The 72,089-nt window shown below is 35.1% G+C and overlaps 1 pseudogene; it reads right to left on the bottom strand.

Annotated features, from left to right (window-relative positions):
* Window positions 1-38,226: 38,226 nt before the first annotated feature.
* On the bottom strand, window positions 38,227-61,994 carry LOC136306648 (synaptonemal complex protein 3-like; annotated as a pseudogene).
* Between the last annotated feature and the right edge of the window lie 10,095 nt (window positions 61,995-72,089).

Here is a 72,089-nt window from a genome sequence, read left to right as displayed (position 1 = left end):
ACAAGATTCTCAACACTCCTAAACCTACCTGCTTAGTTTTCAGAATCTTGCTTTAATAAGTACTGATAACACTGGGGAACAAAATTTTTATTGCATCCATAAAAACACTTGTTCTTACTTAATTCGAGTGTGCTGATTTCAAATCTGACATTAGTTTTTCTCTGTAAGCTACAGTTTTTTTTGCAATTTAAGATTTTAGGTTTTCATCTTATTGTAAAATTTTCAACATTTAGTTTAACATAATGAAGTAGAATGTCTTCTTGGGCATCATCTTTGTGAAAATATAATGATTTATATAATGCAGTAAATACACTAATACACTAAAATATATGATTGCATCAGAATTTGTCTACAATTATGAAATAGAACATATTAACATACTTATTTTAATCATAAAATTTGCGCAAAACTTATTTAAATTCTATTCAGGCAAAAATTTGTGTTTATAACTCTTGTGTTTGTGTACTTGTTGAGGACAATCTCGTTTGATGCTCCAGCAGTAGTCTGCTCATCACTAACAGCTCCAAGATTTTGGGGAACCTTATCAAGGTGACTGTTCAGGAAGTGAATCTTAACACTCATGTTACATCCTCTGTCGTGGAAAGCCAACAGCATCCTTTGAACTAGAATTTCATAGTTTTCTGATTTTTTTGTTGCCAAGGAAGTTCTTTGTAACTGCCACAAAAGATTGCAATGCTGCTTTCTCCTCCTTATTCATCTTATGGGAAAATTCTTTATCACGTATGAGGGTTTGAGTTTGAGGTCCATTGAATACACCTGCTTTTATCTTCTCGAAAGACAAGGCAGGAAAAGCAGAAATAATATATTGAAAGCATTCGCTTTCTCTATTCAAAGCCTGAACAAACTGCATCATTAAGCCAAGTTTGATGTGAAGTGGAGGAAAAATGATCCTGTCTCAATTAACAACAGGTTCATTCATAATATTTTGCATCCCTCCTTCCAAAGCTTCACATTTCAGCCACTCCTTCTGTGTCCAGTGTTTCTCTTGAGCTCGGCTGTCCCACAAACACAGAAAGCAAGGATACTTCATGGAACCTCTCTGTTGTCCTAACAGGTAATTTACCATTTTAAGATCCAAAAAAATGATCCAGTTATGCTCCTCATACTTCAGAAAGTCGAGGACAATTTTTATATCATTCTTACTAAGTCATTCAGTTCGAGCTGGCTAAACTGCTGAGGGGTTAATGACTGCTTGGCATCAGAAGAAGACCCTTCAGATTCTACAATCATTTCTTCATGCATATTATCAAAATACACTTGATCACCATGTTCACTTTCTTCATCCTTAGAAGAAATAAAACCATTGAAAACTGGAACCCGGAATATCTCAGAGTATGGGATAGGTTGTATTGCTGAAGAAACATTAGGATATGCGATCATATGCTTTTTTTTCTTGCCAATACCATTTATTTAGATCAGACAGAAATAACAGTCACTGCTGTGGTCCTTAGGTTCACGCCAAACCATGCAAATACCCAAAGGCTTTCCTTTGTGTTTTCCTTTTGTCCAGTTACGAAGCATTTCCTCACAATTATGACACAATATGAGGAGCCCAATTCTTGTCTTGATCGCCAAGGGAAACTTGAAAATAGGCAATATATGCACGTGTCACAAATGATAAAATATTGAGCCTTTGATGTTGAGGTGTGTAACAGCCACATATATAACAGAAAGTGTCAGGACTATTCTTACATTTACGCCTACTCAAAGAAGCCATGATTCAATCTTAAACAAAATAGAGGGTGTTTTTATCAGATAATAATTTTTTACATTGTAAAACTACAATTAATTAAAAGTGATGTTTGTAAAACATTAATTGCCTTGTGGTTATGTTCAATCCAAGAGTTGTTGCCCTTTAACTCCAATTTAAAAACCAATACATGCCATTAACTGTAACAAAAAGAAATTAAAATTGCATAAATCTTGTGCATGCACTAAAAAATGGATTTCACATTTGGAATCAGTGATGCAGAACTATATAGAAAATGTTCTAAAACCTCATGCAACAGAAAATGAAAAAAAAATTGTTTCCGAGTTTAATCTGTTGCTTTCTTTTAGAAAAAAAAATGTTGATATTATTGATCCAGTTCATCTTTTGCTGTATGTTCCTTGACTCTGTGTATTTAAATATTTTTTCTTAACTATAATTTTGTGGGTTTTTAAGAACTGTTATAAATGAACATTTGTGTTCAATTCTTCAGGTTTATCCAGATAATATATTTACTTGTGTTGTATTTACTAATCCAATTTCATAAGATTAGAATTTTAGCGAGACATTTATTTTCCTAATTGTGCTGTGGTGTTATGAAGTCATCTTCTATTAGAGACTGTGTGACCTATTTATCATCTCTGCTGATTGTGTTTCTAGCAAATTTAGATAAAGAGCAATTTTAGGTCTGGAGCAGAAGAGTTCTGAGATAGTGTATACTGTAAAGCACTGTCTCTTTTTCAGATATTGATATAACAAGGGTTGTTGAATGGTATAATTTTCACTGTACAGTTACTATTAATCTCTTCCAGTAAGTCAATATGTGCTTGGTTTTGAAGTCACTGAGAAAATTGAGGTTGACCAGGGATGTCACAATCAAATCTGTCCTTTGGTCTACTAATAATGCATAATGAACAATATTTAATATTCTATATTCTCTTTATTTAACTGTCAAGACTAGGTAACAGAGTTCTCTGATAAGAATCATAAATCAAAATGAAAAATGTGCGCTGTGTGGTCTTCCATAACGCTGCTACTCATACAACTGTAAAGAGGCTATTTGGAATGAGACTCTGAAGCAAGATACAAGTGTTGCAATTCTGACACTGTCATCTACAGGATGTGGTAATGAGCAAGTGTTCTACATTTGTTCATCTGTAGACTGCATATAGTAATAGTAATAATAGTATTAATAACAATACTTTCTTCCTATTGTTAAAAGGATTAAATGTTTGATTAAACTGTGTGTTTAGAATATTGTAAATCTCCGTATTATTATAATTATTATTAAATTTAAAAATTTTAAAGTTGATAAGTAGTTGTAGAAAACTTCAAGGTTACCCCCCCTCTCTCACTAAAAAAAAAAAAGAAAAAAAGAAAAGAAAAAAGAAAAGAAAAGAAAGAAAAAAAAGAGAAAAACTTTAAGATTGACTGTCATCTGGAGCAATTACTTCTCTAGAAGAGTAACTATATCTACCTCCTTTGCCTTAGTCCAGTGTTTTTCAACCAGTGTGCCGCGACACACTAGTGTGCCGTGAGACATGGTCAGGTGTGCCGTGGTGAAATTAAACATGGGTCCCCAAACTACGGCCCGCATGTGGATACGGCCCACGGAGGCTATTTATCCAGCCCGTCGCCAGCCACCTCCACCGAACATAAACATTCTCCTTACAATCCCTCCAGCTATCAGCGACAGGAAGAGTGGAGGCACAGGGAATGCTCACTGACCAATCACCTTCTAGGATTCATCCCGACCACTAGCAATGAACCAATATAGGGCGCCTTTCATCCACACCCAGGAAGGTCCCTGCTCGGGCTGCCGCACACTTGTGTGGCCATGGTGAGTAGTTGAAGCTGCTACTCCTCCCCATGGTCCCGATTTCTAATCCTGGTCAGGACTGGAGGTAAATGTTGCCACCACTAGATGAAGCCTCAGCCTCAGCTGGTTATGTCTATCCTGATGGTGTATATAGATATTTGACCTTTTTCTTTTTAAAAGAGGCCCCCACAGAGGGTAATATATAATGCATCACAATGTTATCTATATTGTATATGGCCTCTTGAAGGGTCATCTTCTTAAAGAGCTCAAATCTCTATATACACCATCAAACAGACAGAACCAAGGCTCCTGCACCCAGCTGACCATGGGATTTGAACCCACAACCTCAGGGAGAACTCTAGAATTTATCAGAATCCTTACCTAGAGAGCAAACTTCTCAATCTGACAGTAGAGATGCTCTGAGGATTTATGATATTACATAAGTACCCAACATTTTCTAAAATTGATTTTGTCCAGTCTCCTATATAGAGTATTTGCCAGATTGATTTGAACCCACAACCTAGATGAAAGCTCCAGTATCTATTAGTGGGACTGTATATATATGAGGTTACATGGAACTGTATATATGAGGTTACATGGGACTGTATATGAGGGGATGTTATGTAGGACTGTATATATGAGGGATGTTACATGGGACTGTATATATGAGGAGGTTATCCTTTTTTATTTAACTTTTTAAAAATAAATGTAATTTATTTAAACTTTAAATAAATTCTAACAGAGTGTCATTTTGTGTCATTTTGGTAGGTGGTGTGCCCCAGGATTTTGTAAATGTAAAAAATGTGTCGCGGCTCAAAAAAGGTTGAAAATCACTGCCTTAGTCTTATCAAGCTTTTCAAATTTCTAAACATTTATTCCAGTAATATTGAACATTCTTCATATAATATGATGGAGATTGCTTTCAGAGGTATTCCTGAAAGGTAGTAAGTGTTTCTATTGTTTCAAAACAGTGAGTGTAGGGAGAACAGAGGAAAGAGGAGCATTCCTAGTGACTTATAATAGCAACTTCGTTCTTTGACTTATCACAGTCTGTTTATTTTTATTATATTAAATTTGTATCGAATTTATTTGGTGATGTTGGTTAATAAAGTTACATAGGTTTCAGGTGTACAATTCTATACTACATCATCTGTATATTGTACTGTGTGTTCATGACCCCAAATTAAGTCTTTCTCCATCACCATTTATTCCCCCTTTACCATATTCTACCTCTCACCATGCCCCATTCCTTCTGGCAATCACCATACTCTTGTCTCTCTGAGTTCTTTTTACCTTGCTTAATCTGTCCACCTTTTTCACCCAGCTCTCCAATCCCCCTCCCCCTCTGACAGCTATCAGTCCATTCTCTGTATCTATGAGTTGGTTTCTATTTTGTATGTATATCACAATCTGTTTAAATTGCAGATACAAAATTGGACAAGATGACATACAACCTAAAATGTTCTCATCCATTTTTCACTTCATGGAGCATGCAGGGTTATTGCTTATAGTCAAGAGATTGTCTTACCTTTCATGTCACACATATTCTCTTTTTGTGTATGTGTTCTTAAAAACTAGCGCCCAGATTTGCTTTATTCTTAATGGAAGTAATAATTTTGTGCAGAGAAACTTAAAGCCAAGAAAATCTAAAAAGAGCTTAGTGTTTTTAAAATGCTTTATGGCCTGACCTGTGGTGGCGCAGTGGATAAAGCATCGACCTGGAAATGCTGAGGTCGCCGGTTCAAAACCCTGGGCTTGCCTGGCCAAGGCACATATGGGAGTTGATGCTTCCAGCTCCTCCCCACCTTCTCTCTCTGTCTCTCTCTCTCTCCCTCTCTGTCTCTCTCTCTCCTCTCTAAAATGAATAAATAAAATTAAAAAAAAAAAAAAAAGAATAAAATGCTTTATGATTAAGCCAGTGCTCCCATATCTGATCTCAGTTTATCTTCCATGTTTTTGTTTTGTTTTGTAATTTTTGACAGGGTTGGCATTGTACTCTCAATGTCTTTTGATATGCCCATATCATTTTACAGGTCAGAAAAAAATGGTTCAGAAAAGGCAGATGTGGTAAAATAATGCTCTCCCTCGCCCACAAAGATGTAGACAGTTTAATTTGTAGAACATATACAAATGTTATTTTATAAGGAAAGGAGACTTAGGATCTTGAGATAGAGAGACTGTCCTGGATTATCTCAGCATGCCCAATATAAACAAAAGGATCCTTATAAATGAAAGAAAGAAGAGTCATTGATAGGATAATGACGTGTAAGAAAGGCTTGACTGGTCATTTCTAGCTTTGAAGATGTAGGAAGGAGCTATGAGCCCAGAAATTCAGGCAGCCTGTTTAAGGGAAGAGAGCAAATCCGAGCCTCCAGAAGTAATGTAGCCCTGCCAATATCTTGATTGTAGCTTTATAAAACCACTTCTAGGCTTTTGATCTCCAGAAAGCTCACATTATACATTTTTACTGTTTTAATATATTTCATTTGTAAAAATCGGTAGAGCAACAATAGGAAATAAATACAATAAGTGATTTAGCCTATAACTTTACAAAGTAAGGCAGAAACAATACTTCAGATCTATAAATTACCAATCTAGTATTATCCTACCATAATGCAAGGTCTCTAAATATGGTTTAAATTGTATAGTTTATGTATTTATATATGAAAATGTAGATTAAGGTAAAAACATGTTCTCAAAATCTTTTATATAGCAATATATACTTTAACTGGTTTCATGCTGTAGTAGATTACACACAATATATAGAAATACATAGGCCCTGGCCAGTTGGCTCAGAGGTAGAGGGTTGGTCAGTGTTTGGAAGTCCCGGGTTTGATTTCCATTCAGGGCACACAGGAAAAATGACCATCTGCTTCTCCATCCCTCCTCTTCTCCCTTCTCTCTCTCTCTCTCTCTCTCTCTCTCTCTCTCTCCCCCCTACTCTTTCACTTCCTCTCTTGCAGCCATATCTCAATTGATTAGAGTGTGCTGTCTTCGAGTGATGATGATGGCTCCATGGAACTTCCGCCTCAGGTGCTGAAAATAGCTAGCTTGTAAGTGACCCCAGATGGGCAGAGCATTGGCCCCAGATGGGGATTGCTGGGTGAATCCCAGTGGGTCGGACGCATGGGTCTCTATCTCTCTTCCTCTCAATTAAATAAAAAAGATTAAAAAAGAAATATATAGAAACACAACCCTCAATTAATATAAGGCATATTCATGGTTTACATATTACTAGTTGTACAAGTTGATTAATTCATTGGGCCTAGAAACTCCTGTTTCCTCATTTTTACAGCCTTTGATTTTCTTCCTAATCACTCTCTTGTTTGATTTGGAAACCTTCATTTACCTCCTTCTAGCTTTTCAATGAGAATTTGGTTGATGTGTTTTGTGTGGGAAAAAGTTGGTTGTGTGAAAATCAAGTTAATCTTGTATGAACTTCTTAATTCACCTCCATTTCAACCCCTTCCATCTCATACTACCTCTGCCTCTTTTCATGCATTTATTCAGAAATAAGTGACTTTCTTTTTTTGCCAAGTTAAGAGGCTCTATCGTTGCAGTTGATCCAATTCTCCTTAAAGAACTGGTCATTAATCTCCCTGCTCCTCTTTTGGCATCTTAATTTTCTCCCTCTTGTTTATTCTCTCTCTTCTGCTTTCAAACATAATGCATTTTTCTGCAACTCCCACCATTAAAAAATAATTTTGCCACATTTTATGATGTGATCCTATAAATCTCTTTCATATAATTTTGAAAGAGTAATCTACAATGCTTTTTATACTAATGCATATTTATGATTATCACAGATATTATCCAGATTTGTTTTACAAGTAAAGGAGATCCTGACTCAATGCCAAATATGTTCTTAAAATAAGAAAAAAATGAACTAAATATTGAATGGGTTAGGTAAAATATACTGAAAGTAAATTCAGTCTTTCCCTTGCAATCTTCTTTCTTCTTGAAATATTGGCAGCATTGGACAGTTCAGTCAGAAAGCACATAACTATGTTTCTGTAAATGATGAGCTGCATATATGACAGTAGTCCTGGAAGATTATAAGGGAGTTGAAAAAATTCCTATCATCTAGTGATGTTGTAGCGATCATAAAGTCAGTGCGCAATGCAGTACTCCGGTGTTTGTGCTGATGCTGGTGGAAACAAACCTACTGTGCTGCCAGTCATAAAAATGTAGCACAAACAGTTATGGACATTACATAATACTTGACAAAGATAATAAGAAATTGTTACTGGTATATATATATTTAGAATACTATACTTCTATCATTATTTTAGAGTGTGCTCTTTCTCCTTATAAAAGAATTACTGTAAAACAATATGCCAAATTGTAACATGTTTACCGCATCTCTAATTGCATCATTTTCTATTGTGCTTGATTTAATCTCATGTTTTTTTGTTTATTGCAATCCCTAAATGTACAAAATCTATTGCTAATATTGCCAGTAAGAGGACACACTGAGTAACTGACTTGGCAATGAAATTACAAGTGATTAAGGACCATAAAGGTGGAAACATCACTGATGGTTATTGCTTGCCCATCAGATGTATCCCATTCTATCATGGTTACAATATTGGAAAATAATAACAAAGCAATGGAAGCAGTTAAAGTATCTGCTTCACTGAAAGCAGGAAACTAACAAAAGTTCCAGAGAGGCCATATCAGATGTGTAGAAAGTTCTCATGGCCTGGAATAAAGACCAGACACAGAACTATAACCCTCTGATCATCATGATAATATCACCAAAGCAAAAAGTTTGCTTGCGATGTTGAAGAAAAAAAAAAGTCAGGATCAGACTACAATCTTGAATTTACTGCTACCTTTGTGTAGTTGAAATAATTCTAGAATTGTTATGTATTACATAATGTTCAAGTGACTGGTGAGTCTGTGAGTGCTTATGTGAAAGCAGCTAAAAATGTTCTAGAAACTTTAGATAAGTCGATTGTAGAGGAAAAGAACTTGCCAGGCCAAATATACAATGTGGACGAATGCTCCTCCCCCTTTCTGAATATGAATGCCTAAAAGTATTTTTATTTAAAAGAAAGCCTAACCAATGCCAGTTGTCAAGGCTTTTAGGAACAGGGTAACAGTCTTGCTCAGGGCAATGTTGTAAGCTATAATTTTAAACCCTCTGAGGTCTGGCATAATGAGAACCTCAGGGCCTTCAAGCACAGCAATAAGCACATGCTGCCAGTGGACTACAGGAACAGTAAGAAGTCATGGGTGCCCCAGCTCCTCTTCCAAGATGTCCACCTGATTTGCTTTGCCATAAAAATGAAGAAATACTCTTTGAAATATAACATACCTTTCAAGATTTTGCTTATTGTTGATAATGCTGCCAGACATCCTTCTTTTATTGGTGATTTTCATCCAAATACCAAAGTGGTGTTTCACCCTCCAAACAGCATCTCTTTGATCCAACCAATGGATCAAAGAAGAATAGCACCTTTTAAAGCTTACCTACCTCCTAAAGAGGACCTTTGTCTAGGCTATTGCTGCAATTGAGAAAGATACTGAGAAGGCACTGATGCAATTCTAGAAGAATTACACCTGTAACAGCATTATGAACCTTCTTGGGCTTGGAATGATGTCACCAAGGAGTGTATGAATAGCATCTAGAAAAAGATACTCAAGAGTTTGTCCAGCCTGACCAGGCGGTGGTGCAGTGGATAGAGCATCTGACTGGGGTGCGGAGGACCCATGTTCGAGACCCCGAGGTCATCAGCTTGAGCACGGGTTCATCTGGTTTGAGCAAAGCTCATCAGCTTGGACCCAAGGTCCCTGGCTTGAGCAAAGGGTTACTCAGTCTGCTGTAGCCCCCGGTCAAGGCACAAGAAAGTAATCAATGAACAACTAAGATGCCATAACGAAGAATTGATCCTTCTCATCTCTCTCCTTTCCTGCCTGTCTGTCCCTATCATTCCCTCTGACTCTCTCTCTGTCTCTGTAAAAAATAAAATAAATAAAAAAGAGTATGTCTAAGAATTCAAAGGATTTGCCAAAAACATGGAGGCTGCAAAACTCAACAAGACTAGGTTGAGATGGTAAACAGCTTGAACCTGAGTGTAGATGAGGATAATGTTGAGGAGCTATATGAGGTGGTTTCTGAGGAACTGACTAATGAGGTGTTGGGACTGGAACAGGAACGCATAGCTGTAGTAAAGGCAAGAAAAAAATCAGGATAATAAAAAGAACTCCCCAAAAATTCACAGTAAAGGGTTCAAAAAATATTTTTCAGACCTCAACAAACTGCTTAAAAAGTTTGAAAACCAAGAACCCCAACACCAAAGATCAAAGAAGTTTCTGATATATTACCTGCTCTCATGCAAATATATATATATATAAACTACATTAAATAAAACACCATTACCATGTTTCTGAAAAGAATGAAACTTTCTCAAGAAGGGCCTCAGGCAGGTTTTTGAGGATATACTCAAGAAAAAGGCATACCTTACACTCCTTCTTTGTTATAGGAGATGGCAGATACATGTGTTTTATTGTAACCTAAGACCTTTCAATAGAACAAGATGTAAAGATGGATGACCTTGTGTAGTACTAGGCTAATAAGTGTGTTTCTATCTTAGCTTTTAACAACAACAACAAAAAGTAAAAATAGGAACAAGGACATAAAAATAGAATAAGGACATAAAGAAAAAAATATTTTTGTATAGTTGTACAATATGTCTGTGTTTTAAGCCCAATGTTATTGCAAAAGAGTCAAAGACTTAAAAAATTAAAAATTTATATTGTAAGAAAGTTACCCTAAGTTCAGGTTATCTTATTATGGAAGAAAAACATTTAAAAATAAATTTAGTGTAGTCTAAGTATACAGAATTTATAAAGTCTACAGTAGTGTACTATAATGACCTAGGACTTCACATTGACCCACCATGCACTAACACGTGCAGAGCAACTTCCAGTGTCACAGGTTTCATTCATAAGTGCCCTATAGAGGTGTATCATTTAAAAAATCCTCTGTACTAGATTTTTTATTGTACCTTTTCTATGTTTAGATATACAAATACACAACTGCCTACAGTATTCAGTATGACAATATAGTGTACAGGTTTGTAACTTCAGAGCAATGAGATAAGTCATATACCCTAGGTTAGTAATAGACTATACCCTTAAAATTTGTGTAAGTGCTCTCTCATTTTTACACAGTGATGAAATTGCCTAATGATGCATTGCTCAGAACATATCTCTGTCATTAAGCGACACATGACCGTATTGATTATACATCATTACCACTTATAAACCTATTCCTCACTATCCAGACCATTGCTAAGCTAGAAGATTGTTGTGTTCATTAATTTCTTCCTAGTTCCAAAGCCCAATATTCAAGCAATCACCAGTCCTGTTTTATCAGTCACATAGAAGACAGTGTAAATCTTTTATGACATAAAATTTTAAATAGAAATTGTTCAAAAGGTTAAGAAAGAAAAGAAAGGAAGGCAACATCATCTGGATCAATAATGCAGGAGCACAAAGGAAAGTGGCTTCACAGAGCCAGGGACCTAGTGCAGACAGTTGGATGCTGTACTTCTGACACCAGAAGCTGAGCACTGTTGATCAAAACTTAAAAGTCTACAGTACAGATGTCACAGTCTGCTCCAGTACCCAAGAGAAAAATAAGAGTCACCTCTCCCTTATTTTTTACATCTCCAGATCTCTTTCTAGTGCCTCTTATTGGAGGAACAGAGCCCAAAGAGCTGGCAAAGAGCTTGAGAAATGCAGTTTATATGATCACAGCCTCTTCAAGTTACGGAAAAGAAATCAAGTGGTTGGGAGCAGTATGGGAAGCAGAGTCTAGATTGTTTGGAAAAGCTGGGGGAGTGAAAAAATATGGAAGATAAGGTTACTTAGATTGTTACAGAGAAAAATGCTTCTCTCTACTCCCATCCTAGGCAAATAGTTTTATAGAATAATTAAGGTAAGAGAGCAGAGAGCAAAGAGGCCAATTACCCATAGAGCTACCCATGGTTACTCAGCCTTTATTCACATTACTTCTTTAAATCCCATCAGCTTTTTCTTCATATTCAAGATTGTATGCCATAACACTAAGATATCATGTTTTCATTTATGCAACCATTAGTTATATAAGACACTATTCCTCTCTTCAAAATAGATACAAAGTGCATCTTCCACTATCTACATCTCTTACTGATGCTAATCCCTCTTTGAGTTCAGTTAAAATCATATCTGAATATTTTGTAACCCAAATTTGTAAAGATAGCAACAAAAACATTACTTCTATTCAAATTTAAAAACAAAATAGAGGGAGTGGAAGGAATAATTGGTTAATGTATGTATATATTACCCCAGTTCCCATTTCTGAACTCATCATAAAGTCATAAGTACTATTTGTTGCTTCATTCTTTCATTTTCTGTTCATATTGCTTCTGCTGGTGGAGTGACAAAACCTTCACTCCAAATGCTCTGAGTCGTTAGCCAAAGTTGCATAGCTGTACTGGACTATAAAAATGACTAGAAGTTGAACTTTAAAAATGTTTTAATTTAAAATTTTAAATTAAAAATATATTTTTAATTTAAATAAAAATATCAAAGTCACATAATAATTATAAATTTTAAAGTAAATGTGTCAGTTTGAAGTATTTTATGATTTTTAAATTTTGATAGAACATTGAAAACTCTTACTGTTCGTTACAAAATATACAGGCAACTAAAAATATTAAAATTAATATGGATTTAATATATTTTAATTCAAACATTAGAAACATTAAAATTAAAGTGTTTTGTTTCTTTGTAAAACCTCACTAAGAATAGTTTGAACAGTATTTGCCTTCTTCTTCATGTCTTATAACTTACCTCTTTTCCATACCTGGGTGAATTGTCTTTTCTGCCACTCTACAGGCCAACATTTTTGGCCATACTCTGACAACCTTAGATCTGGATTTACATGATTGCATTTCTTGAGAAAGAGTTAATTTCCTAACGAAGCTCCCTGACTCCCTTTTTTTCAACTGTTGTGATTATGACATCCAAGCATTTATAAGAGGAAAATATCACCATATATCTTCTCTGCTTAAAAATTTGTCAATATTTCTTTAAAAATTTTAGGAGAAAGCCAAATTTTCTTAGCATAGAATAGAGGATTATTTATGCTATGTCTTCCATTTAATTTTCAGCCCTTTCTCTTAGTCTCTATGATCCATTCATTTTGAACACTTGTGGGTCCCTAAATAAACTCTGATTTTCTTACCCCTGTTTTTCCACACGTTTCTCTTACTGCTTAAACCTCTCACAGGTTAACAGAATAACCCTAATAACACATTTTGGGGCATGTCTTTCATCACACATCAAGTTTGAATAATTTTTATCTTCTAATATGTGGGCTTTCGCTATTTAAAAATTATGACATTGTGACTGTATTCTTGTTTCTTGTGTGTTTCACTGCTCTTTGATGAGAAAACATTTTTTTTTTACCCTAAGGCTTACTTCAAGAAAGCATATATTATTTTTTGAAAATTGCTGCCTGTCTTTGTGACAATATTCTCTCTTAGTCTCCTGTTTTGTCTTAGTTACTGATATTCATCATTCTAAGTCATTGGATCTTTGAGTGTTCATCAAATTGCATTGGTTTTGTTCAAGTTCCAACCAAAGCTCTCTTATTTTTGTTTATTTATATGTTCTTCCTTAGTTATCCCATTTAATCCTCGTGGTTTTAAATACTGTCTTTGAATAGCAAATGCTGACATTGCTGCTATCTAAATTCATATCTTCACTTCAAACACTTTTAAATATTCTAGGTGTCATTCACTACTATTCTTTGAAATCCAAAGTTTCAAAATATTCATGACAGGCAAAAATAAATAGCTCGTCCCCCACAGCATGTTTCTCTCTTTACTCTTTTAAGTAATAGCATCATCACCCATTCAATTTTAGAGCCATTGATTCCTTCCTTTTTAACTTAATTTTTGTGTGTGTGTGTGACAAGAACAGAGAGAGACAGAGAGAGGGACTGATAGGAACCGACAGACTGGAAGGGAGATAGATGAGAAGCATCAATTCTTTGTTGTGGCACCTTAGTTGATCATTGATTGCTTTCTCATGTGTGCCTTGACCGGGGGCTACAGCAGACAGAGTGACTCCTTGTCAGGCCAATGACCTTGGACTCAAGCTGGTGAGTCTTGCTCAAACCAGAAGAGTCCATGCTCAAGCTGGCAACCTTGGGGTTTCAAACCTGGGTCCCCCCACATCCTAGTCCAATGCTCTATCCACTGCACCACAGCCTGGACAGGCCCTTCTTTATTAATTTAGTTAAATATATTTTTTTCACAACCAAAAAACTAAATATACTATTTTCTAGGCAGTATAATAAACTGTAGTAATAAAGAACAGAATAAGACAAAAATACCTGCTCTTAGTAAGAAGAGAGATGGCAAAAGTATTGTAGTGGAGAAATCTTTCCTTGTGAAAGCAATACTCAATTATTTATTATTGAGGGCCAAAGGGTCATCAATGTCTTTAGAAAAAGAGATACAACTTGAATGTTGAATTTCCCAAGTAATAAAACAGTATATTAAAAAACAAGGAATTGCATAAAAATATTTTACATTGCCTGATTTCTCTAAATCAATAGATGTTTAAATCCTTTTAACTGTGCCTCTAAAACTTCATTAAAACTTACCATCTGTGTCCTATAAGCACCATAAGACCTCTGTGCCAGCTACATCATCTTACTTGTTAACTTTTGGCTTTAATTCCTCTCCTTTATCCTAATATGTATAGCAATAATTATACATATTAGTTATTACTAATAACTATACACATTAGATGAAAAAAATTATGCCATTTGATTGTATAAAAATAACCATTAGCTCCTATTTTCTATAAGACTAATCCAAATCACTTACCTTAAATGAATCTTTATATCCAGCATCATACACTTTTCTTCTCTTATATCTCCACCAAAATATATTCAAAGCAGAAATTCAAGGCCTCAAAGAGAAGTTTATGGGTTTAATGAGTAACCTGTTAACAAAACCACTTAACAAGTAATCAAGGAACTATTCGCTATAGATGCATATCTAGCTCTGTGCAGTCTCTCTCTCTCTCTCTCTCAACTATATCTCTATCATCTATCTATCTATCTATCTATCTATCTATCTATCTATCTATCTATCTATCGTCTATCACCTATCCATCTATTATTATCTATCTGTTTATCTAATATATTCATTCTACATTCTTTTAACTGAAATGTTTTTTTCTGAAATGTTTGTTGTCTTCTTAATGGGACTTCTCATTTATCCTTTAAGATTTAATTGAATTCGCCTGACCAGGTGGTGGCACAGTGGATAGAGCATCAGACTGGAACACAGAGGAACCACGTTCGAAACCCTGAGGTCACTGGCTTGATACGGCCTCATCAGCTTGCGTGCAGGGTTGCTGACTTGAGCATGAGATCACAGACATGATCTCATGGTCTCTGGCTTGAGCTCAATGGTCACTGGCTTGAAGCCCAGGGTCATTGGCTTGAGTAAAGGGTCACTGAATCTGCTGTAACCCTCCGGGTTAATTAACATATGAGAAAGCAATCAATGAACAATGAAGGTGGTGCAACAAAGAATTGATGCTTCTCATCTCTCTCCCTTACTGTCTGTCCTTATCTGTCCCTCTATCTGTCTCTACTTTCCCCCAATTAGATTTAATTGAATTCTTATGTCTTATGTGAGTACATTCACTCAACAAACCATGACTGAATATCTGAATATATATATATATATATATTTTTTTTTTACAGAGACAGAGAGAGAGAGTTAGAGAGAGGGATAGATAGGGACAGACAGACAAGAACAGAGAGAGATGAGAAGCATTAATCATTATTTTTTCCTTGCGACACCTTAGTTGTTCATTGATTGCTTTCTCATATGTGTCTTGACCGTGAACCTTCAGCATACTGAGTAACCCCTTGCTTGAGCCATCGACCTTGGGTCCAAGCTGGTGAGATTTTGCTCAAACCAGATGAGCCTGTGCTCAAACTGGTGACCTAGAGGTCTCGAACCTGTGTCCTCCTCATCCCAGTTTGATGTTCTGTCCACTGCACCACCGCCTGGTCAGGCTGAATATTTCTTATTTCCTTGAGACAGTGAACTATACTTTTCTCTGAATAGTATTTTACTGTGAGGGTAATGACTGTTATAATATTGCATTATGACTGTACTTTTACTTAATATTTTTTATAAATTAATTTTTAGCTATTTTGGGAAGAACATTTATCTAATTTAGAGTAATGCCAGGTTCATTTTTTATGTTATATTAATATTTATGAATAAGGAAATAAAATTTTGATCTAAATTACTTCTAGAAATTAACAATACATTTTCCCATAAAAATTAGGTTTTTGAAACATAAGGCATCTGACTTACTAAAAGTTAAAACACTTTACAATATATGCCAAGAAAGATTATGCCTGAAGAAATTTGGCTAATGATCAAACTAGGGAGTAGTATCTAAAATACTTGACCACTCTTGATACATATTTATTTTTATACTTTTAATTGGCATGATGGAAAATGATATATAAGGCACATTAAAACAAGTAAACAAAATGAAGCTCTAGAGCTACATCTTTTCAAATATCCCTGGGTTACAATGGAGATAGTAAATTGGAAGAAAGGTGGCTCTTTCCACACTCCCATAGGGAACTAGAGAGGTAAGGAGATTCCATAAAGTCTAATCTGTCACTTTGAATTGTTGGTCAAAAGTGAATGCTTGGTTATAGGTAGAGCAAGTCTTTATTCCAGAACTGTCCCTTCATTCCACAGGGGTAGAGCCATCATAATTGTTTTATAAGAACAACTGGGTGAGTTTGTTACACACTCACTACTACAGTTTACTCACTCACTTATTCCTTGGACTTTCTTTTCCACATGATTGTATCGAAGACAAATTCTTTAGATAATCTGAATTTTTATCTGTAACATTCTTCTTGTCAGCCATCTCCACAAGCTGTTTCAACTGACAAGTCAATGTGAGAGCAATCACAGGAACATTTTTCTTGAAGACTTCCATTCTCTAATGTTTCTCTTGACATTTTAGGTCATTTCTTTGAACAACCATAAATCTTTAAAAGTGCAGATTTCCATACCTACAATAATAATTTAACCACAGCAGATTAACTGCCCAGATTAACTGCCTATGGTAAGTAGGTATCATTTTTTAATCTAACTTTAAAATTCTCTATATTATTACTTCAATCAAATTTCTTAGAATAATAAAATTTGACACATTTTATATACAAACAAGAGCACAGAATTAAGTCATTTTCTATTATGCATCAACCAGCTCAGAAATGATTGACTAATTATCTTATCAAATTTGACTGTAAATAGAACATTACATTTATATTGGAAGAGGCATTCATTCTTAAATTTAGTAACTTTTTTAAGGCCTTATATTTGTTCATTTACAGCTACAAAGGTAGGTCTATAGAATGATTATAAAGTAAAATATTCATTTTATCAGAATTGACTCTCATCCGTTTAAGCAGGCAATTGATTTGAATGACATTTTAAGTGACCATTTACTTTTTGTTAAGCTGATTAAATCAATAACAAAATCTATGAACATAGTCTATGAACAGGAATTATAAAAAAGAACACAATCATTAAGAGAAACATATTTCCTTCAATGAGCAGTAATATATACATTTCAATATATTATCTTATTCATTTTTTAGCAATAAACTTTCTTAACAAGTCTGTGAAAAAGATATTAAATTAGTCAATTAAAGAGTAGAGAAAGGCTATAAATGAATAAAAACAGCAAAGTTTTTTGACAGTTGATATAGACAAAAAAATGCATTATCTTCCACAGATAATATATATATTCGTCATTAATTTATATATTTATTTTAGCCAATGCTTAATTCAAAATTATTTTATAAGCATCTAGTGCTTGCAAGTACTGTGTTGTATATTATTGGGTACACAATTACTCATTTAAAATAAAATGCTTTTTTTGAAAGAAACTCAATTTTGGAGGCTATATATTGGTAATATGCTTATATCATATAAGCAAAGAACTTTATGCATTTATTTGGAGATGACCCTTCTCTACCATTATTTTAGATCATTTTTCAAAGCTTCATAGACATAAGAATAAAAATGGGCTTATTATTCTTATGAGTCATAAATGTAAGTTCTCAGTACAAAAGTCTAGTCCTAAATATGTATCAAGATCAAAGAGCACTTGATACAAATTACAACATTAGCACAGAGAGTGACCTTGTGTCTCTGTTATTTTTCTCTTTGCATGTAGAGGAAATGAGCACAGTCCAAATGGACACATGAATGTGAGAATGTTTTTGTTTGTATGTATGTATATGTGTGTATGTGCATGGCCAAGAAACTATATCTTTAACACAGCTATCCTTTTTGTGAATATGGTCTTTTCTCATGCAAGGACTTTGGACTCGTAATGCAGTTAAAACAGTTTTGATAAAACAGATTTCTTCATAAGTAGCCTTCCCTTTTTAATTCTTGTTACTTCTTGTACTCTTTTTGCTATCAATTTTATTAATTGTTTTATTTCTAACACTTCAGTGGCACTCTATATATTTCACTTTACTTTATAAGTAAAAAATGTTATTAGCTATATGCTTGATATAAACATATTTGAGTAATATCCCTAGAATTTAGGCACCTAAGATATCGCCAACCATTTTCTTAGACATCTAACGTACATTTCTAGCACTGAGTTAAATTTGTTGATTATTATTTCCAGGGCCATTCGCCCCAAATTTCTATGTAGTTTTATCTTTTGGTGAATTTGGTTGAGGTTTGATTAATCCATGAAGAATATATTTGTCCCTTAGAAAAAGACCGATGTTAAACTAAACTTGATATTTTTCTTGACTTATTCTCTCTAAGTCTCCTAAAACATTTCCAAGTACTATTCCATTGTAAAACACCACCCTTGTCAAGCAAGAAACATACTTCTTTCAATAAAGACCCCATGCCTAGAACCAGAGTGTAATTCTCAAGCCTTTTAATCTAAGTGAAAATTCTTTCTTTGTGGATAGAGAAAAAGGAGAGGCACATTTACATTCTTCCTTTAGGATAGAATACTTCACTTAAACTTTTCTACATGGAGCCCTGGCTGGTTGCCTCGGTGGTAGAGCGTTGGCCTGGTGTGTAGATGTTCTGGGCTCAATTCCCGGTCAGGGCACACAGTAGAAGAAACCATCTGTTTCTGCACCTCTTTCTCACCCCTTTCCTTCTCTCTGTCTCTCTTCCATTCCCACAGCCATGGATCAATTGATTGGAATGCATCAGTACTGGGCTCTGTGGAGCCTCCACCTCAGGTGCTGTTTAGCTCAGTTGGCAGCATGGCTCCAAATGGGCAGAAAGCATCAGCCCTGGTGGGGTTGCCAGGTGGATCCCAGTTGGGGACCATGCAGGAGTCTGTCTCTCTATCTCCCCTTCACACTTGGAAAAGAAAAACAAACAAACAAAGTTTTCTACATGGAATTTCTGCGATTGCTCTTGAAAATCTGCACTTAGGACAAAAGCATAGCTTTTCCTTAGAAGAAGAGATTACATCCTCAGAAACATTATGCCCACACCTTCCTAATACCATATTTCTAATCTTTGGCACTGTTTTTATGTTTAAACATAGGATAGCTCAACACCTCAAGAATGTATATGATTTTCTTTTAGATATTGCCTTAAAACTACCTGAAATCTATTAGTACTTTAGTAAAATTAAGTATGCTCCAAGGACACATTAAATATTTGGCTAAGAATGAACACTGTGGCCTTATTTTCTTCTCAAATTATGCATGGTTGAAGCCATCTTGCCAGATGTTGCAGTGTGCATCTTAAAATAAATTGGTCTATGTGATATGCAGTTTCAGTAACACAAAATAGCAAAATATTTTCTTCATTATCTTAAATTTTAACAATAGCCAAACAACTTAGTCTTTTAGAAAAAGTTCCTAGGTTGAAAAAAATATATATAGTCCTTTTTTTAATATCTTCTTCTCTTGCTTACTCTGGTTAGATTTATTATTCGACAAATAATTCTGAACTTCACTTTTGAGATAAATATAGTTTTGATCCCCAAAAATTTCAAGTACATTACAAAAATATAGGTCATTAATCTACATAAACATTGATGTTAAACTCCTAAAAAATATGGTACCGCAAATCAAAAATTTAAATTTTCTGAATTTTAGACAATGGATTAAGATAATTTACTGTACTAACAAAATAGTAGAGAACATTTATATGGCTATCTTAATAAATTCAGAAAATAATTAATAGAAGCTTATATTTTTATAATAAAAATATTAACAAAGGCCCTGGCCGGTTGGTTCAGTGGTAGAGCGTTGGCCTGGCGTGCAGGAGTCCTGGGTTCGATTCCCAGCCAGGGCACACAGGAGCAGCGCCCATCTGCTTCTATACCCCTCCTCCTCTCCTTCCTCTCTGTCTCTCTCTTCCCCTCCCGCAGCCAAGGCTCCACTGGAGCAAAGTTTGCCTGGGTGCTGAGGATGGCTCTGTGGCCTCTGCCTCAGGCGCTAGAATGGCTCTGATTGCGGCAGAGTCAAGCCCCAAGGTGGGCGGAGCATCGCCCCCTGGTGGGCATGCCGGGTGGATCCTGGTTGGGCGCATGTGGGAGTCTTGTCTGACTGCCTCCCCGTTTCCAACTTCAGGGGAAAAAAAATTAGCAAAACAGGAATAGAAGAGGACTTCCTTAACCTAGTATTGGATAACTGATTAACAACAAAAGCAAAACAAATACAACAAACATTAAAAGTTGAAGAATTTTCTTCTGAAATCAGTCTTTTCTTTTGACTGAATTTCTGCTGCCATCACATATATTTAACATTTTATCATTATTTCCATTAAGTATAATAATGTAAGGTAAATAAATAAATTGCATATATATTAGAAAAGAAAGAAATAAATGTTCAGAATAGACAGGTTGACATGCTTTTTGTATGAAGAAAACCCGTTAAGAAAAGACAGATTTGGAGATGACGTCAGAGTAATGGCGGAGTAGGAAGCGATACCGATAAATCTCCCCCAAAACTCAACAAGATCTTCAACCAGAAACAGAAAAACCTATACTTGGAGCTTCCAGATTCTTCGCAATACACCCAAAGGTATGATTGAGTGAAAAATTGGCTAAATATATAACCAAACCCCGAAGGAAATAGGGAGTAAGAAATGCTCCGCCTTCCTCACTAACCTAAACAGGGCGGCTTTTTCTGGTAACTGTGAATATAGAAACTGAGGCGGGCAAAGGGGGTGAATAGATCCAGGCCGCCGCAGCAAAAACGGCCGAACCAGGCTGTGGCTCAGAGATCCAAGCCGAGGAAAATCTGATCCTGTGGCAACCCGGGCAATACAAGCTAACACTCGCGCCAAACCCAAACAAAGAAAGACAAGTGGAGCGGCCATTTTACCCGGTCTCCTGGTCGGTGCGCAGTTAGTGGAAGAGAGATTTCTTCCTAAGCCGCGGAAGTGGGTGCCCGTGTTGCCCCACGGAGAGGCAGGGTCAGAGGCCTTTCTGTGGGCTGAGGGCAGAGTCTCTGGGCAGCCCCAGCACCCTGGGAAAGCCACGCACGGGAGGGAGTGAGAACTAATCCCAACGGTGGAGATTTTCCGTGCTGGAGGCTGTTTCACTCAGAGCGAAACGCGGCCGGCCTCATATCCTGGTTTGCGCGCGCAGATAAGGAGTGAGCGATTCCTCCGAGTGCCTCGGCAGTGCGCGCCCGTGTTATCGCACAGAGGGGCAGAGTCAGGGGCCTTTGTGTGGGCCAAAGCGGAATCTCGGGCCGCCCCAGCGCCTTGCAAAAGCCGCACACGGGGACGGAGCGAGACTCAATTCCAACGCTACAACTTTTCCCTGCGGTTGGGGGTTTCACTCAGAGCGTGAGACTGCTGGCCGGATATCCTGGTTGCAGACAGTGAGTGAGAGTTTCCTCCAAGCGCCCCGGAAGTGGGCGCCCGCTTGTGTTACCGGATAGAGTGGCAGAGCCAGAGGTCTTCGAGTGGGCGGAAAGCCCGCCTGATTATGCTAGCAGCTCTGACTGACTGAGCCTTACCCAGAGCCCTGTGCTGAGTGGAAATAGAGTGGGGAGTTGCCAGCAATTTGAGCCTCTTACTATCCAGGCAGAGGCAGCAGCAACCCCATACCTGGACTATCAGGCTACTAATTGAGGAAGGAAAGACTAGGAGAAAGGCTCCAGGAACACGGACTCTCTCACTGTCGGAGCCTATAAATGCTAATGAGCCTCGACTCCCAACGAGAATAAAGCACAATACATGACATTGCCATAGAGACTTATCAACTGCAAACCTCTACCTGAGCGTGCCAAAGGGGCAGAACCCGGGGTACAGAGTCACCGACCAGGAAGAGGGAGAGAAAAGAAAAAGCAAGAAGATAACCTCTCAAAATCAAGAATAATCTGCAGACTTTATAACCTATCCCATTTTATTATATTTGTTCGTTTGTTTCTCTTATCTTCATTCTTGAGACTTTTTTTTTCCTCCTCCAATTTGGCCGCTTAACTCTCTACCAGTCTTACTCTCTCCTCTCCTTGAACTACACTACCCATAAGTGTTACATCTCCCATTATCATTTCTCTTCTCTTCCTTTCTCTCTATGAGGGTTGCACTCCAAAACCCTTAACTCTCTCTCTCTCTCTCCTTTCTTTTTTCTTCTTTTAGTGGTTCCCTCTTTTTTTCTCTCTCTCTCTTTCTTTTCTCCCTCTATATTAGTTTCTTCCTTTCTCCTTTACATCTCCTCTCATTCAAACCTCAATAACAAACAAATTATCTTATCTGGGACTCAAACCTATGTTTGTGGCATTTTGGGGGGTTTTTACTTCACCTTTTTAACTCACTAGCAGTGCTCCCATCCCTGGCTCTCCATATTATCTAGTTCTTGTTCCACTAAATACAATAGTAAGTTTTTAATTTGTCCCCCCATTTTTCCATTTTCCTCTTATTCCTCTCATCATACATCATAACTCTTAGAAAACCAACACCTAAAAGCAAATCATTTTATTCTTGACCCAAATTTTTTCCTTATTTGCTTTTTGTGGGTCCATACGCTCTTTTTTTTTTCTTTTTTCTTTTTTTTTTTTTTTTACTTTTTTTTTTTTTTTTCTTTCTCTCTTTTTTGCCCCTTTATTACTTTTCCCCAATTCAGGCCCTCCATCACAGGCATTGTTTGTTATAACTCACAGTCCACCACAAGATTTTCTCAAGAAAGAGGGGAGAGGAGAGGAGAGGAAAAAAAGAGGGGGGGAATAATTTCCTTTTTTAAAAAATTTTTATTTTATTTTATTTTTCTTTATTTCATTATTAATTTTTTTAAAAAAAACAACTCTTTTCGATTTGTTATTTTTTTATTTTTTTTAACTTTTTATTCTTTATTAAATCTCATTAATACTATCAACAAAACCACCCTCAGATGCCATTAAGGAAGAGAAAATCGAATATCATGGATACAAAAGAAAGAGAGGTAACACAGCTAGATGAGGAAAAATCTATGGAGAAAAAATTTAATATATTGGAAACCTTGGAGCTAAATGACAGAGAATTCAAGATAGAAATCCTAAAAATCCTCCGAGATATACAAGAAAACACAGAAAGGCAATATAGGGAGCTCAGAAAACAACTCCATGAACACAAAGAATATATGTCCAAGGAAATTGAAACTATAAAAACAAATCAAACAGAGATGAAAAACTCAATTCACGAGCTGAAAAACGAAGTAACAAGCTTAGCTAATAGAACAGGTCAGATAGAAGAGAGGATTAGTGAAATAGAAGACAAGCAACTTGAGGCACAACAGAGAGAAGAAGAAAGAGACTCAAAAATTAAAAAAAATGAGATAGCCCTACAAGAATTATCTGACTCCATCAAAAAGAATAACATAAGAATAATAGGTATATCAGAGGGAGAAGAGAGAGAAAATGGAATGGAGAACATACTTAAACAAATAATTGATGAGAACTTCCCAAGCCTGTGGAAAGAACTAAAGCCTCAAGTTCAAGAAGCAAACAGAACTCCAAGTTTTCTTAACCCCAACAAACCTACTCCAAGGCATATCATAATGAAATTGACACAAACCAACAGCAAAGAAAAAATTCTCAAGGCAGCCAGGGAAAAGAAGAATACAACATATAAAGGAAGGCCCATTAGATTATCATCAGATTTCTCAGCAGAAACTCTACAAGCTAGAAGAGAGTGGACCCCAATATTTAAAGTCCTGAAAGAGAGGAACTTTCAGCCACGAATACTATACCCATCAAAGCTATCCTTCAAATACGAAGGAGAAATAAAAACATTCACAGATACAGAAAAGATGAGGGAATTTATCATCAGAAAACCCCCACTCCAGGAATTACTAAAGGGGGTTCTCCAATCAGATACAAAGAACAAAAAAAAAACAGAGCCACAAGTAAAAGCTCCAAGAAGAACACAATAAAACCAAATTTAAACTGTGACAACAACAAAAAGAAAGAGGGGGAGAAGACGGAGATTAACAGTAGCAAAGGACGATGGAGTGCAAAAGTACTCACAAAATAGTTTGCTACAATGAACAGGGTAGGGACCCTTTTCATTACTCAAAGGTAACCACCATTGAAAAAACCACCACAGAAGCACATGAGATAAAAAAGATAGCAACAGAGGAAAGATGTATGGAATACAACCAAATAAAAACAAAAGATAGAAAAACGAAAGAGAAGGATCAAACAAGACACAAAACTAACAGAAAGCAAGATATAAAATGGCAATAGGGAACTCACAAGTATCAATAATTACACTAAATGTAAATGGATTAAACTCACCAATAAAAAGGCACAGAGTAGCAGAATGGATTAAAAAAGAAAATCCAACTGTATGCTGCCTACAGGAAACTCATCTAAGTAACAAGGATAAAAACAAATTCAAAGTGAAAGGCTGGAAAACAATACTCCAAGCAAATAACATCCAAAAAAAAGCAGGTGTAGCAATACTCATATCGGATAATGCTGACTACAAGACAGGAAAAGTACTTAGAGACAAAAATGGCCATTTCATAATGGCTAAGGAGACACTGAATCAAGAAGACATAACAATTCTTAATATATATGCACCAAACCAAGGAGCACCAAAATATATAAAACAGCTACTTATTGATCTTAAAACAAAAACTGACAAAAATACAATCATACTTGGAGACCTCAATACACCGCTGACGGCTCTAGATCGGTCATCCAAACAGAGAATCAACAAAGACATAGTGGCCTTAAACAAAACACTAGAGCACCTGGATATGATAGACATCTACAGGACATTTCATCCCAAAGTGACTGAGTATACATTTTTCTCCAGTGTACATGGATCATTCTCAAGAATTGACCATATGTTGGGCCACAAAAACAATATCAGCAAATTCAGAAAAATTGAAGTTGTACCCAGCATATTTTCTGATCATAAAGCCTTGAAACTAGAATTCAACTGCAAAAAAGAGGAAAAAAATCCCACAAAAATGTGGAAACTAAACAACATACTTTTAAAAAATGAATGGGTCAAAGAAGAAATAAGTGCAGAGATCAAAAGATATATACAGACTAATGAAAATGACAATACGACATATCAGAATCTATGGGATGCAGCAAAAGCAGTGATAAGAGGGAAGTTCATATCGCTTCAGGCATATATGAACAAACAAGAGAGAGCCCAAGTGAACCACTTAACTTCCCACCTTAAGGAACTAGAAAAAGAAGAACAAAGACAACCCAAAACGAGCCGAAGAAAGGAGATAATAAAAATCAGAGCAGAAATAAATGAATTAGAGAACAGAAAAACTATAGAAAAAATTAATAGAACAAGGAGCTGGTTCTTTGAAAAGATCAACAAAATTGACAAACCCTTGGCAAGACTTACCAAGGAAAAAAGAGAAAGAACTCATATAAACAAAATCCAAAATGAAAGAGGAGAAATCACCACGGACACCGTAGCTATACAAAGAATTATTGTAGAATACTATGAAAAACTTTATGCCACTAAATTCAACAACCTAGAAGAAATGGACAAATTCCTAGAACAATACAACCTTCCTAGACTGAGTCAAGAAGAAGCAGAAAGCCTAAACAGACCTATCAGTAGAGAAGAAATAGAAAAAACCATTAAAAACCTCCCCAAAAATAAAAGTCCAGGCCCTGACGGCTATACCAGCGAATTTTATCAAACATTCAAAGAAGACTTGGTTCCTATTCTACTCAAAGTCTTCCAAAAAATTGAAGAAGAAGCAATACTTCCAAACACATTTTATGAGGCCAACATAACCCTCATACCAAAACCAGGCAAGGATGGCACAAAAAAAGAAAACTACAGACCAATATCTCTAATGAATACAGATGCTAAAATACTAAACAAAATACTAGCAAATCGAATACAACAACATATTAAAAAAATAATACATCATGATCAAGTAGGATTCATCCCAGAATCTCAAGGATGGTTCAACATACGTAAAACAGTTAATGTAATACACCATATCAACAAAACAAAGAACAAAAACCACATGATCTTATCAATAGACGCAGAAAAGGCTTTCGATAAAATACAACACAATTTTATGTTTAAGACTCTCAACAAAATGGGTATAGAAGGAAAATATCTCAACATGATAAAGGCCATATATGATAAACCATCAGCTAACATCATATTAAATGGCACTAAACTGAAGGCTTTCCCCCTTAAATCAGGAACAAGACAGGGTTGTCCACTCTCTCCACTCTTATTTAATGTGGTACTAGAGGTTCTAGCCAGAGCAATCAGACAAGACAAAGAAATAAAAGGCATCCACATCGGAAAAGAAGAAGTAAAGGTATCACTTTTTGCAGATGATATGATCCTATACATCGAAAACCCCAAAGAATCCACAAAAAGACTACTAGAAACAATAAGCCAATACAGTAAGGTCGCAGGATACAAAATTAACATACAGAAGTCAATAGCCTTTCTATATGCCAACAATGAAACAACTGAGAAGGAACTCAAAAGAATAATCCCCTTCACGATTGCAACAAAAAAAATAAAATACTTAGGAATAAACATAACAAAGAATGTAAAGGACTTATATAATGAAAACTATAAACCATTGTTAAGGGAAATCGAAAAAGATATAATGAGATGGAAGAATATACCTTGTTCTTGGCTAGGAAGAATAAATATAATCAAGATGGCTATATTACCCAAAGCAATATACAAATTTAATGCAATTCCCATCAAAATTCCAATGACATTTTTTAAAGAAATAGAGCAAAAAATCATCAGATTTATATGGAACTATAAAAAACCCCGAATAGCCAAAGCAATCCTAAAGAAAAAGAATGAAGCTGGGGGCATAACAATACCTGACTTCAAACTCTATTATAGGGCCACGACAATCAAAACAGCATGGTATTGGCAGAAAAATAGACACTCAGACCAATGGAACAGAATAGAAAGTCCAGAAATAAAACCACATATATATAGTCAAATAATTTTTGATAAAGGGGCCAACAACACACAATGGAGAAAAGAAAGCCTCTTCAATAAATGGTGCTGGGAAAACTGGAAAGCCACATGCAAAAGAATGAAACTGGACTACAGTCTCTCCCCCTGTACAAAAATTAACTCAAAATGGATCAAAGATCTAAACATAAGACCTGAAACAATTAAGTACATAGAAGAAGACATAGGTACTCAACTCATGGACCTGGGTTTTAAAGAGCATTTTATGAATTTGACTCCACAGGCAAGAGAAGTGAAGGCAAAAATTAATGAATGGGACTACATCAGACTAAGAAGTTTTTTCTCAGCAAGGGAAACTGATAACAAAATAAACAGAAAGCCAACTAAATGGGAAATGATATTTTCAAACAACAGCTCAGATAAGGGCCTAATATCCAAAATATACAAAGAACTCATAAAACTCAACAACAAACAAACAAACAATCCAATAAAAAAATGGGAAGAGGATATGAATAGACACTTCTCCCAGGAAGAAATACAAATGGCCAACAGATATATGAAAAGATGCTCATCTTCTTTAGCTATTAGAGAAATGCAAATCAAAACTGCAATGAGATACCACCTCACACCTGTTCGATTAGCTGTTATTAGCAAGTCAGGTAATAGCAAATGTTGGAGAGGCTGTGGAGAAAAAGGAACCCTCATACACTGTTGGTGGGAATGTAAAGTAGTACAACCATTATGGAAGAAAGTATGGTGGTTCCTCAAAAAACTGAAAATAGAACTACCTTATGACCCAGCAATCCCTCTACTGGGTATATATCCCCAAAACTCAGAAACATTGATACGTAAAGACACATGCAGCCCCATGTTTATTGCAGCATTGTTCACAGTAGCCAGGACATGGAAACAACCAAAAAGCCCATCAATAGATGACTGGATAAAGAAGATGTGGCACATATACACTATGGAATACTACTCAGCCATAAGAAATGATGACATCGGAACATTTACAGCAAAATGGTGGGATCTTGATAACATGATACGAAGCGAAATAAGTAAATCAGAAAAAAACAGGAACTGTATTATTCCATACGTAGGTGGGACATAATAGTGAAACTAAGAGACATTGATAAGAGTGTGGTGGTTACGGGGGGGAGGGGGGAATGGGAGACGGATAGGGGGTGGGAGGGGCACAAAGGAAACAAGATAGAAGGTGACAGAGGACAATCTGACTTTGGGTGGTGGGTATGCAACATAATTGAACGACAAGATAACCTGGACTTGTTATCTTTGAATATATGTATCCTGATTTATTGATGTCACCCCATTAAAAAAATAAAATTATAAAAAGAAAAAAAAAAAAAAAAAGAAAAGACAGATTAACTGGTGTAATTATTACACAAAATAGAAAGTTTCCTAGAAATAAATCAATTATATTTTTATTTATAAACATAATTAAATATGCAATAAAAATGCACAACTTAAAATATCAGAAACGAACATCTGAACAAAATGAAAATCAACATTTCCTGGATCTGTTAAAGAGCTGAAGTTGCAGGGAAAACCATCAGTTCAAGTCTGAAAAGGCACAACCAAGATCTGCTTACTTGTAGCAGAAGTCACTGAAGACAAAGACAGGTAGGAACACTGAAATGGAAATTTTGACGATTTCTGGAGTTTGAGTGTACTATCAAGAGAGTGAAAAACTCCCAGAGTCCTCAAATTTAGGAATGTTATCAGATGAAGCTTTAAGTGTTTACAAGTCATATTTTATTTCATCATAAAATCAATCCTATGGAGTGGTACAATTGTCTTTATATTATACATGAGATGAATGAATCCAAGAGAATTAAGATAACTTTGCTAAGTGCACACAGCTGAAAAATGACAGATCCAGTCTATGACATTCCTCCCTATTAGAATCTCAAAGGGCTTCATTTATCCTCCAGAATTCATCACCAAGGGAAGCCTTCTCCAGTTCCCTGCTTGTACACAATCTCTTCTATGATTTTGAGAGGTCTGCATAGCAGATTTTATAGGTGACATGCACTTTTGATATGTCTGTGGTTCCCACAGTTTCTTTATCTCATTCTAAACCACACTTAGCTTCTACTAATTTGTAAAGAAAGAAAAAAAATAGATGGATTTTTTTGAACCCTCTTAGAAGATTTCGTTTTCCTATAATGCACTGCCACAGGTCAGCCAGGCTCAGGCCCTACGTCTCTTTGAAGGGTCTTAGATTTTGTGCTACCTGGCTGCCCTGTGATCTAAGCCCTCTTAGCCTTTCTTGTTAGGTTCTGAGTGATGCTGTTTCTAGCAATCTTCATCCTAGGTAAAAAAGGATCTCTCTCAATCAGTATTTTACTTTTCATTAACAAAGTAAAGATCTTAGAGTCTTTTATCTCTAAGTGATTTACTCTCTTCTTACTTTATTGCTGTTTTCCAGTTTATTGTATCTATCTTTTAATGAGTCCACAGGTTAGAAACTTGTATTATCGTTATGTGTGATTGATTTTATTTTTTTTATTTAGGTTCAGTGAAAAGAATGTCATTTTTCTTGCTTACTATTTTTTTATATCAGACCTTTTTGGGTACATTAAAGCACTTTTAAGAAATATACTCCTTTTCATTAATTTGTTGACAGTGAATATGGACTATGTCTATTTGAAATATTTATTTATCCATATTTTTTTAAAATGCAGCTTCCCTAGCACACAATTCAAGGTTAATATTATTCTCTTCCAAGGACTTTAAAATTCTACTGTTTTTTGGCTTCCATTTGCATCAAGAAATTGTAATTCAGTCTAAATAGTTTTATTAGTAGATAATTTATATTTTATTTCTTACTCTCTTTATGTATTTCTTTACTTTTTTCCTGCAATTTTACAACTCTAAGTCTAGGTATGAATTTATTTATATTTCTATGTATTTTCATTCTGCTTGACATTAACGTCTGTATATAAGAAATCATGCCTTTTACCAATTCTGCAATTGGTCTATTATTTCATTGACTATGCTTTGAGTTTTAAGAACTATAATATTTTTAATTTGTCTTTTAGTTTTATGACTATTTATGTATAAGGAAGAGAAGCCTCTTTGTATAGTTCTTACTTTTTTGTCACAATTTGTATTCACAGTACACAGGGAGAAAGAAAAATCATATATAGCAAAATAAAGTGACACCCAAGGGAAAAGAAAAATATACTTCTGTTTCATGATGGTAGTGACTTTCAGGCTATATTTCTCATATCTAAGGGGATAGAGTCTCAGGAGTGGAAATAGATTAAGAATTTTCTTGCTTCTGAGACAGTAAAAAAAAATACACCTTCAGCTAAACTGAGGAGAAGAAAACTCATTATTCTTAGCGATGTGTCACTAACTTTGTAGGTTTTCAACAATATTATTGACGGTTATGATGATGTGACAGTCTTATGTGTACCTCCCTTTAGTCCTTGACATTATAACTTTCATTATTCTGCTTACATGTAACAAAATAAACTACGAAGTCAGTCAATATAAACTAGAATTTCAGGAGGTAAAAAGATGTCAGATTTCAAAATAATAATTCTTCTTCTGGATTCCTCCTTTATTCAAAACCACTTTCAGTGACAGCTTTTTTCTTTATTATTCCTTTACAGAAATCATTGCTGATTGCAATAAGCTCTGTCTCCAATTTTTGTGACAGGCATCTCAGAATTATGGCACTAGCATTTACCCTCTTGTTCATATCAAACTGTTCCTTCTGCTCTTGGAATAATTCAGAAGATATGATATTTGAGCAATGCAGGCTGTAAAGGACACAGGCAATTTTATTGATGTCAATGATAGTGACCTCTTCTTCTTGAAAGAAAGGCCTGACCCTTTTAGACCATCTCTAAGGCCAATATGGACAATACTTTAAAGGCAAATGACAAAGAAATGACTCATGGAGTCAAGGAATTTAAAAACTCTCAGGGCTGATTTCAGATCTTTGCTATTGTGAACAATCCTGCATAAACATGGGGATGCGTTTCTCCTTCTGGAACAGTGCTATGGTGTTCTTACAGTATATTCCTAAAAGTGGGGTAACTGGGTCAAAAGTTCAATTTTTAATTTTTTGAGGACTCTCCATACTAGTTTCCACAGTGGCTGCACCAGTCTGCATTCCCACAGCAGTGCAGGAGGATTCCCTTTTCTCCACATCTTCTCCAGCACTTATTCTGTGTTGTTTTGTTGATGAGCGCCATTCTGACTGTAGTGAGGTGATATCTCATTGTGGTTTTAATTTACATTTCTCTAATGATTAGTGATGTTGAGCATTTTTTCATATGCCTATTGGCCATCTGTATGTACTCTTTGCAAAAATGTCTATTTATTTCTTTTGCCCATTTTTTGATTGGATTGTTTGTCTTCCTGGTGTTGAGTTTTACAAGTTCTGAAAACAGCCCACGTGTCCGTCAGTGGATGAGTAGTACATATATACTATGGAATACTAATCAGCCATAATAAACGATGACATCAGATCATTTACAACAACATGGATGGACCTTGATAACATTTTACTGAGTGAACTAAGTAAATCAGACAAAACTAAGAACTATACAATTCCATACATAGATGGGTCATAAAAATGAGACTCAGAGACATGGACAAGAGTGTGATGGTTACAGGAGAGTGGGGAGAGAATGGGGGAGAAAGGAGAGGGAAAGGGTTGGGGGAGGGAAAGGGCACAAAGAAAACCAGATAGAAGGAGATGGAAGACAATTTGACTTTGGGTGAGGGGTATGCAACATAATCAAATGTCAATATAATCTGGAGATGTTTTCTCTGAACATATGTACTCTGATTTATCAATGTCACCACATTAGAATTATTAAAAAAATATTTGAGGAAAAAAAACCTCACAGGGATCCTGAGATTTTATTCCAGTTCTTTTACTTTGTATATTAAGAAACTAAGTCTACAAGAAAGTTTAATTTATTTAGTTATTAGAATTCTTATTTTCTGTATTATAAGTCAATTAGTTATGATTTTTACCTAACTTTCTTTTTATTAGTACAAACCAAATTTGTGTAAAATTATTTAATACAGAAAATATTACGGAGGTTGACTTTTAAAGGAGTAGGAATAGATGTTATCCACCTTATTGATGCCAACAGCCTAATTTGTCTAGTGGTAGGTGTAAAACATAGTCTGACACTCTTTTCACACATTGACTCAAGTATTTCTCTTTGTTTTTTGTTTGTTTGTTTGTTTGTATTTTTCTGAAGCTGGAAACGGGGAGAGACAGTCAGACAGACTCCCACATGCGCCCGACCGGGATCCACCCAGCACGCCCACCAGGGGCGACGCTCTGCCCACCAGGGGGCGATGCTCTGCCCCTCCAGGGCATCGCTCTGCTGCGACCAGAGCCACTCTAGCACCTGGGGCAGAGGCCAAGGAGCCATCCCCAGCGCCCGGGCCATCTTTGCTCCAATGGAGCCTTGGCTGCGGGAGGGGAAGCGAGAGACAGAGAGGAAGGAGGGGGGGGGTGGAGAAGCAAATGGGCGCTTCTCCTATGTGCCCTGGCCGGGAATCGAACCCGGGTCCCCCGCACGCTAGGCTGACGCTCTACCGCTGAGCCAACCGGCCAGGGCCTCTCTTTGTTTTTATGGTCCTTTCTTATGGAAATGCAGCAATAGATCATAGACATCGGGAAATTGTCTCTCACTCTTGTAAATTTTCCTTCATGTGTTTTTGAAAGAATAAACAACAAATCCTTGATAAAACATTTTTTTTGCAATTGCATTTTATTTAGCACCATTATCTCTATTTTCTCTTTAATTTATGTCTTACACATGGTAGGTTTCTATAGTTTATAGAATAAGTCAGCTAGTCTCCTTTACATTAAGAACAAATAGTTCATGATACTAATCTTAGTTATGTTTGAATTTAAAAGGAAGACTAGATTTAAAAACTTTTTATTTAAATGGTAACCTTCAAATGTTAGTGTCAGAAGGATACTGGCTAATTTGTTCACCTAAAACAAAGTCATATGAGGTGAATGATTTTAATTTTTGTCTCTCATCACTACTGAATAATTATCTGCTTTTGAGAGTGATCATTGATTGTAGTCTTGGAAATGTTGCTGTATTTCAGCTTTCTGATGTATGACTTGAAAAGTTAAGACAGCAAATTGCTGGCGCAGTTGATAACATATCCATCATTCCTTCTCACCTTTTAAATTTAGCAGATACTAATTTAGACTTGAGTAATAGCCAGACACTTTTCCAAGTACTTTTAAAATATTACTATGTACTCCTCATTAAAAACTAACATTTGAGGTAGGTTCTATTATTAACTCTATCACATATGTGAAGAAACTGTGGGTAAAGAATGTAGCTGGGTCCAGCACATGGTTGATGAGGATCATCTGTCAGTGGATTATGAAGGCAAATGAGTTCAGAATTTAAGTTTGTTTTTTTTTAATTTTTTTTTTTTTTTGTATTTTTCTGAAGCTGGAAATGGGGAGAGACAGTCAGACAGACTCCCGCATGCGCCCCACCGGGATCCACCCAGCATGCCCACCAGGGGTGACGCTCTGCCCACCAGGGGGCAATGCTCTGCCCCTCCAGGGCGTCTCTCTGCTGCGACCAGAGCCACTCTAGCGCCTGGGGCAGAGGCCAAGGAGCCATCCCCAGCCCCCGGGCCATCTTTGCTCCAATGGAGCCTTGCCTGCAGGAGGGGAAGAGAGAGACAGAGAGGAAGGAGGGGGGGTGGAGAAGCAAATGGGTGGTTCTCCTATGTGCCCTGGCTGGGAATCGAACCCGGGTCCCCTGCACGCCAGGCTGATGCTCTACCGCTGAGCCAACCGGCCAGGGCCAGAATTTAAGTTTTAAAATAACTTTACAAAGAGAGAAAAAAATATATTCATCATGATTTGAAAAGGATTTACACATTTTTTAGTATATAATCCTTGATGGTTTGGTTATTTATTATTATACCAGGAAACTTGCAGTGAAAAGTGGGACAATTGGATTATAAAATTTTGTGAAATACTCATTTCTTTGTATACTTCAGGAGCACAGAAATGGACTTTATCTGAGACTGCAGGTTTACTAGTCTTGCTACACAATTATTCAATATATGAAGGTATTACACCTAAGGAATTTATATAGCTAGTATTCTCTCATAATACAAGAGAATATAAAGCCTAACATCTATGGACCCTTTCAAAGGAATGAGATCACTTACTCTTCAACTTGAAGCACCTAATATATTTCACAGTCACATTGACTACCTTGTACCATGTAATATATATATTTTTAAGAATAAAACTAGACTATATCAAATTATCTATACTTTAAAATTTTAGTTATAAAATAACAAAATAAAGACTATTGATTAGGATCTACTATTGGAACTGCCCAATATGTCTTCCAGTTATAAAAATATTATATTACTAACTACTTTAGCCTTTAAAAATTATATTAAAGATATTAATCTTATTAGAATTTTTTAATTTAAAATGTCTTTGTCTTTCTGTTGCCAGATATTTCAAGAAATCATATCCTAGTCAAAACCATAAAAATGCTAGAAGAAAGTATAGACAATAAAATCTTGACATTTCTTGTACCAATATTTTTTCTGATATATCTCCTCAGGCAAGGGAAACAAAAGAAAAATAAATAAATTGGACTACATCAAACTTAAATGTTTTTGCACAGCAAAGGAAATCTTCAACACAATGAGAAAACAACATTCTGAATGGGAGAACATATTGGCCAATGATACATCTGATAAGGGTTAATATTCAAAATTTATAAAATACTTATAAAAATACCAAAGAAACAAACAATCCAATTAAAAAAATGGTCAGAAGTTCTGAACAGACATTTCTCTGAAGAAGACACAGAAATGGTTGTAGATATATGAAAAGATGCTCAACATCATTAATCATCAGAGTAACACAAATTAAAACCACAATGAGATATTACCTCAGACCTATCAGAATGGCTGTAGTCAATAAATCAACAAATAACTGTTGGCAAGGATGTGGAGAAAGAGGAACCCTTGTTCACTATTGTTTGAAATGCAAGTTGTTGCACCATCTGTGGAAAGCTGTATGGAGTTATCTCAAAAATTTAAAAATGAAACTGCCTTATGACCCAGTGATTCCACTTCTGGTAATATATCCAAAGAAATTTGAAACACTAACTTGAAAGAATATATGAACCCTTGTGTTCATTTCAGCATTATTTATAATTGCTAAGGTTTGCAAGTAGACCAAGTATTAATTCCTAGATGAGTGAATGATAAAAAAGCTGAGGTACATTTACACAACAGAATACTATTCAGTCATAAAAAAAAAGGAAATCTTATCTTTTGCAATAATATGAATGTAGCTGGGAGTATTATGTTAAGTACAATAGCCAGTCAGAGAAAAACAAGTACCGTACATCAGATTTCATTTATTTGTAAAACCTAATGAACAAAGCAAACAAACAAAATAAAAATAGACTCATAGATACAGACAGACAGCTGTTAGAGAAGAGGTAGGTTGCATGACTTTGTGAAAATGTGAAGAGATTAAACAGAAAAAAAAAAGCCCACAAGGTAGCCACAGACAATAGTATAGTAATTAGAAGAGGGAAAGAGGGATTTGGGAGGTGGAAGAGTCTAAAGGGGAGATAAATGGTGTAGGAGGAAAACTGGACTTGGGTTGGTAAATATACAATACAAGATACAGAAGTGTATTATAGAATTGTATTATAGAATTGTACATTTGCAACCTATATAATCTTATTAACCAATGTCACCTCAATAAATTTAATAACATTTTTTAAAAAGAGAAATCAATTATAACACATAAGCAACATTTCTATCATTTGGACAATTGACATTAGGCAGGAGTTGCATTCTTGAGCTACAAAGATAACAGTAATTTTAAATCAAACTATTTAATTATTTTATTTTATAATCAATGTATACATCTGTTGCTTACATTTTAGCATGATTTTTCCAGACTTATATTTTAAGATTCTTTCCTCTTAAAACTACTGAACACAGTTAATGATCTTTAAAACAGACTTCTGATTCCGGTAAGAAGAGCTTTATGTGCTTTTTATCAGAGTCATTTGGAGTTTACCTTTCTAATATAGATATACAACACATTACTTTGATTTTTACATAATGGAGGTTATTATGTATGTATGGAGGTACCGTACAGTACCTTATTTGTAGTTAAATGTTTCTCTTACAAAGGAGATAAGAAAGATAAATGGGCTGCTTTGCTGTATACTTGTATTATAAAACTTATTCATCATTGTCATTAAGGTTAAACTACAAAAAAAGCAGTAAGAAGTGATATAATAGATATAGCTATAAAACCATTACAAAGATTAAATAGATATTGATAATTTTTCTTATTTCCTTAAAATTTCTCTTTTTTTTCTGTATGTATACATCAGCAATTTTCAATCATTTTTTATCTCATGGCACACATACACTAATTACTAAAATTCTGTGGCACTCCAAATATATAATGTATTTTTTGCCAATCTGACAAAAAATAGGTATAATTTTTGATTCATTCACATTGGGTGGCTATTACTGTGTTGGCTGTAATCATTTTTTTTAAAATTTGACAATCTTAGGAAAATGTCAGTGCCTGTGACTAAATTTAAAAATTCTTATGGTACACCAGTGTGCCTGGCACAGAACACAGGTTGAAAATTGCTGTGTACATTTATAACCTAAGGTGATATGTATTATTTCAAAGTAAAATGTGAGCTTCTGCCCCTTCTAAGACATTTCCAACCCAATTACCCAGTAGTGAATTTCCATTTTTCCTTCAGTTTTGAATTTTCATGTATCTTTCAGTTTCCTGTTTTTATATATCTGAAAATCTTATGTTTCTTTGTTTTATGTGGGTTTTAAAAAGCTAAATGTATAGTTTTGTATAGTACATATATAGATTAGCAACTTTTCTATATTTACTCAATATTATGATTGATATTTAGTCACATTTTCTCTAGTCTTATTTATTCAATTTAATTCTGTATACATAAAATTTCATTTTATTATTAAATAATATTATGTAATTTCTTATTCTGAAGAACATACAGATGTTTTATAGCTTTTTCTTAATTGACAAGTTTACTGCACTTAATCTCTTTAATATTTACATGTTTCCTTGGCTGGTAGAAGATGGGGGGATCATAATTTGGTAAAAAAAATTAGATTTTGACAAAATCAAGAATAAAGAGCAACAAATCTTCTCAGTATATAAAATTATATATAAAATTGTGCAATAAAATTACTCCCTTCCTCCCTCACTCTCTTCTTTCCATCCTTTGTCTTATTTTTTTTCTTCCACAAATATTTGAGATTCTATTAAATATCAGGCACTATTCTAGGCACCTGGGATATATTAGTCAATAATGCAAAGATCCCTAAACACCTGAGATAAAGTCTAGTGTTAATATAGGACATTTTTTTCTTGCGGCTTTGGTGACATGCAAATCATATTTTTGCATTCCAGCTCTACTGGTCACTATAACTGCACAACATATTCATACTTTTAATGGATTCAGAAGCTTTATCTATTTTGTAAATATTAAAAGCATGAAATTTTGAAATGCCTGAAACATAAAGCTATATTGTAGTGACTAATGCACAGCATTATGGGTAAAACAAAAAAAGCAACACAGCAAGTTCTGAATGGCAAACATGATTCAATGCATGTCATGTCCTGAAAATTGCAAGTACTCCAGGTCGGCTGAAAAAGAAAATGTGTATGGTTTTAACAGAGATAAGTTTGCAAAAACAGACTGGGCAATATTATAGATTTTTGTGTGATCAGCTTTGAGTTAACATTTCTTTTTTTCTTTTTGCAATAAAATCATCTTTATTGGTATGTTAAATTGACAATGTTACAGAGGAAAATTCAGTATTACTATTAAAAAGCAGAAGCTTGGTATATAAAGTTTTAGAAATTGCCATTACATAACTATTTAGATTTTATTTGGTGGTTAAAATATAGAGACTTGCACTTAAGCTAGTGATTAACATGATATATATTTTAAACTAAAATTTGTAAACCACCCTAAAGACTTACATGCCTCTTAGCTAATGTTATAATTGTATCATATTACTTAGTTTCAAGTTCTTTCTTTAAATAGACATCAGAATGATATGGATTGAAGAGGTTAACAAACACTTGCCATTTCTTTCAGCTGAGTGTCTCTCATAATTTGCTTTTGCAACATAACCATTTTTTTCTTCTATTTGAGAAAGAGAGACAGACTGACAGGAAGGGAGAAAGATGCGAAGCATCAATGCTTGGTTGCAGCGCCTTGGTTACTCATTGATTGCTTTCTCATATGTGCCTTGATGGGGGTGGGGGGTGGGGAGGATGGAGGTGGGGCTCCAGCATGGGTCAGTGACCTTTTGTGCAAGCCAGTAACTTAGGTTTAAGCCAGCAACTGGGCTTCAAGCCAGCAACCATGGGGCCATGTCTATGATCTCACGTTCAAGCTGGTACCCCACGCTCAAGCTGGTGAACCTGCGCTAAAGTAGGAGACCTCCGGGTTTTGAACCTGGGTCCTTAAGAGTCCCAGGCTGATGCTCTATCCACTGTGCCACCACCTGGTCAGGCAACATAGCCATGTTTCTAAGTTCATTTTGTACATTACTAAGTAGAATATCATGATTCTTCTCCAAGCCCTCCATACTCTTGGTGAACTGCTCATATAACTGTTTGTTTGCAGTCTTTGGCTCTGAACAGCTCTAGATTGTTGAAAAACTTTGTTTCTGTAGAAACAGATTAGCTAGTTTTAATTCTTGTTCCAAGCTTTCTACACATCTATCTCTCACCGCTGAAACAATGACAGAAACTGCTAAGGATAAATTTGGTTAAGATTCTGCCTTTGCTTTTGTTGGGTTTTCCAAATATGTTCAATTTTCTGGTCTTGAGAAAAGCCTTGGTGCACACTCCTAGTCTTTTTCTCTTTATAAGGAGGGCATCGTTATTGTCAGTTCCAAGTTTATCCAGCATATTCTGTACTTCACCCTCTATATCTTCAGCTATTCCTGCAGAAGTCCTCTTCTTCCCAGCCTTATCAGTTATGAGATCTTCGCATCAGATCTTACATCCTCCTCTGAACAACTCTGATCTTTTTCGTCTTCTTTTTCAAAGTCATAGACTCTTAAAACCTGATCCTCTATTGATGCCTTCCTAGATTTCTGGGTGCCACAATATTCTTACTTCGTTTGGGTTAAATATTTGTTAATCCATGTTGCTTAAACTTCATTTACTTAACAATCTTTTCTGTGCCTAAATAAATGTCTGCTTTACCTCGTGGGGATTGATAAAATTATAAAAACATTTTTATAGAAAAAATGGCTTGACCTGTGGTGGTGCAATGGATAAAATGTCAACCTGAAATGTTGAAGTCGCCGGTTCAAAACCCCAGGCTTGCCTGTTCAACACATATATGGGAGTTGATGTTTTCTGCTCCTCCCCCCCTCTCTCTGTTCTATCTTTCTTTTATCTCTAAAAATTAATAAATTTAAAAAGATCCCTGAAATCAGTTTTCTCTAAAATATAGTATAATAAATCCACAAAACATCATTTTATTTTTTGATGTCCAAATGATATTATATTCAATATATAATTTTATTTTTCATGTCATTGTTAAGTCTAAATCAGGATGAGTAAACAAGTGCTTGTTTTTACATTCTCTACACTGGACATAAAAGAAATAATCTCAGCTGTAATAATTAACTAGAAATTATTAGTGGCTGCTTGTCATTTATATGGTTTGTGTAGTATTAGCAGATGAGAGAAGACATTTCTTAAGAGTAGTTGAACTAGAGGTTCACCATAGTAGAAATAAAATTATATTTGAAGCCTATTCAACTGAGCATTTTAGAAACAAGCAAAATAGAAATATTTCTGGGCAAAACCTATAAAGGCTTATAGCTTTGCTAAGGATACAATATAACTGTTACTCTGATATTCAGGCAGCAGGCAGTGATCACTAAAGACTGTGCTTCCACTCACTGTTGACACCACTAAAATTTCTAGAGATGTTTGTAGCAGAGAGGATTATAGGCAGTGGCTATATTTAGAGTCCCTAAAGGATAGTGATGTGAACATAGGAATGATACACATGATAAGCAAGGTGAATTGGTAATGTAGGCATGTTCAAAATGCGAATGCATGGCGAGGGGGAGTCAAACACTTGAAACATAATACATGACCTAAAATGAAACAATTTCAACTCACAATTATATAATTCCACAGAACTTGTAAATAATTTTTGATTTAATAAACTTTTTTAGGTTTTGTGTGTAGGTTCTGTTTTTATTTTATTTTTTCTATTTGATTTTTTTCTTCATAAGTTTTCTATTTACATAAAAAATCCTGGCGCATCTCTCTCTGCCATTCTAAAGTAGCTTTCTATAGAAGCTTTTCAGGGACATCTAGTCTTTCTCAAACAGGTCATTTTAATAACCTAATTAGATTGTCTGTGTGCTTCACTGTTACAACGATAGACAATATGTAAACACCCAGACTGTCATCTGAACACTCAGCATAGCCATCTGAACTATTTGCATTTGAATAGTTGCCAGAATGTATTTTTTGCTTTTGGATCCACTACATCATGCATTCTTTTAGTCTTTTGTAAAAGAAAAATCTGTAGCAAAATTGCAGAAAGCCTTGCTAATTCATTTTTTAATGAATAATGCCCTTTGGCATTCTCTTTGATAGTCATGGTTTGCTGGAATGAATAGCATACATTTCTCTTTTTGGATTACTACAGCCCTTTTCAGGCTTGAATATGCCTTGGGGGTAAAATAGAGGGTTATCCATTTGTACACACGAGAGAAAGTACTTAGATGAATACCAAACTAGAAGTATTGGGGTGCATAACAAATTTGCTTAGTGAAGATTGAGGCTAAATGAGTTTGTCCATGGAATAATATTTTAATAAGATATATAGGCCAAGGTTATGCTCTCACACACAATGTAAATTAAATAATTTAGGTGGTTTCCCAGACAATATAGCAAATAGTAATTTCCAAACTATGTTTTTCTTTGTTATTTCTATACTTTTAGGGGTAGGACTTTAAGCCATTTTAATAAATGTCTTATTACTGTGCAAAAAAACCCAAACAAACTGTGGCTAAAAGCAAGCATGAAATGTAATTACTAACCTTAGAATTTATATCATATGAGAACACAGACAAGTATCTAGCTAACTATGATGCAATGTGATAGGTGGCACAATACAGACATAAAAAGTACAATCATAACTAAATGGGAGGAGCAATTCATTTTGCAGGGAGGGACAGCTGGGCAGATTTTACAAAACATGCTACATTTGAATTGAAAATTGCAGCGCAGGTGGTTTGTGGCAGGTGCAAAGGGATGTCAGAGCATTTCAACAGGTGGAGCATTGCAGGCAAAATCCCTTGGTCAAAGGAAATCCATGAGTAAAGATGAGGGTGAATATAAGGAAGGTAGTCTGGAGTAATATTGGGAAATGGGAAGAAATTAGGCTGAGAAAATAAGATGACAGGATCAGTTTCTACTTAAATTTGCTGTTGTAGAAATAGCCAACACTAACAATCTGACAATCTGGGGTCCATGATAATTTCTGGAAAAATGTATGTGTTGATCAATTGTTTTAAAACTGCTTTCACTTAATACCACTGATTATTTTGGAATCAGAACATAGTTTTAAATTAGCTACTATTGCTGTATTTTCCTTTTTGTATTATTAGCCATACAAGAGTAACATAAATATAAACAAAGAAGTGGAAAATTATGTAAATTTAATAGGGTTTATTGCAGTATAGGTAAACAGTCCCATCTTGTAAAAAATGTACAATGAAGGACAAAGGATTCTAAGGTCAATTAAGTTTGGGAGACTAAATAATAAATTATATATATATATATATATATATATATATATATATATGTCTAATTCAGAATGAAGTTCTAAAAATCCAGAAATAGAGAATCTTATTTAACTTTGTTAAACTCACAAAGTTTTTTTTTTCTATTTTGAGGAAAAAATACATTTTTATTATTATTTATTTATTTTTTGATGAGAGGAGGAAGATACTAAGACAGATTCCTGCATGTGCCTGGACCAGGACCCTTGGTCTGGGGCCAATGTTATTAGCACCTGAGGCTGATGTGCTCCAGCAGAGCTATCCTGAGTGCCTGGGGCCACAATCAAACCACTTGAGACACTGGCTGTCAAAGGGGAAGAGAAGGGGGAGAAATGAGGGAGAGGAGAAGCAGATGGTTGCTTCTCCTGTATGCCTTACCTGGAATTGAACCCAGGACATCCATATACATGCCGGGCAGCTGCTCTATCCACTGAGCACTGGGCAAGGCCACATATTATTTTCTTAACAAAAAATATATTAACAATCTATGGAACAAAGTTACCAAAGGCATACTTCTCAAATCACACAAGACAGAGATTATTATGCTAAGTAAAATAAGCCAGACAGGGAAAGAGAAGTACCATATGATTTTATTCATATGTGAAATCTAATGAACAAAATGAACTAACAAAATAGAAACAGACCCATAGATATGGAGAACAAACTGACAGTTGTCAGAGGGAAAGGGTATAGGAGTCTGGATGAGAAAGGTAAAGGGATTAAGCAAAGAAATAAAACAGACACCGACAACAGTGTGGGGACTGCAGAAGGGAAAGAGGGTAGGATGAATTAGAAGACTGTCTAGGGGACAGATGGTGATGGAAGGAGACTTGACTTAGGGTGGTGAACACACAATGCAATATACATATGACGTGTTATAGAATTGTACACCTGAAACTTGTCATTTTATTAACCAATGTGACCTCAATAAATTCAATACATTTTATAAATAAAAAGAAAGAATTTCAAAAGTGAACGGTATAAGGTTAGGTAATGGAAGATATCAGAGATGTACCACTTACCAAGCAGATATATAAACCATGAACCAGTCCTTTGTGTGGTTTTATTTGTTCCAAACCTAATCCTTGCTTTTCTGGTGCTTAACTCTGTATAACAGAGGGTTGACCCTCGGCTAATTTATCACATTGCTGTGCAGCCGATCAGTGGCCGAGTTCAACCAATAGGAAACAGTGGTGAGGAATTAGTGGATGCAATTAAGGGAAAAGCCAAGCAAGGTATATCTCCTTCTTTCTCTAGCAGTTCTTACACACCATCCTGCTTCCTTGGTTCCTGCTCTGACAGAACAGGTTCTAAGTGGTCCCAGCCTCCTTTGAGTCAGTCAGTCACGAGGTGACAGTATCACTACTGCCTTACTTGATCATATACATAGAGTGTGTAGTTTCTCCTGCTACTGCTAATACTTCACTATTTTCAGATTTATATGATTTCAGACATTATAGGCCTTCATTAGCACTGTGACAAGCCATTTCAAACATTTTTAGACAAGTTTCTATTTCGTTGGGTGTACTGATTGACACAACACTATACAAATTTCTTCACGTCCATTAGATTTGTACATTTAATTGAACAGGTTGTTTATTTCTTACAAATAAAAAAATGAGAATATAGACTGTAATTCTACTGTTTTTAAAACCCAATGTTACTCCATGCTACCAAAAAAAATGCCATTTGAAAAAGCCTTTTTTCATTGTTTGTTATAACTCACAGTCCACCACAAGATTTTCTCAAGAAAGAGGGGAGAGGAGAGGAGAGGAAAAAAAGAGGGGGGGAATAATTTCCTTTTTTTAAAAATTTTTATTTTATTTTATTTTTCTTTATTTCATTATTAATTTTTTTTTAAAAAAACAACTCTTTTCGATTTGTTATTTTTTTATTTTTTTTAACTTTTTATTCTTTATTAAATCTCATTAATACTAGCAACAAAACCACCCTCAGATGCCATTAAGGAAGAGAAAATCGAATATCATGGATACAAAAGAAAGAGAGGTAACACAGCTAGATGAGGAAAAATCTATGGAGAAAAAATTTAATATATTGGAAACCTTGGAGCTAAATGACAGAGAATTCAAGATAGAAATCCTAAAAATCCTCCAAGATATACAAGAAAACACAGAAAGGCAATATAGGGAGCTCAGAAAACAACTCCATGAACACAAAGAATATATGTCCAAGGAAATTGAAACTATAAAAACAAATCAAACAGAGATGAAAAACTCAATTCACGAGCTGAAAAACGAAGTAACAAGCTTAGCTAATAGAACAGGTCAGATAGAAGAGAGGATTAGTGAAATAGAAGACAAGCAACTTGAGGCACAACAGAGAGAAGAAGAAAGAGACTCAAAAATTAAAAAAAATGAGATAGCCCTACAAGAATTATCTGACTCCATCAAAAAGAATAACATAAGAATAATAGGTATATCAGAGGGAGAAGAGAGAGAAAATGGAATGGAGAACATACTTAAACAAATAATTGATGAGAACTTCCCAAGCCTGTGGAAAGAACTAAAGCCTCAAGTTCAAGAAGCAAACAGAACTCCAAGTTTTCTTAACCCCAACAAACCTACTCCAAGGCATATCATAATGAAATTGACACAAACCAACAGCAAAGAAAAAATTCTCAAGGCAGCCAGGGAAAAGAAGAATACAACATATAAAGGAAGGCCCATTAGATTATCATCAGATTTCTCAGCAGAAACTCTACAAGCTAGAAGAGAGTGGACCCCAATATTTAAAGTCCTGAAAGAGAGGAACTTTCAGCCACGAATACTATACCCATCAAAGCTATCCTTCAAATACGAAGGAGAAATAAAAACATTCACAGATACAGAAAAGATGAGGGAATTTATCATCAGAAAACCCCCACTCCAGGAATTACTAAAGGGGGTTCTCCAATCAGATACAAAGAACAAAAAAAAAACAGAGCCACAAGTAAAAGCTCCAAGAAGAACACAATAAAACCAAATTTAAACTGTGACAACAACAAAAAGAAAGAGGGGGAGAAGACGGAGATTAACAGTAGCAAAGGACGATGGAGTGCAAAAGTACTCACAAAATAGTTCGCTACAATGAACAGGGTAGGGACCCTTTTCATTACTCAAAGGTAACCACCATTGAAAAAACCACCACAGAAGCACATGAGATAAAAAAGATAGCAACAGAGGAAAGATGTATGGAATACAACCAAATAAAAACAAAAGATAGAAAAACGAAAGAGAAGGATCAAACAAGACGCAAAACTAACAGAAAGCAAGATATAAAATGGCAATAGGGAACTCACAAGTATCAATAATTACACTAAATGTAAATGGATTAAACTCACCAATAAAAAGGCACAGAGTAGCAGAATGGATAAAAAAAGAAAATCCAACTGTATGCTGCCTACAGGAAACTCATCTAAGTAACAAGGATAAAAACAAATTCAAAGTGAAAGGCTGGAAAACAATACTCCAAGCAAATAACATCCAAAAAAAAGCAGGTGTAGCAATACTCATATCGGATAATGCTGACTACAAGACAGGAAAAGTACTCAGAGACAAAAATGGCCATTTCATAATGGCTAAGGGGACACTGAATCAAGAAAACATAACAATTCTTAATATATATGCACCAAACCAAGGAGCACCAAAATATATAAGACAGCTACTTATTGATCTTAAAACAAAAACTGACAAAAATACAATCATACTTGGAGACCTCAATACACCGCTGACGGTTCTAGATCGGTCATCCAAACAGAGAATCAACAAAGACATAGTGGCCTTAAACAAAACACTAGAGCACCTGGATATGATAGACATCTACAGGACATTTCATCCCAAAGTGACTGAGTATACATTTTTCTCCAGTGTACATGGATCATTCTCAAGAATTGACCATATGTTGGGCCACAAAAACAATATCAGCAAATTCAGAAAAATTGAAGTTGTACCAAGCATATTTTCTGATCATAAAGCCTTGAAACTAGAATTCAACTGCAAAAAAGAGAAAAAAAGTCCCACAAAAATGTGGAAACTAAACAACATACTTTTAAAAAATGAATGGGTCAAAGAAGAAATAAGTGCAGAGATCAAAAGATATATACAGACTAATGAAAATGACAATACGACATATCAGAATCTATGGGATGCAGCAAAAGCAGTGATAAGAGGGAAGTTCATATCACTTCAGGCATATATGAACAAACAAGAGAGAGCCCAAGTGAACCACTTAACTTCCCACCTTAAGGAACTAGAAAAAGAAGAACAAAGACAACCCAAAACCAGCCGAAGAAAGGAGATAATAAAAATCAGAGCAGAAATAAATGAATTAGAGAACAGAAAAACTATAGAAAAAATTAATAGAACAAGGAGCTGGTTCTTTGAAAAGATCAACAAAATTGACAAACCCTTGGCAAGACTTACCAAGGAAAAAAGAGAAAGAACTCATATAAACAAAATCCAAAATGAAAGAGGAGAAATCACCACGGACACCGTAGCTATACAAAGAATTATTGTAGAATACTATGAAAAACTTTATGCCACTAAATTCAACAACCTAGAAGAAATGGATAAATTCCTAGAACAATACAACCTTCCTAGACTGAGTCAAGAAGAAGCAGAAAGCCTAAACAGACCTATCAGTAGAGAAGAAATAGAAAAAACCATTAAAAACCTCCCCAAAAATAAAAGTCCAGGCCCTGACGGCTATACCAGCGAATTTTATCAAACATTCAAAGAAGACTTGGTTCCTATTCTACTCAAAGTCTTCCAAAAAATTGAAGAAGAAGCAATACTTCCAAACACATTTTATGAGGCCAACATAACCCTCATACCAAAACCAGGCAAGGATGGCACAAAAAAAGAAAACTACAGACCAATTTCTCTAATGAATACAGATGCTAAAATACTAAACAAAATACTAGCAAATCGAATACAACAACATATTAAAAAAATAATACATCATGATCAAGTGGGATTCATCCCAGAATCTCAAGGATGGTTCAACATACGTAAAACGGTTAATGTAATACACCATATCAACAAAACAAAGAACAAAAACCACATGATCTTATCAATAGATGCAGAAAAGGCTTTCGATAAAATACAACACAATTTTATGTTTAAGACTCTCAACAAAATGGGTATAGAAGGAAAATATCTCAACATGATAAAGGCCATATATGATAAACCATCAGCTAACATCATATTAAATGGCACTAAACTGAAGGCTTTCTCCCTTAAATCAGGAACAAGACAGGGTTGTCCACTCTCTCCACTCTTATTTAATGTGGTACTAGAGGTTCTCGCCACAGCAATCAGACAAGACAAAGAAATAAAAGGCATCCATATCGGAAAAGAAGAAGTAAAGGTATCACTTTTTGCAGATGATATGATCCTATACATCGAAAACCCCAAAGAATCCACAAAAAGACTACTAGAAACAATAAGCCAATACAGTAAGGTCGCAGGATACAAAATTAACATACAGAAGTCAATAGCCTTTCTATATGCCAACAATGAAACAACTGAGAAGGAACTCAAAAGAATAATCCCCTTCATGATTGCAACAAAAAAAATAAAATACTTAGGAATAAACATAACAAAGAATGTAAAGGACTTATATAATGAAAACTATAAACCATTGTTAAGGGAAATCGAAAAAGATATAATGAGATGGAAGAATATACCTTGTTCTTGGCTAGGAAGAATAAATATAATCAAGATGGCTATATTACCCAAAGCAATATACAAATTTAATGCAATTCCCATCAAAATCCCAATGACATTTTTTAAAGAAATAGAGCAAAAAATCATCAGATTTATATGGAACTATAAAAAACCCCGAATAGCCAAAGCAATCCTAAAGAAAAAGAATGAAGCTGGGGGCATAACAATACCTGACTTCAAACTCTATTATAGGGCCACGACAATCAAAACAGCATGGTATTGGCAGAAAAATAGACACTCAGACCAATGGAACAGAATAGAAAGTCCAGAAATAAAACCACATATATATAGTCAAATAATTTTTGATAAAGGGGCCAACAACACACAATGGAGAAAAGAAAGCCTCTTCAATAAATAGTGCTGGGAAAACTGGAAAGCCACATGCAAAAGAATGAAACTGGACTACAGTCTCTCCCCCTGTACAAAAATTAACTCAAAATGGATCAAAGATCTAAACATAAGACCTGAAACAATTAAGTACATAGAAGAAGACATAGGTACTCAACTCATGGACCTGGGTTTTAAAGAGCATTTTATGAATTTGACTCCAATGGCAAGAGAAGTGAAGGCAAAAATTAATGAATGGGACTACATCAGACTAAGAAGTTTTTGCTCAGCAAGGGAAACTGATAACAAAATAAACAGAAAGCCAACTAAATGGGAAATGATATTTTCAAACAACAGCTCAGATAAGGGCCTATTATCCAAAATATACAAAGAACTCATAAAACTCAACAACAAACAAACAAACAATCCAATAAAAAAATGGGAAGAGGATATAAATAGACACTTCTCCCAGGAAGAAATACAAATGGCCAACAGATATATGAAAAGATGCTCATCTTCTTTAGCTATTAGAGAAATGCAAATCAAAACTGCAATGAGATACCACCTCACACCTGTTCGATTAGCTGTTATTAGCAAGTCAGGTAATAGCAAATGTTGGAGAGGCTGTGGAGAAAAAGGAACCCTCATACACTGTTGGTGGGAATGTAAAGTAGTACAACCATTATGGAAGAAAGTATGGTGGTTCCTCAAAAAACTGAAAATAGAACTACCTTATGACCCAGCAATCCCTCTACTGGGTATATATCCCCAAAACTCAGAAACATTGATACGTAAAGACACATGCAGCCCCATGTTTATTGCAGCATTGTTCACAGTGGCCAGGACATGGAAACAACCAAAAAGCCCATCAATAGATGACTGGATAAAGAAGATGTGGCACATATACACTATGGAATACTACTCAGCCATAAGAAATGATGACTTCGGAACATTTACAGCAAAATGGTGGGATCTTGATAACATGATACGAAGCGAAATAAGTAAATCAGAAAAAAACAGGAACTGTATTATTCCATACGTAGGTGGGACATAATAGTGAAACTAAGAGACATTGATAAGAGTGTGGTGGTTACGGGGGGGAGGGGGGAATGGGAGAGGGATAGGGGGTGGGAGGGGCACAAAGAAAACAAGATAGAAGGTGACAGAGGATAATCTGACTTTGGGTGGTGGGTATGCAACATAATTGAACGACAAGATAACCTGGACTTGTTATCTTTGAATATATGTATCCTGATTTATTGATGTCACCCCATTAAAAAAATAAAATTATAAAAAAAAATAAATAAATAAAAAAAATAAAAATAAAAAAAAAAAAAAAAAGAAAAGAAAAAGCCTTTTCTACAAAAGCAGAGAAGAAGAAGAAATATGAATAAAGGTGTGCTTCACCTCCTAGCTGGTTAATCATCTCCCTCATTACCAAGATGTCTAGTAAATCTCATTACTACTCAGGTTTGAGAATATTGCCCTTAAGATGTTCTTCAATAGCATCTAAAACTTCATGCCTCCATCCTAAAAGTCAGAATTTTAGGACATTTTCTCCTGTGAGTCCAGAATTTTAACATGCAAATCCTGCTTATACTTTTGTTGAAATTTACTTCAAGCTATATGCAAATATATGAAAGTGACAACTGATAAATTGACATGTAGTTCAACATTTCTCCTTATGTATCTCAGTCTATGGTAAGAAACAAAACTGGTTTTAGTGTTTTATGTATGTCTTCTCGTCTGTCAACAGAATTACTCTTGGCATTTGGTGCTAATTCTATTGAGGCAACATTAAGCGGTCCCTATAAAGCCAGTAGTCAGGGCCACCATCACAGCCACCTGGCCCATGCAGGTTCGCATTGGATTCGGACAATCGGTAAAGAAACAACGAAGCCAAAAACTGATGGGCCATCATCTTTAATCCTAGCTTGCACCCGGCGGGCAAGTAAAAACACACACTGGGCTCCAAAATCCACTCACATTCAGTGCTCACAAAGCTACTGACTTATCCGAGTTTCCTAGAATCAAAGGTTTCTAGCTCACCAGACTTATTCACCTCTGTTCCCCATCTCCTTCCATCTCCCTGCACAAACTCTGCACAAACTGGCTTCTCACTCAACACTCTGCCATCTTGGCTGCTTCTCCTGGCCTCCTCCATGTGGCCTCTCTCTGCTATCCTCTCTAATGCTAATCTCAAGAATCGAGAGAGCAAGCTCCAGTTCTACCCTACTTTATAGTGTAGAAATCAAAACCTTTAATCCAATATACAAAATAGGGAAATCTCTAATACAAAGTCACTTATCTGAGGCATGATGGGATTGCACCACCCCACATCAAAAAAGGTGGAAAAGGCTTAGTTCTAAAACCAAGCCCCAGGCTACAAGCATCTTGCCTGCTCACAGCCCATCCCCAACACACATTAATATCACCTGGGCGACAGGCTTCCATGTGGGCAGTGCCATCTTTAACAAAGTGAACGTAATATATTTCCCAACAGTCCCTGCCTTTTTTTGAAAATGGAACACCTTGTTCTCTCTTTTGGTCTAGATAAAAATTATAAGATGTTAGGAGATACTAAAAAGAACTACTATAATTAGTTTTTATCTAGGTATTATTTACAGTGTTCTTGTTAACTGTATTTCCCACCCACTACTCAATGACATAATTAAAACAACAAAATCACTTCTTTTTAATATTCCTAGCAGTTAAACTTAATAGCAATAATATCTTAAGTACTTGAAGTCTAAGTCATTATCACTCTTCAACTATGTCTAAAAATAGTGATCCAATATTTCTCTCTTCCTTTTCTCTTTTAATTTAATAATTCAATAACAATGATGTTATATATTTAATATTTTTTGGTGAGTCAGCAGATAAAATGCTTTTAATTGACATAAATTCTCAAAACAATGACTTCAAGGATATGTTTAGGACAATAGGCATTCACTGGAATATAGCTTTTTTGAAAGCTGATGTTTTACAGATTTTGATAATATTTTATTATTATTATTATTATTATTATTATTATTATTTTCATTTTTCCAAAGCTGGAAACGAGGAGGCAGTCAGACAGACTCCCACATGCGCCCGACTGGGACCCACCCGGCATGCCCACCAGGGGGCGATGCTCTGCCCATCTGGGGTGTCGCTCTGTTGTGACCAGAGCCTTTCTAATGCCTGAGGCAGAGGCCATGGAGCCATCTTCAGTGCCTGGGCCAACTTTGCTCCATTGGAGCCTGGCTGTGGGAGGGGAAGAGAGAGACAGAGAGAAAGGAGAGGGGGAGGGGTGGAGAAGCAGATGGGTGCTTCTCCTGTGTGCCCTGGCCGGGAATCAAACCCAGGACTCCTGCACGCCAGGCTGATGCTCTACCACTGAGCCAACCAGCCAGGGCTAGATTTTGATAGTATTTTAAATGTTCTTTTTCAGAGACAATAAACTTTAAAATCATGTCAGAATCCATTGATTGTTATTTTTTAAGTTTTTTAGGTATTTAACAAGGTGATATTTTATAAGATTGAAAGTCTTATAATTTAGGGGTAACAATTTTCTCAATATTTACTGTACCCACAACTCCCTTTAGAGAAGTAGAACTGCACATACAAAATTAATTATAATGCAAAAGTTGTTAACAGTTCACAAGTATAGCCTGACCAAACGGTGGCGCAGTGGATAGAGTGTCGGACTGGGATGCAGAGGACCCAGGTTCGAGACCCCAAGGTCGCCAGCTTGAGCGAGGGCTCATCTGGTTTGAGCAAAAGCCCACTAGCTTGAGCCCAAGGTCGCTGGCTCCAGCAAGGGGCTACTCAGGTCTGCTGAAGGCCCATGGTCAAGGCACATATGAGAAAGCAATCAATGAACAACTAAGATGTTTCAACGCGCATTGAAAAATTGATGATTGATGCTTCTCATCTCTCTCTGTTCCTGTCTGTCTGTCCATGTTTATCCCTCTCTGTGACTCACTCTCTGTCTCTGTAAAAAAAAAACAAAAAAAAAGAGTTCACAAGTATAATTCAGGTTTCAGTTAAGGCAATTCCCAATTTTGGCAATGATGGAATATCATCAAAAGTGGAGGCCAAACAAAAAATATTTAATTAAAATTTAAAAAGGAAAATATGTCTAAATTTGATATAATTTTAATACTTTTATCAAACTATCATTTGATATGAAGTCATATATGAATGAGAAAACACAGGGTGAGAAGCAAGCTAGCCACATAGTTATATAGAACCAAGCAAGCAACATTATTCTTGGCATTCTACTAACTTACATTCTCAGATATAGTCTCCATAAAAATTATTTTTAAAAAATATGTATACATATGTTTACGTTTTACAAGGTAATAGTGATGAATTAAAATTCCACAAACTACTTTGTTATATAGGAAGGTATTAGAAAATTTTTCTTATGTAGTGGAGCTAATTGACTATAACTCCCAAGTGTACATTTATTTTTGTGCCTACAGTTTGCATATACAGCATGTTCTTTAAGATTGTTTCTACTTAGCACATTTTAGGCAATAATTTATTCAATTTAATGAAATAGAAGTAAAAATGAATCTCCAACCAGAGAGGAAATGAACTATCTAACATTCAGTACAGGTTAATAAAAAGGCCTCAAGTGGCATAAGTTGATTTCATGTCTGAACTCTAGAACTTACTATAATAAATGTTAGTTTCTTTTTTATTCTTCTAATTTCTTATTTAAGTATAGTTTGTATGCAATATTATACTAGTTTCAGGTGTACAATATACTGGCTCAACATTTATACACCTTACCATGTGTTGACTTCACTAAGTCTAGTTATCGTTATCATCGATTACTGTGTAAATTTATCACAATCTTATTGACTATATTCCCAGTCACTATTTTTCATCCATTCTCCTTCCCCTTTCTTCTGGCAACTATTAGTTTGATCTCTGTTTGTATAAGGCTGTTTTGTTTTGTTTGTTTTATTTCCTTAGATTTCACATACAAGTGAAACCATATAGTTGTCTTTCTCTGACTGACTTATTTCATTTGACATAATACCCTCCAGGTCCGTCCATGTTGTCGCAAATGGCAAGGTTTCATTCTTTCTATTACTGAGTAATATTGCATTGTATATATATCACGACATTTTTATCAGTACATCTATTGATAGACATTTATGTTGCTTCCATATCTTGGCTATTGTAAATAATGTTGTTACTGACCTGTGGAGCCACAGTGGATAAAGTGTAGACCAGGAATGCTGAGGTCCCTGGTTTGAGCCCCTGAGCTTGCCCAGTCAAGGCACATGTGAGAAGCAACTACAAGTTGAAGCTTCCTGCTCCTCTCCCTCCCTGCCTCTCTCTCTATTCTGTCTCTAAAAAATCAATAAAGTCTTAAAAAAGAAATAATAATGTTGCACTGAACATAAGGGTCCATATATTTTTCAAACTAGTATTTTGTTTTCTTCAGACAAAAACCCAGAATTGGGATTGCTGGGTAATGGTAGTTCTATTTTTAGTTTCTTTAGGAATTTTCATATTCTTTTCCATAGTAGTTATACCAATTTGCAGCACCACTAACAGTGAATGCATAAGGGTTTCCTTTTCTTCACATCCTCACCAATGCTTGTTTGTAAACTTTTTTATATAGTCACTCTTACTCTTGTGAAGTGGTATTTTATTGTAAATTTGATTTGCATTTCCCTGATTAAAATTTTTGAACGTCTTTTTATGTGCCTGCCAGCCATCTTTAAGACTTATTTGGAATATAGGGTTTTTAATCCTTGAATATGTTTTGACTTAGGAGATCATTTAAAATAGGTTCCTCATAATTGAATTAGAGCATTAAAAAAAAAAAGGTAATATGAGTTAAAAGGCTCAAGAGACCATAAAAAACAATAGTTAATTTTGTACATTTGTGTGAAAAGCAGGGCCTGGAAAAAGTGTTAGTAGGGATAGTGGAAGTATAATCTGTCAGAGAGATTTTATTAAAGTACAACAGCTATGTTACGTTTGGTTTGCAAGATCTCCTTCAAAGTTAAATCAAGCTGGTTATAGTCTTAAATATACTCCAAAGCTAATAAATCGAAATGGAAAATGCAGTGGAGTTATGGGAAATCAAACAATATCAAGTATAGTAATAATTAAAATGAGAACACTTCATGTAGTAATAATAAAATTTATAGAATTCTCAGCCTCCTAGATTTGGAAAGCAATCAGAAGAGCCATTCCTGTTGAATAAAATATTCTTTTGTACAAGTGTTGGCTTAGAGGTGATCTTCACAAATAAAAGGAACAAGACTGGACTCAGTCAGACCATTCTACATTACAGATTTAAAAACATATTCAACAAGTTAGTAGAATTATAGTATCTGTAGAACACTGTGACAGGTACCAAGTCTGAACCCATTCATGGCTTCAGCTGAAGGGAAAGGAGACTTGCAATCATGCAAGCCATAATCTAGAAAAGCTAAAAAGAAGGTCATATCAAAATCTTTAACCTGTTGGCAATAAGAACTACCCATTTTTTTTATATAAGAGAATGGGCATGATAAATAGCATTTGAGGAAGGCAGAACTTGTGATTAATATCATATTACATACAGTCAAAGACTCACTAGAAAGTTTGAGGTCTTATTAAAAGCTAAGGAATATTTCTGCTCAAAATAATTATATGTATTTGTATAACAAGTTTCTTGTTGTATTACAGGAGTTCATGAACACTTAGAATCAAGTAACAGATATTTATAAGATAAAGCATATTTGTTATGGATTGAATTATAGATGAAATATAAGGTGTATCAATCCAGGTCTGAATTGATAAATTATTTATTAAGAAGATGAAAGAAAGAATGGGAAAAAATTTTAATGGATGTCAGGTTCAAGAGGGAAAGATCCACAAGAATGTGTCTTTTTAAATTAAATTTACATTTTAAAAGTAATTTATGTCATAGTTTAACTAGTGTGTTTTTATTTTTTCTATTGAGGAATCTCATGTTTATTCACAGATAGAGTTTTAGGTATTAGTTAAGTAATCCAAAAAAAAAAAAACTTGGGAAAATAGTTTTTAGCATTTTTTAGCATAACAGAACTTGAGCTTATATAAATTTAATTATTATAATTTTAATCTTCCCAGTAACAGAACTTATAACTTCTTTACTTAAACTCTATTGCTTAAATGCTCACTCATCTATTTCTTGATCAATTAGGTCATATTTTTCTCTATTAGGAAATTCATGATATGTGGTAAGAAGATAAGAAATTTAGTCCGTTAAGTCCTTAACATAGTGTAAATTTATCATTTCTGTAGGTCACAAATCTAGGCACAGTGTGGCTAGATTCTCTTTCCGGTGTCTGTTGGTTCTAAAACTTTAGAGTTTTCCAGGTTAAATTTGAAACAGGCCTTCATACATGGAGGGCAAAAAGAAACAGAAGAGACAGATGAGTCTAGATTGGTAAGTGCAGGATTAATAAGTAAGGCGATTTACACACATGCTTATCCCTGGCAGCAAAAAAGACAAGTAGATCTCTACCCTGCCCCACAGAATCTTAGCAGCTTACATGGAGACCTTTACTGGGTTCAGTCACATGTTCAGTCCAAGTGGTCTCAAAAACACATTGTTCTCTTAAGGTTGCATCCTTGAAAACAAGGCCTACTGTGGGAACGAACCATGGGCAGACTTCTATTTCAAACACAGAGGAGGAGGTGAGGAGCCCAGGTTTAGCTTGCAGCTCAACCAGCTGGCAGTCTGGTCCTCTTGATAACCTCTTCCAAAAGTGCTATTAAGCTGAATCAAGGCTGAGGTGTAGTTATCATCTGGGATTGTGGCCCTCTTCTAATCTTACTGATTATTGGTTAGTGAGACAATTAATTTCCTTGTGGAAATTTTACAACTGGGGTTTCTATTTTCTTGCTAGCTATAAGCCAAAGATCACTAGATCACTCTCAGCATCTAGAAATCACTTTCAATTCCCAGCCATATGACTTCACAGGTAGTTCACAATATAAATATTTGTTTTCTCTCATGCGAGGTGGAGTACAGTTCTTTGACATCCTTTTCTGTGATTAGTTAGGAAAAAAGCTGTTGCCTTTAAAGGGCTCATGTAATTAGGTAAGGGAAAGCCAGATAGTTTCCCTACATTATGGTCAACTGTTTTGGGACAGTAATTATATCTCCAAAATTTCTTTAAGCATTAACTAGACTCACATTTGATTGAAAAATTGGAAGAAAAGGTATGCTTAGTTGGGGCTGGGACTCTTTGATAGTCCTCTTAAAATATACTGCCTTCTACATGCACTAAAATAACAACAGCTCAATAAAATATATACATGCAGAGCTGCAATAGTTTCCCAAATCTTCTTCTCTAAGTAATGATCAACTAATATATTCATAATAATCTCATTTTAATAAAAGTATTTTCATTTTTGTCTCTCTCCAACATTAGTAATGTGGTTTTTTGAGCAAAGAAATTGTGTGTTATGTATTAAATATCCTCAAGTCACATAATATAAAAGATATGCAATATAAATTAATGGAAATCATATTTAATACTAATAATTTCAAAAGAGGTAAAACACTTATGCATGTATCTCACAAAAAGACCACCATCCTTTCCAAGAAGATATCTTTAAGGAAAGTGTAAAAGTTAATTAAGAAAGGAGTAATTTAGCTTAGGCCGGTTGGCTCAGTGGTAGAGCATCTGCCTGGTGTCTGGATGTTCAGGGTTGAATTCCTGTCCAGGGCACACAGTAGAAGTGGCCATCTATTTCTTCACCCTTCCCTCTCTCTCACTTCTCTCTCTCTCTCTCTTTTCTCTCTCTCTCTCTCTCTCTCTCTCTTCTCCTCCCTTCTTGCAGCCAGGGCTCCATTGGAGCAAGTTGGCCCCTGGCACTGCGGATGGCTCCATGGCCTTTGTCTCAGGTGCTAAAAATGGCTCTGGTTGGAAGGAAGCAAGGGCCCCAGAGGGGCAGAGCATCGCCACTAGTCGGCATGCTGGGTGGATCCCAGTCGAGCGCATGCGGGAGTCTGTCTGACTGCCTCCCCTCTTTTCACTAAAAAATAAAAATAAAAAGTTGCACAGTAATTTATATAAAACAATTAATGATATTTTATAAGTGAAGGAAATAAGACTCAATAGTCTCTGTATATTCATTTAGAAAATGGCATTTTGTGCTTTAATTTTAAAATAGATCTTTCTGACTAAAGATGCATTTTGATATGTTGTTTAAATGTCAATAGTACAAAAGAAAATGTCATAACTGTTTTTAATCTTTCCTCCTACTTCATTCCTGACATCTAGAAAAGACCCATGAAAGCAGGCAAGAGATAACAGGAAGAGATGGCTTTGAGTCCTCTCCAATCTTTTTCTTAACATGGATCTGTCACTGCCGCAGATTCACTGAACACATGTAATTGAACACAGGTAAAACTGCTAATATGTCAAGAGTTCTACCTCAATTTGCCCTTAATCTTTACCTTTTCTTCACTAAAAAAAGTGGGTGAACAGGTGGAAATTCTGGGGGCATCTAAACCAATACTAACTAATGTAATTATTTAAACAATCCATACAGTTTTTAAATACAATTACAGTGAAAGCTAAATCATAATTTCTAAAGAGTGGTTGACAAAGTAATGCTGAAAGACATAAAAATCAAGGAAATTTTTACATTTATATTACTTTCTTCTGATTTATTATTATATTTTTTAATTTCTTAACTAAAACAAAAAACTATATTGTTCAGGTATTTTCTCCCTGTTTAAAGACATATTACAGCTTGTATTTTTATCTATGGAAATAAAAAATTTAATTAAAACATAGAATCTGCTACATATGCTGATATGAAATTTCACTCCAACTCATGTACAATATCCAGCCATAATCCAGTATTGGGCTAACCATCAAATACAATCTTTATTTTTCTAAGTTTTTCCCTCTTAAGTTTGGTAGGAATTATAGAAATTTTACTCAGTTAGGTGAAAATAAATAAATCTAAATCTTTCATTTAAATGTGAGACAAATTCTATATCTTTTAAAGAAAACCTGCTAAATTTATGATTAGGTTAAAATATGAAGCTTCCATGCACTAGTAAATAACCTTTAAAAAGTCTTAGCTTTGCCTGACCAGGCGGTGGTGCAGTGGATAGAGCGTTGGACTGGGATGCGGAAGGACCCAGGTTCGAGATCCCGAGGCCACCAGCTTGAGCGCAGGCTCATCTGGTTTGAGCAAAAGTTCACCAGCTTGGACCCAAGGTCACTGGCTTGAGCAAGGGTTTTACTTGGTTTGCTGAAGGCCTGCAGTCAAGGCACATATGAGAAAGCAATCAATGAACAACTAAGGTGTTGTGATGAAAAACTGATGATTGATGCTTCTCATCTCTCTCCGTTCCTGTCTGTCTGCCCCTATCTATCCCTCTCTCTGACTGTAAAAATAAATAAATAAATAAATAAATAAAAAGTCGTAGCTTTAGCTAGAATTCTTAGATTATTTGGTTAGAGCATTGGCCCAATATACCACGGTTGTATGTAGATTTGATTCTTGGCCAGTACACATACAAGAATGAACCAATAAATGTGTACAACAAATTCATGTTTCTTTCTTTGTTCCTTCCTTTATCTCATTAAAATAAAAAAATAAATTAAAATTTATCCAAATGCTTGATGATAAAGGTAGAAATGTTGTTTATTTTATCTACTTTATTTTTAATAGCACCTTTACTCTGTAAGATTTCAATCTTCTTTATTTTGTGAAGAATGAAGGCAGAATAAATTTATTTTAGGATAAGGTCAAAGCATTTATAAAAAATAAATAAGACTGAGTTTCCCTAGAGATTAAAATGACTTTTATTTTGAAGTAGAGAAATATCACAGGTTCATTTGACTGTGCATAATTATAAGGTCATATTAACAAGCTTATTTAAAAATAGATTAGTTAAAAAATAGACGCCTCTCTATTCATCATACATGAAAATGAACACTGTTGCTACTACATGAAAAAAACAAGGTGGCAAATAAGAGCTAAAATTGGAAATAAGGAAGGGAGAGTAAGGCCTAAAAAGTGACAGTGAATAACAGTAATGTTTAACATTTTTAAAACTTGATAACTATGTATGTCATTACAAACCAAAGTGCATACTACCTTTGGGCAGGCTGAACTTGCTCTACAACATCCTTCTCAGGCACTTGCACTCCCTTGTGTTGAATAACTAGCTTCCTCCCCACCTAGTGAACACTATAGATGTTGCAAACAATCTTCTCTCAGCTCAGCAAACTTCACCCCCTCATCTTTAGAGGATATGAGTATAGTAACCCATCCAAAAGGAGTTTTGTTCTTCACTTTTATTTTCTGTTATATCCACACTGTTGGCAGTCTCCTTACTTAAATTCCAGAGGCATCTTGCTTTGTGTTTCTTTATGGAGTTGGCAAGTTCTGGACCTACTATTGCTCTGCCAATGAAGAGACCTTCTCTGTCCATTAGGCACAATAGAAGCTCCCCTTTCATGAGACAAAATTTACCTGTATTTCATCCAGGTTTTCAACAATTAGAACATAAGAACATACAACAACATTACAAACCCTTCTCCACATCCAGCCATTTAGCTTATTTAACTCTAGCATTCCACAAAATGTTCCGTATTCCATTACTGCTAACATGAATACCATTTCCCAAACACCCGACAGTCCATTGTTTTCTGCTATCAGTACTCTATAACCAGTAAAACCCAACTTATTGTCTTATTGTCATCCTCTACTACAAACAATTGTTCACCTCCCTGGCTTACACTGATCTAGAATCTGTTTTTGAGATTAGTATTACTCTCTCACATATTATGCTTATAGGAATAGAAATAGGAGTGGTATCTCTTTTTGTTCCTCATTGTGGCTTATAGTCTATTTTTCATCTTTTTTTTTATAATTTATATTCTTTCATGAACTTTTTATTTTTTTGGCCCTGCTATCAACTCTGTTTTTCTATTACTTGTAGTCCTTGCCCTGACTCTCCACCTTCCTCTGCATCCCAGTGGGTGATTCTATCATCTTTGTGGACGACTCCTTGAGTACAAGAGTTTCTCATTTTTTCATTGACTCTCCTACACCAAACTGATCTTTACTTTGATACTAATTTGTCAAAATTACACACTGAAGTCTGCGGTAATCTGACAACACTAAAATCACTAAAAGTATTTAGTGATTTTATTCTATAATAACAAAATCCTATTCTTACAGCTTTCTTCAATTACTTCTCAGATAATTTTTAACCCATTATGCCCCATAAATTAAAGCTGGAGTAAGATTCCCATTTTACTCCTGTTAACTATATCTGAACACATTCTAGTCCACTTCCTTTCTACTGGAACAGAGTGACTCATTATTCCTCCAGGCCAGTCATATGTGCTTTCAGAATATATTCTGTTTTGTTTTTCTTAGAAAACTTACACTCTCATCTTTTCCTCTCTCTCTCTCTGTACCCCCTTTTCCTCTATTATATTTGACATTGGATCGTTTCTATTGCTTTTGCAGAATGTAAAATATTTAAAAATAAAGAAAAATCATTAAACACACACACTTCATTCTCATCTCTAAACCCTTAATTAGTTTATCCCTCATTTTCTCTTCTATTAATCTGTTTAAAATTTTTATTTCTTTTTAAATTGATTTTAATTTATTGTGTTTTCATAGATTCTAGTGTTGCCCCGAATGCATCCCCTCTCCCCCATATTCCCCTCAACGTGTCCCTTGCCCCCTTCTCCATAGTGCCCTCCCCCCTTCCCTTCAGGTTTATTCCATCCTAAGCTTGTACTTTCTCTTCTATAACTCTAATAGCCCCAAATTACTTCCCAACTGACTAATTGGGATGGATCCCCCATTACTTCCTTCAAGAATCTGTTGTTAAATTATTCAATAGCCTATATCTTACTTAATTCAACAACCACTTTTCAGGCCACAGATTTTGTGTTCTTTCAGCAATAATCAAAATTTAAACCCAAAGGCCCTGGCCGGTTGGCTCAGTGATAGAGCATCTGCCTGGCATGTTGATATCCTGGGTTTGATTCCCAGTCAGGGTACACAGGAAAATCAACTATTTGCTCTCCACCCTTCCCCTCCTTCTCTTTCCTTCTCTCTTTCTCTTTTCCTTCCAGAGCCATGGCTTGATTGGTTTGAGCACATTGGCCCTGGAGCTGAGGATGGTTTCATGGAGCCTCCACCCCAGGCACTAAATGTAGCTCTGCAGCAAACATCACAGCATTATTCACAGTGGCCAAGACATAAAAACAACCAAAGTATCCTTCGATAGAGGATTAGATAAAGAAGATGTGGCACATATATACAACAGAATACTACTCAGCCATAAGAAATGATGACATGTTGCCATTTATGACAACATGGATAGACCTTGAGAACATTATACTAAGATAAGTAAATCAGAAAAAACTAAGAACTATATGGTTTCACACATATGTGGGATATAAAACTGAGACTCATGGACATAGATAAAAGTGAAGTGGTTACCAGAGGGAGGAGTTTGTAGGGGAGGGGGTAGGAGAGGGGAGAAAGAGAAACAAGTATACATTGACGGAGAGTGATTTGACTTTGGGTGATGGATATACCACACAATCACTAGTTCAAATGTTATAGAGATATTTACCTGAAACCTATATACTCTTATTGATCAGTGTCACCCTGTGATATTTAATTTTCTAAATAAAAAAGTACTTAATAAAATATAATAAAATATAAACTGCAAAGATATCCTGACCCACAATTATCTTATAAAAAGATTTCCCTTCAGAAACATTCAGTAAAATACAGATACGTATATACAATGATATTTATTGTATCATTTTGATACAATCAAAATTCCAATACAGCAGAGAAGAAATACTTTCTAAAAAAAAAAACCAGTAAAATACTAAGAGCTCTTACCTCTGGGCAAAATGATTTGGCAGGCTGGGAGAGAGGTCTGCACTTTTGACTTTCCACATTGCAGCACTAATTAAATGTTTGTGTTTGCATGTGGGTAGTCCAACACTTTTAACACAGTTAGAATGAAAACTGTGCACATCACAGTGTGAAGAAGAAAACAATAGAGAGCAAATGGAAATGGAAATGCTTGTGCTAAAGAGAGCAGTACTCAGGGGCTTTTTTTCCTGTTTGCTTTGGATTATCTACATCTGAGGAAGAAAGGGTAGAGGTTACCAGTTTTAAATATTAATTTTTATTTTATTTATTATTATTATTATTATTATTATTTTGTATTTTCCGAAGCTGGAAACGGGGAGGAAGTCAGACAGACTCCAGCATGCGCCTTACTGGGTTCCACCCGGCACACCCACCAGGGGGCGATGCTCTGCCCATCTGGGGCGTCGCTCTGCCGCAATCAGAGCCATCTTAGCGCCTGAGGCAGAGGCCACAGAGCCATCCTCAGCGCCTGGGCAAACGTTGCTCCAATGGAGCCTTGGCTGCGGGAGGGGAAGAGAGAGACAGAGAGGAAGGAGAGGGGGAGGGGTGGAGAAGCAAATGGGTGCTTCTCCTGTGTGCCCTGGCCAGAAATCGAATCCAGGACTCCTGCATGCCAGGCTGACGCTCTACCACTGAGCCAACCGACCAGGGCCCTAAATATTAATTTTTATTAAATAAAGCATATACTGCTCAGATTTTTGTTAACAATTGGTCCTCTAATTCAGTTTGTTTTAATCTAAGTATTTTACTTCTTTTTTTTTTTGCTTTCATAGATGTCTTATTAAACTTTTTGAGTCATAATATTAAGCATAGCTAACAAGATAACATTTTAAACAAAAGTTGATAAGTGCATTAACTTAAATATTCCTAAATAATAGGGTTTAGATTAAGGGCATCTTAAATAAGTTATTGTAGACACCCTTGGACTTGAAAACAAGTCCTTATTTAGGATTAGAAAGCAAGAGTACATCTGTGTCCCAGTCTTCACATTATAAGTCCTGAATAGAGCACTTATATTCATTTCTTAGTTTCCAAATTCATAAATAAAATGTTAATTCAGTCCTACTAATTTCAAAGAGATACCATTTGAAAAAAATGTAATGCATTCTACAAGTGCTCAGAGGTTATTAACGGTGCACGCCAGATTTTGTCAGGAGGAGTAGCACTGTACGAAGACGTGTCCTCAACTTGCTATCTATAGTGCCAACAACCTCTGGCTAGTGCCCCTGACTTCAGTGCTGCTTTCTATAGGCTGTTCTCCATAAAAGGATTTAATGATATATATTTTTTAAATGAATTTCTTCATATTTCTTTTATGTTTATAGACCCCAATTTTCTTCCTACAACATTAGCATAAAATACACAGGTGGGCAAAAGTAGACTTACAGTTGTAGTATAAATATTACAATATTAATAAATAATAATACAAAAATAAATTGTGTTTTACATACTTACAGCTGTAAACCTACTTTGTCCAGTATCTAGATCAGTGATTGTCAGCCTTTTTCACCTCATGGTACACATAAACCAATTACTAAAATTATGTGGCACAGAAAAAATACACTATTTTGGCCAATCTGAAAAAAATAGGTATAATTTTTATAGATTCATTCATACTACATGGCTATTGTTTTGTTGGCTGTTGTCTTTTTCTTTTTGACAATCTAAGGGCAAAGAGATCAGTACCCCCGAATACCTGAGACTGAATTTTAAAATTATTGTTCCATATCCATTGAAAATTTAGCTCAATCTAGATGATCAAATGCAATTCAGCCCTGCCTGATTCCTGAGTGCCATCACAGACCTTCTCCATTGCTCCTGTGGCTCAAGCCAGCTTAATGTATGTCAAATGCATCAACCACCTTTCCCATGTTCTTTCTCTTTAACTCCCTAGAAAAAATTTTTACTTGGGTATTTACATTGTGCTTTCCCTAACATTATTTATCTCTGCTTAAGAACTATCTTTTCATAACCACCCTATCAAAAAATAGTCTTGCCCATCAGTCTTATCTATTTACCTTGAAACAATGGTATATATCAAATGTTTTGTTGCTGTCTGAATGATTCTAAGTTCCATTTGGGCAGAGATTCTGTTTTCACTAATTTGTCTCCAGAGCCTAAAACAAGCCAATAGTAGGTTTGTAAAACATATTTGTTGAAGGAATGTATTAATGAGTACTTGAATACATGATATACGAGATGAAAACTACCTCACTATCCTGCTTTCCCTCTTTTGCAGTTTTTATTCTTTTCTGTCTGACATCTAACTTATAAATAAAATTGTGTCTTATTTTAATAATCCATAATAAATCACTCTAAAATTAGTGATTATTAATTCAGATTTTAATTAAATTAGCACAATGCAAAACTACATTTGCCATCTGATGTGCTATTGGGACAGTTTGACACATCTACTTATTTTTTTCTTTCTCTCTTTCTTTTCTCTATCAATAAACAAAACCTTAAAAAAAACTTTAACCTATGAGGGTGCAGTGGATAAAGCATTGATCTGAAATGCTGAGGTCACCAGTTTTAATCTCAGGGCTTGCCTGGTCAAGGCACATACAGGAAGCAACTACTATGAGTTGAAGCTTCCTGCTTCTTCATTCTTTCTCTCTCTCTCTCTTTCTCTACTGCTTATCTCTAAAAATCAATAAAATAAATAAATAAATTTCTCTGTAATATGGTCAGTTTGGAATCACTTTATATTTCCTACTGATTATTTTTTGCAACAGCACAGTAAAATATGACAATATGTGCAAGCTTCCCACATAAACATGGGCATACAGGCACACACCTTCACTAGCATTTCCTAATGCTTCCATTGGTTGTGCTGTGTTTAGTTAGCTGACCGAGGATGCAGCAGTCCACCAGGCCATTGAAAGACTTCTCTCATTTTCCCTTAACAGCTTATAGAAGAGCCTCAATGTTAGCATCTGGACAATATGTCTCCAAATAATCTCAGCGCTGCTTTATGAGCCTGGTAAAACTATATTTGAACTTGGCGTTTTCTTGTTTGTTACTTGGTTTTAAATATTTTTCAACTTTATACACACATGCATAAGTGTTACTCTCTATCCTATATGCAAAGTAATAGCTTCTTATGTCTAATTATTTATTTACTTAAGAAGTATAAACTGAAATAATAAAATTATAAAACATTGGTGTATTGATTTAAAAATATTTAATTTATGTAAAGAAAATAATTCAACCAAATGGTTATTTTTTTCTGTTTTTATTAATATACTATGGGTTAACTGCTTACAGGTCTTATTAATTTTATATAAGAACAATCCTATGGAATGGGTATGACTGTCCTTATTTTAGAAATGAGGTGAATAAACCAGAGAAAATTAAAATAATGTCCCCAAGTGCACACAGCTGAAAATAATTGAGCCAGGCTATGAACTCATGACTGCCCAAAAGGTCATAAGCTACATAATACTACCACTGTGTAATCTTGGAAAAGTAACTCAGCCTCACTGAGCCTAGGGTTACACACTTGTGAAATGTAGTATTTACACCATTCTTATCCACTCCCAAATAAGGTTAAAGTATTAGAAGGCATAGGCCTCTCTGCTTAGCTCCTGACAACCTAATCAGGAGTCAGGTCCTAATCTTAAACAGGGTCCTATTGCCTTTCTATGTGTTCAGGGAACTAAAAAAGTAACAATGTAATACTTGTCCTTTAATCAGCTAAGAGAGACACTTTAAGTGGTCTCAGCAGACCACAAGGCTTTCTCTGTTCACACCCTTTTCAACCATTTTACATGGTCTTGGGTGACTTGACCTTCTGCATCTAAAGGAATAGAGCCCAGGAACATGGCTCTGAAAATGAGGTAAAAGCAAACACATAGAACCCAATCTGAGTGACTTCTTAAGTTTTTGTTAGTTTTTTTCTATGAGTTTCTGAAGAATAGAAAAGCTGCCAGTCAAAATTACCAATTGTTCATTTGACAGGTTAAATGTTACATGATTGATTCTCCAATTGCTAGTAAGCAAGGAAGAGCCAAAATGTCAGCTATTGGCTCTATTTCAGCCATCAGTGTTTGGTTTCCATTGCTATTTTGAAGGACAACTCAAAAAGGTAAGGGTATTTAGATTAAAACTTCAAATCAAAGGGCTGAATGTTAGGGGAGGCAAAAAACCCCAACTCTCTTATTTACCTGGGATAGAAAAGTAAATCAATATATACTAGGAAAGCTTAAATGTTATTATAGGAAATAGTGAGGACTGTAGTAAACTGAAGTGCATATGGCATGTCTAAAGATGATTTCTCAATATATATTTGTATAAATAACTGTGGCTGTTTATCAGGTTTAAAAACTAATATATTAGGGTAAAATTAGATAGCACCTCATGGTGGGATACAAATTTTACAATACTTCTTGAGAATATATGGTTTAATATACAAGCATTTTGTAAAAAATTAATTAAGATAATGCTTGTAATTCAGTTATTACACTGTTTGATTGTAGGAGATGATTAAAAAATAGAAACTATTACAATATTTTCAATAGTCATTGTTAAAAATGCTATAATTATTAATGAACAATTCATTGTATATAGTACTTGAAAAATGTAATCCCAACCACGAAGTTGGGTGAAGTTTTTATTTTGGTCTCCGGTCTCCACTTTTACCAGATAAAGAGAATGAGGCTTGAAGTGGTGAAAAACACAAGAGAGTGAGAAAAGTTTAGACTCAAGTCCAGATTATCTGATTCCACAATCCAAATACTATAAAGTTCTGGTGTCAGTCTGACATGCAAAGAGCTTGAAAGTTATCATTTTCATTTTTACAAAAAGAAAACCTAAACAAGATGAAAATCAACATTTCTTGGATCTGTCAGAGAGATGAAGTTACAGCAAAAACCATCAGGTTAAGTCTGAAAAGGCACAGCTGAGATCTGCATACTTGTATAAGAAGTCACTGAAGACAAAAACAGTAGCAATACTTAAATGGCAATTTTGATTAATTTCTGGAGCCTGCATGTACTAGCACCAGAGTAAAAAACTCCTGGAGGCCTCACATTTAAGAATGTCACCAGATAAATCTTTAAGTGCTTACAGGGCTTATTTAATTTCATCTTGAGAACAACCCTATGGAGTGGGTATGGTTGTCCTTATTTTATAGATGAGGTGAGTGAACCTAGAGAATTAACATCATTTTGCAAAGTGCACAGAGCTGAAAAATGATAGAACCAGTCAATGAGATTCCTACTCATTCGAATCTCTAAGGTTTATCATGACAAAGATTCAAGAGAGCTTTTGGCTTTCTCCAGGGAAGAAAAGTAATTGTTCTAAAACATATTTAGTACATTCTACATAAAACAAGGCCTCTTCTCTAAAGGAAATAAACTATAACAGAAAAAAAATATTCGTCTGTCCTCCAGCCTCCTTTAGCCTTTCTGTCTCATAAAAATACTTACATTTCTCTCCACCACAATCAGAGAACACTAGAGGTCAGCACCCCAACAAAATGACATCTGTAGTTTAAAAAAAAAGAGCCAACAAAACAAAATATATATGTGTGTGCATCTTATATATACTTCATATATATATATAGATACACATTATATATATATTTGTATATATACACACACACATATATATATTTATATATTTACATGCCAATGAAACAAAAGGTAACCAACCAAATGGGAGATAATTTGTAAATAACAGCTTTGTTATAGAATTAATATCCAAAATATATAAAGAACTCATACAATTCAACAACAAACAAACAATCCAATTAAAAAATGGACAGAGGACCTGAAAAAATAGACACTTCTTCTTGAAGAAATACAAATGGACAACAGACATATGAAAGTATGTTCAACTTTATTAGCTATTAAGGAAATGAAAATCAAAACAAAACTGAGATACCACCTCACACCTGTTAGGATGTCTATTATAAATAAGACAGGTAATAATGAGTGATGAGTTGTGGAGAAAAAGGAACCTTAATTTATTACTTGTGAAAATGTAAATGGGTACACCACTATGGAAAACAATATGGCCATTCCTTAAAAATGAATAAAAGGCTTACCAAATGACCCAGCAATCCCTCTCCTGCGTATCTACTCTAAAACATTTATTTGCCAAGATACATGAACCCTTATGTTCATTTTTATTATTCATTGTGGGCAAGAAATGGAGACAACCAAAGTGTCCTTTAGTTAAGGGTTGGATAAAGATGTGGTATATATAGACTATGAAATATTACTCAGCTGTAAGAAAAAATGAAAAACTACTGCTATTTGCTAAAACATGGGTGGATCTTAAGAATATGATATTAAATAAAATTAGTCATAAAAAGACAAGCACCATATGATTTCACTTATATGTGGAATATAAATCAGAAACTCAGACACTGACAACAGTATGGTGACTGCTAGGGGAAAGAGGGGTTGAGGAGAGGTAGGAAAAGGTAAAGGGGGCCAAATACATGATGAGGTTATGGAAGGGGTTATGTAACTTTGGGTGGTGGGCACACAATACAATATACAGATCATGTGTCATAGAAGTGAGCACTTGAAACCTATATGATCTTATTAACCAATATCACCTCAATAAATTTAATTAAAAAGAAATATTTACAAAAAACTATTGCTAACATCATACTTCATATTGAGAAACTGGATAGTTTCCCTTAAGAACAAAAATGAGGCTAAGTTATTCTCTCTTCTCACTTATATTCAACATTGTTTTGAAAGTCTTAGTTAGAATAATGAAACCAGGCAAGAAAATAAAATGAATGATGCCATTTGGAAAATAATAATAAATAAAACTATATATATTTTGCAGATGACCTGTTGTCTATGTAGAAAATCTTTTAAGAATGATAAAATACAAAATCCTGCAACTAATCAGACATATAACAAAGTTATTGACTGTCATGTTAATATTAAAAAAGCTATTGTTCTCCTAAACACCACTTATGAACAGTTGGACTTTCAAAAAAAACCACTATTCTTAAAGCACCAAATATAAATCATATATCAATCTAATCAAATATGTAGTATATTTATATGAGAAAACTTCAAAATCCAAATAAAATAAACAAAAGAAGATTTTTTTAAAATGGAAAGATATTTTATGTGCTTGGATTATAAAGTTTAATATTCTTATGCTTCAACTCTTTCTCATTTATTTTTACACCCATCACAATTTCAATCAACATCCAAGTACTCTTTGTAAATGTTTGCAAACTGATTTTAAAATGTATGAAAAATTATGTTTTAGAATAGCCAACACAATACTGAAAAAGAAGAACAAAGTTGAAGCACTCACACTATCTGATTTCCAGACTATTAACCTTAAATAATGAAGACAGCATAATATTTGAGAAAAAGTAGACAATGATGAAAAAGTTCAACAACAGAACTATATAGTCATTTAATCTTTGGCAAAAGAGCAAAGGCAATTCAAAGGAGAAAGGATAACCTTTTCAACAAATAGTGACAGTACAATTGGATATTCAAATGCAAATAATCAAACAAAATTACACAAACAAATTTCACCTTTTATAGAAATTAAGTCAAAATCAATCAAAGACCTTTTAAATGTAAAATATGAATTATTAAACTTTTGAAAAAATACTTAGGAGTGTTTTTAGATATGCCATCAAAAACACAATTAATAAGAGAAAAGAAAAATAAATATTGATAACTTTTGCTCTGTGAAAGTCTCTGTCAAAATAATGAATATATAGTCCTAGACTGGGAGAAAATATTTGCAAAACATATCTGATAAGGATTGTTATCCAAAATATACAAAAATCACTTAAAATTCACCAATAAAAAAACATTTAACCCAACTTAAAAACAGACAATTGATCTGAATAGACTCCTCACTAAATAAGGTAAACAGATGATAAATAAGCATATGAAATAATGTGTTACATCATTTATCACTAGAGATTTGCAAATAACACAATAGAGATATCACCACACACCTATTGGAATATCTAAATCCAAAAACTGATGCTACTGATTGATGGTGAGAATGAAGAGCAACAGTAATTCTTATTCGTTGCTGGAATGAATGAAAAATGATGCAGGCACTTGGGACTAGAGTTTAACAGTTTCTCACAAAGCTAAACATATTTTATCATATGACTTAGCAAACAGAGCTAGTATATCAGTATGAACCTATGTTTAGTTTGATACAGACATAGATGGCTACATATGAAGATACTTGAAGGTATGCATGCATGCACAGGTTAGTATGCATGTATATAATTTCTTGTTCGATCAGCTTAGAAGTTCTAGAGGCAATGAATTCTTAGTGTCAACAAATACACCAATCACCCAGTTATTTGATTCTAATATGATTATTCAAAAAAAGGAGGGCTCCTTGGAAAAAGTCTGATTCCTAGATTGGAGTAGAAAATATACACGATGAGCCTGTAACATCTTATAGTGACAAAAATTAAAGAAATTATAAAACAAACAAAAAACACTACAATAATTAAGGTCTCATAGAGGGACATAGTCAATAGCTAAAGTTGCAGCAATTTGATAAACAAAATTAAGAAAGTAGTCTTGGATTACAACGCAAAGTTTAAAATAAATGTCCAAGTGTCCATTCTAAAAAATTAAATGATTGAATAAATAAGTGTGGAATAATAGAAAAGCATATTGTGTAGAAAATTCCAAATAATATTTGTAGGTTTTTAAATGAAACATAACTCCTTACTCTTTTTTGTGTGTGTATGGCAGAGACAGAGAGAGTCAGAAAGAGGGACAATTAGGGAGAGAGATGAGAAACATCAATTCTTTGTCACAGTTCCTTAGTTGTACATTGACTGATTTCTCATATGGGCCTTGACTGGGGGCTACAGCAGACTGAGTGACCCCTTGTTCGAGCCAGTGACCTTGGGCTCAAGCTGGTGAGCCTTGCTCAAACCCGATAAGCCTGCAGTCAAGCTGGCGACCTCTGGGTCTTGAACCTGGGTCTTCCGCGTCCCAGTCCAACGCTCTATCCACTGCATCTCTGGCTGGTTAGGCAATTCCTTACTCTTTAAATTTGGATTACAGATAGTACACTGTACTTTATTAAAGGGGTAGTGTGGTAGTTAAAATACTTTTACAATGTAGAAACCTGACAATCTTAGGTGATCACGATTAGCAGTCATAAGTCATTAAGTCATGTTGGTACAATTTACCTTTGATATGATGTGATGAAAACAGCACTGTACCTTTTTGAAATTTCCCCCCAAACTGATATTCTAAGTCTAATTATTTAAAAAATAAGTTGAGCTAATTTCAATTGTCGGATATTCAACAAATCCCTGACTAATACTTCTTAAAACTTTTAGTTTACCAAAAAAAAAAATTACTAAGAAAATGCCAGAGTCAACAGAAGCTTAAGGAAACATAATAACTAACTATAATATCCTGGACAGGATCCCAGAAGAGATAAAGGATATTAGGTGAAAGCTAAGTAAACCAAAATCAACTGTGCCCTTATATTAATAACAATGCATCAATATATATTATATATTCATTAACTGTGACAACTGCATGATATTAAAGCAAAATGTTCATCACAGAGAAAACTGTGTGATATATCATATATGTCAGTGTGCTATCTTAAAAAATTTTTATAACTCCATAACTTTAAAAAAAGTCATTTATTTAAAAAATAGAAATATTCAATTTGATAAAATTATAGCCTCTTCAAAACACCCATGTAAGATAGTCATTATCACCATCAGTAGCAGCAACAGCAGAATCAGAGTCAAAAATTAATTTTAAAATATAGTAGTAAACAAAACAAAATTACCTAGTATGCAAAGATAAAAGAATCATTCTCACAACTAAATATTAAAAAATCAAATATAGATTTTAAATACATGTTAGCAGGATTCCAAGGTGACAGCAGAGTAGGCAGGTGTTCCAATTGCTACCTCTCAGGACCAAACTGGAGCTATAATTAAATTTCAGAAAAATCATCCTGTAAAACAACTTAGAACTAAATGAAGAATAGCCCATAACCAAGAAGTAAAAAAAGAAGACATATTGTAATAGGCAGGTCAGGTGGAGACACAAAAAGATTTTCCCTGTTCCCAAGAGTGAGCAGCGGCTGAAAGTCCAGTGGGACTCTCATTGCAG

Source organism: Saccopteryx bilineata, chromosome 5 (genome assembly GCF_036850765.1).
Source record: "Saccopteryx bilineata isolate mSacBil1 chromosome 5, mSacBil1_pri_phased_curated, whole genome shotgun sequence".
Lineage (NCBI taxonomy): Eukaryota > Metazoa > Chordata > Mammalia > Chiroptera > Emballonuridae > Saccopteryx > Saccopteryx bilineata.
This window is presented reverse-complemented; position numbering and strand designations above follow the sequence as displayed.